The sequence below is a fragment of the Saccostrea cucullata genome, unplaced genomic scaffold, assembly GCF_032062105.1.
Source record: "Saccostrea cucullata isolate Sc308-1 unplaced genomic scaffold, CSIRO_AGI_Scuc_v1 ctg1450, whole genome shotgun sequence".
Taxonomy (NCBI): domain Eukaryota; kingdom Metazoa; phylum Mollusca; class Bivalvia; order Ostreida; family Ostreidae; genus Saccostrea; species Saccostrea cuccullata.
The window spans coordinates 112,756-171,998 of record NW_026932943.1 but is presented as its reverse complement, the minus strand read 5'-3'; the positions used below and the strand labels follow the sequence as shown (position 1 = coordinate 171,998).

Genomic DNA, 59,243 nt, shown 5'->3' with positions numbered 1-59,243 from the left:
AAGATAATATTTATCTAAAGTCGGGTACATCAACAAAGAACATTAGCTCTGAAGAGCTATTTTCCGACTACATAATAATGTTACATAAAATACAACAATCATACATAATAAACAAGAAACAGTTTTTAAATATTACATCGATATCACAGTAATAAAATATCACTATTCCTCCGTGGTGCTTTACAATGACATATTATTCACCACATTAAAACTGACAAACCTAAAATAACTTAAACCCTGTTTACTAGTTTCTAAAAAATAAAATTAGCGACAGGCACAGCAATTACAACAATTTCCGTACCAACTATTTATGTTGGATTTAAACTGGTTAAAAGAAGTAATATTTCTAAAAGATTCTGGTAAAGAATTTTTTGCAGACTCATATCTAAAAGACTTCAACCCATATGTTGTTGATCTTGTTTTTGGTAAAACAGCAGTTTTTGTGTATCTAAAAGAATAAGGTGTTTCTTTAATATGAATAAAATTTTGCAGGTTTTGCTTGTTTAAAATCTTAAAACATTCTATGGCCAATGTTCTAATACGCCTGAGTTTGAGGCATGGTAATTTTGATTTGTCCAGAAGATAACTATACGAATTTTTGTAGTCATCATAAACAAACCGCAGTGCTCTTTCCTGTATTTTTTCCATTTTTCTTGTTTCTCGTTCACCACAAAAATGCCAAACTAATGGGCAGTAGTTGAAGTTTGACATGATAAATGTATGATAAATAGTTAGTTTTCCTAATTTGGTCAGGTGTATCCCTATTCTTTTAAGTACATTTAATTGTTGTGAAGCTTTTTTACAAATGTTTGAAATATGAGAGCTAAACTTAAGCTCAAAATCTATAGTAACACCAAGTAATTTTACTTCGTTTTCCGGATGAATCATATTACCATCAATTTCAAAAGAAATGTTTTCCTGTTTAGTTTTCTTTCCAAGACATATAGCTTGAAATTTATCGGGATTTGCTTGCATTTGATTATCTCCAAACCACTTAACTAAGTTCGAACAATTTGATTCCAAAGTATTTTTTAATAATGTAATATCGTCACTTGAGTTTGAGAGAGTGTTATCATCGGCATAGTTGTAGAGATCACAATCTGACACAAAATGAAAAATATCATTGATAAAAATATTAAAAATAACAGGACCAAGTATTGAACCCTGTGGAACACCTTTGTACAAGTCTAAAAAATCGCTACAAACTTCCCCCAGTTTTACACACTGTTTTCGATTGCTTAAATAGCTTGAGATAAGACTAGTAGCTGCATTTGTAAAACCGTATGCATTAAGTTTTGCTAAAACTAGATCATGTGGAATACAATCAAATGCTTTAGATAAATCCATCATAATTGCTGCTGTATATTTTTTATGATCAAGGGCATACTTCCAATCCTCAACAATCTTTAGCAACACACTCTGACAACCATACCCTGGTCTAAAAGCTGATAAAATATCATTAAAATGGCAATTGAAAAAATCAGACAATTGACTATGAATAACCCTTTCAAAAATCTTTGACAATGTAGGTAAAATGCTAACTGGTCTATATTTCCTTTTTCCAAAATACTTTGCTTCTTGTGAAGTGGAACCACTTGTGCAATTTTCATACGATCTGGAAAAACATTTTTAGAAAAACAAAAATTTACAATATTGGTCACAGGGTTCAATATATGTTCATGGCTAAGTTTAACAATTTTAGCCGAAATACCATCAATTCCAGTAGCTTTTTTCAAGTCCAATCTGTTAATGCATTTACTTACAAAGTCATTGTCTACAGGGTGAAAAGAAAATGATTCAACAGCATCCTTATCTTTAATACTCTCACAGATTTTTACAATGCTAGGATGTTCACTATTGACATCAACACAAAATACGTTCTAAACACGAACATTTTTAAAACGATGTTGGCTTTACGGATAAATTCATGTAAAAAGAATTTAAACAATCGTCATTTCTAAAATCACTTTAATTTCTGGGCTTTTTTCAGTTAATCAAATCATGACAAAGATCCTGCGGCGGATCCGACAGTTCGACGGGGGATGCTGACTCTTCCATGGTTTTTGATCCTGCCACTAATTGTTTTCTCTTAATTTATATTGTTTAAAAGTACTTTGAGCTTGGATTTATTTTATCTCCACATCTCATTTTATGGTCTTAATTGTGACCTTGTAAACAAATGTAATCCATTTTTGTTTGGAAGTATTTGTATTGTTCCTACAAAATCATACCTTGACTTACATCAGCTTTTTCCTCATGCTAGGGTGACTAGATTCTGTTACATGATGTGTACAGTAAGTGTCCTAATAATGAATGGACATTCAATAAGAGAAGACGAAAGTTTTTGTTTTTTTTTTATAATTTTGATCACTATCATAGGATATTAGCATTTCAAAAGAGAAAGTAAAACAGGAAAAGATGCTATCCTTTACTGCCTTAATTAATTATAAAATGGTGTTCCTTTTCATTTTAGAGGTTTTCAAATATAATAATTAAAGTATAAAAGGTTTAACAAAGGATGTATCATATTTAGATAAGGTCGCTTTAATATAACATAAGAATTTATGTTTATTTGGAATCATGTCCTAAAAGAAATGGGTTTCATATTTTGTTTTCTAACGATGACTACCGATATCAAAAGAATAAAACTTGAAAACGTACGGAAAATATGAATGAATAGTAAGTCTTTTTATTAAGAAAATAAACTACGTCAAACAGCTAGCTATAAACTGAGCCTTTAAAATATATTTTGTAAATCATGGGATATATTTCTGAAATCACAGCATCTATACCCAAGCACGTTATATATAACTCAGTAATGCGGAGAAGAATCCCACATATAAAAAGGAATTTACTACTCGTAGGTGTAAACTCAGCTTTTAATTGGTATAATTTGAATCACAGCTGTTTTGAAATTTATGTCTTTATTTATAATCAAATGGACCTGGCTTCCAAGAAAAGTACACACTTAATAGTGATTGATCAGCTAAAGTGCAAATGTTGAATTGCTTAGATCTTTTTGGGTTTTCTTTATTTCGTCCTTGAGAAATATAGTTACATGCATATCATACTGTGTGCTAAAAGCATCAACTGTAGACACATTTTATGTTCCTTTTTTATCTCAAGGAATCTTTTTTTAATTTGTGTGTGTGTGTTTTTCTTTGCAATTGAATATTTCAGATGAAACATTTGGAAATAACGAATATTATTCAAGATCAAAATCCATAAAACAATACAAAATAGGAGCAGAGAAAACACGGAACTCCAAACTCCAAAATATCATATCAGAGGTGGGATCAGGTGCCATGGATAAGTGAGCATCCCCTGTCAACCGGTCACGCCCGCTGTGTGCTCCTTGTCATGATCGGGAAATAACGGAAAAATCCATCGTCAAAGAAGTGTATAAATAATGCATAACAATTAGTATGAAAAATGTCAATCAGCATTTGACTCAAAGATAAATTGTATTTGCTGACAAGGTCTCTGTATATTATTATATATAAAGATAACGATCCGTAATCAGGCTCAAAGTCCATTTCAATTATTCAAATCGGGAGCAATGCAAACATGGACCTAAAAAATCAGAGGTGGGATCGGGTGTAATCAAGGAGCAAGTAACTACTGTCCGCCGTTCACAACCCGCCGTTTACACCTTTTCATGATCGAGAAAAAAATACATAGAAAATTCTGTATGTTAATTATGACAATTAGTATTAAAATCATGAGTCAGTATTAGACTTATTGATCAATTGTTCAAAATGGTGTTTTTTATTTAAAACAAAATAAATCTGTTCTTAAGGAGGAGAATGTTTTAACACAAGAATAACAGTATATTGTTTGTCAAAAAAAACAAAACAAAATGAAAGTGAATTTAAAAAGACCCACCTCTACTTGTAAATGGTGGACAGAGGATGTACTCCTTTGCACCTGGACCATTCTCTGATGTTTTTAGAGGTCCATATTGGCTCTACTCCGTATTTATGATTTTACTTGACTTTTGAGCTGCTAAAATACTTTTCATTATGCTCATATTTTATTGTAATTATGAATTATAATTATTGAAAAATTCTTAAAAAGACATTAAACGATCCATGAACACATACATGGATAAGAGAGAGAAAGAGAGAGCGATTGTTTATTGACAAAAGGATACAAGAGAGAGAGAGAGAGAGAGAGAGAGAGAGAGAGAGAGAGAGAGAGAGTTTATTGACAAAAGGATACAAGAGAGAGAGAGAGAGAGAGAGAGAGAGAGAGAGAGAGAGAGAGAGAGAGAGAGAGAGAGAGAGAGAGAGAGAGAGAGTTTATTGACAAAAGAGATATACATATTCTATTAAATCCCTTGTTGAATTTTGATGTCCTTGACTTTATTGATAACATTCATCATATTTTTAGATTTAAATGCCATAATTCCAATGCATGTGGTTTTTATCGTTTAAAACTGTTCATAGCATCTTTTGAATTTGCAAATTATTAAAGGCCAAGCAAAAAGATGCGTTTTATTTCGGTCTGAGAGCCTAGCCTGTTAACTCGACAGCTCATGTATTGGCATTTCTCGTGGCTCTGGTTGGTATCAATTCGTAACGAGGCGCATCAGGCTCGCGCGCCCATTTCGGCAATTTTATTTCTCTCCAAATTGTTTGCACTTTAAGAGCGATTTATGAATCTGCTGAATTGAAGTGAAAATAATCACTGCAATAAAATTGGTGTATTTTGAGAATTTTGTTCTCATCTTTTAGCGATGAGTATTTTCAATCGGACTCAAAAGAAATTTCTCAAAATATCTACCATCGATTTCGTTTAATATTTGCTACAGCGATGATAAATATATCTGAAGAGGAATATTTTTTGTTTGTCTTCTCGTGGTCAATATCTTGATAATTCTGAAAATTGCTAAAAAAAAAATGTCTCGGATCTTCTGAGGAATGATTGTATAAAGTTTACTTGTTAAACATATAGAAAAAGTATCAACCTTTAACTTTATTGCTTGGATGTCTTGTATTTAAACAATAAGGAAACAATTAGATAAATTGTACTTCTTTTCATTTTCCTTGTCCTGAAAACAATCGATATTAATACATTCACTTCAAAATAAGGCAAATTTTTAAAGCTTTTTACAATTAAAGTGATGATTTCCTTAGTGTTGGGAAACAAACACGGATTTCCTTCAACCCTTCATATAAACTTTCCATATCTTTCTAGCATAACCTTGAGCTCTGTGCATTCTTAATTTCTGTATTTTGAAAATAAGCTTGCATTTATCACGGTCAAGTAAACATGATAAAAAGCAAGGAAATGTTGTTTAGGTATGTTATGAATTGCAAAAAAGTCTTTCTAATTTTTAACCCCCCTATCTCCCACATTTAGTAAATCTTATCATGTGCCAGAGAAACCGTTAAACTCTCTGACTCTTTATACTTATTTTTTGTAAGTTTGTTGAATCTGGCTTTCAATAACTAAAGTGAGTTAACTTTTCTGCAACCTTGCAAAATGTTTATCTCACAAAGAAATTACATGTATTTAAAATGTACTCAGTGAACGAAATTAATTAAAATGTTTCGATGATTCGATCAAATAGCTAGAATGTTTTTCTCCTTCCAAAGGTAAATGAAAATAATTAGAAATTTAATGAATTTGATCAGGTAATTAAGCGCAATCCTCTGACGGTTAAATATTCGTTTTAAGTCGAAATAAATACAGGACCTGTTCCTTACATTCCTTAGATATGCTCAGTTTTATAGGAACCGGGTGCTATTTTAATTAATGTATGATAAAAATAATAAGTGTATATTTAATTAACATTGATAATTTAAGATATGGTCCAGCAATGGATTATTACATATATGAGTCTTTAATTGAATGAAATATTTCATTGTCCGGTGTAAGGAGATCGTTCAGCATCTGAAAGTTTCGATTCAAAATATTTCAAATTCTAAAAAACTACGTACTAACTGAAATTTTCAGAAAAGAAAATGAAATTTCGTTAATTTACACATTGGAAGAAGAAATCACTTGCTGTGGTCTTCAGCATGACCTTAATTATATAGATGAAGTGATGTGCATTTATTTAACAATAGTTAATTATGTTCATATGTCGATTCGATATATGATCCCAGTTAAGTTTAAAAAGGCACCACATAGTCAAACACATCTCTTTCATCTTTTGTTATTTTTCCAGAAAAGGGAGTTAATGGTTACCTAACAATATTTGTTAATGGTAAAGTGATGACTTCAACATTCTATTGTCAACTTTCCTTACTTACTTCGTAATATAATAACTGATTAATTGAATGCATGTTTTTATGTGATTTTTTTTACATATATGTAGACGTCACTATATACCAGTGAATGGCTTCAAATTAAGACCTTTACTCGGAACTAAGGGTGTATGCGCAGTTAGTGATCTTTAAAGTGTCAACGCATGACTTTACGCGGAGACAAGGTTTTAAGGTATTATCCGAAGGACACGCAACTTTCACTTCAAAGTACCGAAAGCTTGGCGAAGGAAGAGTTGCTACCTATTTTTATCATCTTAGGTCAGTCGCGGCTGGAGTTCGAATGCACAACCTTGACGACCACAGAGCTAACCTTGAAGGTGTAGCAATATACCCTTAATATGTTAAAATTGATACGAAAGGGAACCGGATGCTCTAGTTTAACCAATTTTAAAACTTGGATGAAACAAGGATATCAAAATTCCCTTTTAAAGTCTTCATGTCGCAAGTCCTCTGCTCGATACAATGTCTAAGTAAATAGGTTGTGCCATTTAGTCAAATGCTGACTGACATTTTTCATAATAATTATTATTCACGCAATCAGTATACCCCCGCTTCAAAAGTGGGAGGATATATGGTGATCGGGATGTCGGTCCTTCCTTTCTTATATAATTACGCTTTGGGATACCCTTGTTCGCAACTTCGCCTATATTACTGAGTAAAATTAAATGATTCTCTTTTACAGAATCTTTATTACATTATACCATTGTGCAACACCAATTTTACGTTTTGATTTAGTCTGACGCTAACAAAGCTGACAAAGCATGTACTTTGCTATTATAACCATATGGAAGAGGGGGTATCATTAAGTTAGCTCAGTGCTTACAGTACCTCTAGTTCACACACTGTTTTTGTATTTCCCTCCATTTACCTGATCATATGACAAGTAACAAACGGCAGTTGTGATTGGTTGACAGGAGATGCTTACTCCTCTACACGTGGCACCTGTTTCTGCTACTGATATTTCTGTAATCCGTGTTTGCTCTGCTTTTGTCGGCACTTTCGTATCTTATAATACATTAGATTTACAGTCATTTACTCAAATTGAAATAAAATCAATGAAAAAATTGAATTCGAAAAGTTTAGATATATATTCCATTACAACTCAAAGCAGGAAGGTTAGTAGAGAATAGGGGAAAATGACTAAAAAGTAACAAGTGAGGGATAAAAAGATATATACACGGATGAACTAACAAAATGAAAAGAAAAATCAAAGTGATAAGAGTTTATGTATGTCAACTTTTTAGGACATTTAATGATAAAAGATTTTTCAGACATTGTGACAATACTTTTGGATCATCCCTTGTGCTTGATATATATATCTACATGTCTGTACGTTTGGAAATAACCGGACATGTGGTATTTTTCTTTCATGGCGTACAAGGCATTTGCAGATTTCCACTCTTGACTTCTTGCGCCAATCCAAAAGTTTCATATTAAAATAACTATCTTTATAAGTCAATACCTTTTTCTATTTAGTATACCCCCGCCTGAAAAGCGGGAGGGTATATAGTAATCGGTATGTCCGTCCGTCCGTCTGTTACGCTTGGGGGTACCCACCTCTTATTCTCAACTCCTCTCATACCACTAAATGAAATTTGATGAAACATTCACAGAATGTTTATTACATCTTGCCATTGTGACCTCCTATTTTGAGCTCATTGCTCACAGTACCTCTAGTTTGTTTTACTTCATCGTGATTCATGTTTATGTATATGCTACGAATCAGTACTAGTCGGAATTCATGCTGTAAGAACGAACCCCCTTACATGCGTACACCCAATTAACACAGAATTAATACACCCTAATTGTTTGTAGTTTACAGCTGGGGAGACTGATTAAAGAAAAATAATGTATTCACATGAACAAATAATTATTTTAGAGAAACATTTTACATCTTGGTTTAAAGAAATATTAAGAGTTTGAGGTCGCGCTAATTAAGGAGAGAGGGAGAGAAAAAGAGAGAGAGAGAGAGAGAGAATTGACCTCAAGAACGAAATAACTCGGTGAATCGTTATCCTCTTGAATTTCATCACACAACTTTATTTCGTTCTCCCGACCTTGAAGCATGTAAGTATTTTTTGCTGATTTACAACAGATAAAGTCAGAGAGGTCGCCACGAGCTTTCAGTCACGCTCGTAATGTAACAAATTATTGGCAAAATGTTTTATTACTCTTCTAGCCTCGAATTTTAGTCAATTGGAATGTTGATGATGTATCTTAATGCTTTCTGTAAACTACGGCGTGAAAAATTTATTATACAAGTAGACGACGTCTTTACAACCAACACTATAAAACACTTTTTTTACTGCAAAGCATATACATAGACAATATACAGATACGAAAAATATAGTTGTATAACTCTGATATATGTTAAGGGCTAATCATACCGAAGATATTCATTTCTATGTGTCTATGAAAAAGTCTTCTCTTCTTAAAATGGCAAAGCACTATTTTAGAAATATTCTGTTTGTCCTCTCCTATTGAATGCAGATTAGGCCATAGTGTTAAACTATTGCATCTTTTTTACAATCGAGGTTTGAGTCGATAGTGTAAAATTGCGATAATGCAATCACGATGAAACGATTCTGCGATATTATATGATTTCAATGATGAGACGAGACGATAATGCAATGAAGATGAAGCGATGGCATAATACCGTTTAAGGGATATCGCTTAATTTTTTCTATTCACCATCGTCATAGCACTATCGAACCATTTACTGCATCGTAGTAATCACGCTATCGCTGCACTGCGCCTTCGATGCCTCACTATCGCGTCATTGTCATCGCACTTTCGCACCATCGACCAAACAGTCTATGCTCGATAGTGTGATAGTGAACTACATTTTTACGAGACCCTGTCCTTCCGCTCGACATATTAAAATGACCCAACTCAAAATTTTCTTAATCCGTCAGGGTCGATAGGGGACGCTCACTTATCCATGGCACCTGATCCCACCTCTGATGTTTTGGAGGTACTTGTTTGCTCTGCTCCTAATTTGTATTGTTTTATCGAATTTTGATCTTGAATACTGTTCATTATCTCCATACGTTCCGAGAAAATACTTATTCTTCTCATATCATTCTTTCCGAAGTGTTTTTTTTTTATCCCATTAAATTCAAATCTACTTTCAAATGTGCACGTTAAATCAATCTCTCTTTGTCCATTCCTATCCATATTTTTTTTTTTATCACGTCTGGAAGTGAGCAATCAATCATTCAAAAAAGGCGGATTTATTTTTTTCGTTCAAAAATTTAAGCTAGCAGAGTACAAGGGTTCATCCATAAGTAGTAGTGTCACAACTGTATTTAATCTTTAATAATCAAAATTTTCAAAAAAAAAACAAAAAAGCAACTCCCAAACTTATACCGTACCTCTATCTAATTTAACTTTTGGTCTAAAATTTCATTCACATATATGCAAAACATACTTTGAAAAGTATAAGAACAAACACAATTCTGCGTCTCGTCTATCACTGAACGTTAAGAATGAGCAGACGTCATTCTGATGTAAATTTTAGACGTTCTTTTTGAATGATGTGATACATAAAATTTACGCGAAAAAAATGAGTATGGAAATAAGACGAGCGAATTTCAAATAATGTGACAGTTCAGGATCAAAATAAAAATGTCTCTAGGAAAATAAAAATGAATAATGAATAAAAAAATAAATTAAAAAGAAGGAAGTGAGATGTTAAAACACATGATATTTGGATTTTTGTTCAAGAAAAAACAATATTCGCAATATTGTGCAAATATCCACGTAATCATCATATTGGAATTTTGAATATAGCTACCACTTGTCATATTTTACCAGATTTAAAAAAAATAAAAGTTCCCAATTATTTTTAAGTATGAAGTGCTTCCCTGCATACAAATAAGTTCTTTTGTATTTCAAGTGCAATTAGGTTAACTTTCTCAAATTTTCAGCCATATCATCTTGACAATTAAAGAACAACAATAAAGTTCTGATTAATTTTCGATAGTTTCTTCCTACCCATTCTGATATTTTTTCCCCAAAGAGCAAATTTATTTAAGCATTGTTTCATAACATTGCTCTCTGGGACGTTAAAGACAAAACTTCAATAACGGACAATAAAGTTAAGTATTAGTGTCAAACAATTCATAGAAGAACCAAAACGTTCTCTTATTTCTAAAGTACACATCCACTGCTAAGGAGATTGTCGAAATGAAATTAAAGTGCACCAGTTGCTTGTTTCCTCAAACGCAAGACAGTAGACAATGAAAACGACAATGGGAAAAATTGAAGCACATTTTCTTGTATCCTAAATGATTAATCTGTTAATTTTCCTCTTCATAGTGGGTATGTCTCGTCATTTTGCCATTTGGTAAATCATCTCTTTGAAAACCATAAAGGCAGTTCATTCGTTCCTCGATATGACGTCATATGAGGTACATGGAACCAATTTTTGAGATGTCATTCCTAATTTCCTTTGCCATTTTGTCTCATTTTGATCTTGCAAGTCGACCCCTTTCGTCTAGGAAATTCATTTTCATGGATGACCTTGAGTAGTTTTCTAGGCTTTCTTGTTTCAAGTATCTGGCGGGAAAAAAATTGGTTCGGATAATCATCTGTCAAAGGCATCTTGTGGAATAATTAGCGGCCTAAGTTAAACAGATCCCCGGCCTTCAAGAGTGCAGTTTCTTCTGTTGATAAACAATCTATAATAACGTGCATTCTCCTCTTAACGTTTTTGTGTTTAGGGAAAACATTTCTTGTTTACTTCTGCTTGATTAAGACTGAGATAGAATAACACATAATTCAAGATATTTACTTTATTTAAAGTTGTGGTTTACTTTTTCTTAGTTGTGTGACATTGTTTTTGCCTTGTTTCGTTCGCTGGTTTTATCTACTGATATTGTACTCACTAATGATTCCTATATCTTGCTTATCTCCCTGTAAAGTACAAAATCTAGATAACATTGCTAATATATTTATCCAGCATACTTCTTGATAATCTTATCATGATTGTAAACACTCTCGTTTAATAAAGAGTTAATTGCTTTTAAATTCTTCAAACTATCTCAACCTGTTTCCGGTTGAATTCGCCATTTAGCCTACTTTTAAGGAGAGGAATTAACAACAACAACAAAATCTTACATCTAAAGTATGAATAGCCATGTTACTCAAAAATTATTTCAAAGGATACAAGTGATAAAAACTAGTACACTAATTTTTCTCGAACGGTTCGAGATCTTTCCATCGTCGTTAAAGTTTTATTTTTCATCTTATACTCTGGAAAGTGTGTCATCTTCAATACTCAACATGACTTAGAGTGTTCCATTGAAGTTGGGTGTATACGAGGGTTGATCCAAAAGTTCGTGGAATTTCTTTCTAAAATTGTATAGTGATTTGATGTAAACAAACAATAGGCATATTTATTATACAGAGTCATAATGCAACGATATTGGAAAAAATTCACACCGTTCCAATTATCAATAAGGTTCAAGAGCTTTCTGAACATGGATAGTTGTAAAACCCGGGGGAGACCTCGACGTAACGTCAAGTTAGGTATGTCACGTCACATTATAGAAGTATCTCATCCTAATGTCCTATTCGAATTCGTAATTCTACAAAATGCTGTCCTTTTCTCCATTTTTTTTTCTCAAGAAAAGCCTGGGTATCCTCTCGTACCAACTTATCATTTTTCACTCATATTTCAAAATACTCCCTATATTTATGTTCCCCAAACGAAGTTGGGGAACATATTGTTTTTACTCTGTTTCTTATATTTTATAGCAATTCTATTGTTTCTTATTATTATTATTATTATTTTTCTGACGCGATTTCTCAAAGACTACTGGATGGAATTACATGAAATTTTCAGGACAAATGTTTTGTTAAATGAATTTGATACATCTGAGAGATTTTTTGGAAATTCGCTTCCGGTGCCAAGTTACAGACCTTTTTCTGATTTCTTTTGTCCACAGATTTTCTAAAGAACGCTAAAAGATATCATTGTGAAACTTTCAGATATTATAGATGATGAAAAATACTATCCAGGACGCGACTTTTCGTTTGTCGTCATTACTTCCGCTTGCTACCGGAAGCTAATTTAAAAAGTCTAATTTTTAAAAATTTTTTGTTTTTCAATATTTTTCGTTTATTTTTTGTATGTTTATAGAAACCTTTCTTATAATGCTTGCTATATAATTTGTTTGAATATTGATATATCTAAACTCTAGATATTAGCATTTAAAAAATTGAAGCGTTTCAAAATGGCCGCTCTCTCTGTCAACTCCGACATTTCGCAATAATTTATAGGCAGTCGTTTGCTTGAAAGAAAGTAATAAGGACAAATGAAATATAAAGGAATACTTGGATTTTCACGTTGTAGTTACGTTACAATTCTGTGTCAAACTAAATTCTTCTTAAACGTCTTCTATAATTGGTTTTGGTTGATTCTCAAAGTAAAAAAAGAAAAGACTAAATGTGCAAATGAAATTCGATACCAAATATCTTCTGATTGCACCACGGAAAAGCAGCTCATTAATCATTGATATAAGTAATAGTTATTTAAGAAGGATATCAATGAATACAGTAAGTATAAAACTTACCCACGGTTTTTCCCATGCACATTTGTGCCATATTATACTAATAAAAAAGACAAAATAAGATAACCATATTTTTTTTAAAGATCGCTTAATAGAGTTTATATTAACATTATTGTCTCAAAGATCTTATTCAAGTTATTGAGCACAAACGATATCCAATTCCTTGACCGTCGTAAGGCGAGCCATTTTTTTTTTTTTGCGAAACATTTCAATCTCTTCATGAATGTTTTTAACTAATCGGGATAGTTCACTTTAGCGAGTTCACTTTAACATGAAATTTTAAAAAAGTTAAAATTCATAGCCGTTTCACTGTTTTAGTGTTACTTCCTTGCATACTATATGGAGTTTGTGAAATGTATAAAATATACTTTCTAATCATCAAGTTTTAGGCTAAATGAACGGTTTTTTATTTCATTAAAGCTATCACACCTATTAAAGAGAACATTCCAAAGAAAAGGCGCGAAGATTAACTCGTGGCATTTGGCGCGAATTTATCAAAGGCTTTTAAATTCTTAGAAAAAGCACTGTTATACAGAGGTATATACAAGAAGATTTAGAGCAGAGGTCCCGACAGCGTACGTAATATTTAGCGCGTTGGATTTTCATAACTGCCGAGGATTTTATTTTTTTTTTACCCTTTCAGCTAGATTTTACAAAGGTTTTCTTTTTTTTCGGAATCGGACGGAAGACCTCTCGTTGCTCGCAACGAGATCGTATCTAGTTATTATTATTTTTCTTCTTCTTCTTCCTGGGTACTTTTTTGTCCGGGAATGATGTTGTAAACTGTTCGTTGTAGGTAAAACCTTTTAAGGGTCAGTAGACATGTTATGTAGATTTGCGGAATCAAGGTCATTTTGCGCGCACGTGCTTGCAAGAGCGCGCATGCAACACGTGAAATGACCAATATAATGGATATTGCCGTAACTTTTCTATTTTTTGATGAAATTTTTTGAAACTCATAATGTAAGGATACATTAATGATGTAGACAAGCTGGCATGGTCAAAATAGCAAGAACAATGCACGTATTTGAAATTAAAGTTTTCTTTCTTGTTTCTTGTCATAATCCTTTGAAATTTTGAACATAGTCCTACATTATGAAGATCTACAGCATGATATATAAGAATGTTCATGAAAGCATTGCACGTGTGCTGCAATCTGATTGTGAAATTTTAAATGGCTATATCTCCTTTGTTTTTCGACGAAATGCTTTGAAATTTAAAACATAGCCATGCATAATATCCTAAAATATGATATAGAAAAAAATTCATGAAATCACGCGCATGCATGTGTGCTGCAATCTGATTGGCTGAAACTTTAAATGGTCTATATCTCCTTTGTTTTTCGACGGAATGCTTTGAAATTTAAAATATAGTCATCCTTCAATACGATAAAGATAAAAATTTATGAAATCACGCGCATGCATGTGTGCTGCAATCTGATTGGCTGAAACTTCAAATGGCTATAACTCCCTTGTTTTTCAACCAAACAGGATGGGATTTAGAACATAGATAAATATAAGGGACTCCTACAAGAAGGTGTAGTCATTATGCACGTGCGTGCACGTGAAATGAGTAAAATTAAAAATACACTCGAATGAGTGTATTTTTTAATACTTTTGGATTAAATGCTTTGATATTAAGTATATTAAAATTTTATTTAATAGAGATTACAGGGAATATGGCACCAAAAGGGAGTTGGGGAGCGTTTGGGGAACATCTGTAACGGTCCCCGTTACAATTAGCACTAGTTCCACATTATGTTTCATTTTCAGTAGCAATGTCAATAACAGTACATCAGCCGACAACATCCATCTACGCTTTCGATTTGTCTAGGGGGATGAACATTTAAAACAGAGCCTCCAAAAGGCGCCACACATTTAATCAATGTCCATGGAAGTTCTATTTTTCTTAAATTTCTTACGACATTGGAAACTAAATTGGTAATTAAATGCTTTTTTCCCAATCCTATGTCAATAATATACGCGTTTAAGATAGAGTGATCCCGGGATTTTCACAAAACTTGTGACTTGACTGAAAGTTAACGTTGTGTAACAACCTAAGGGTGAACAATATATCTTCAACTAATATAAAATAAATATCCAGTAAAAAATATCAACGACCTCATGCGTCCTCCGGGGCACGGGGAGGAAAAGTAAGTAAGTATCAAGTAAAATAAGTAAAATTCTCACACAAAGGTTTTAAAAAGTTCAAGCAATCGTGATAATGACATATTTTTCGTTTTCTATAACACATAAGGTTATTCTATTCTCTTTGCACGTATTAAGAAATAAATTGATAATAAACGTGTTGATGTCTCTACCGCATTTCCAAACATCCGTTTCTATGGCAACTGCCATAGAGCTACTATTACAAATATTTAAATTATTTTTTTTTATTTCAATATTCAAGGAGTATCTATATTGTCATTTGTAATTTTCAACCAATTTAACTTATAAATAAATAAAATATGAAGAAATTCCACGAACTTTTGGATCACCCTCGTACATGTCTCTCCTGCTTTGTTCCTTCGTAAGAGATGTTCTTTAATTCAAAAGTGGTCAGATAGTTTTTCTAATAGCATGTTCATGCATTTGCCAACGATGAAAAAAGCATCCACTGATAGTATAAGATTAAAAATCACAACCGCTCTGTTTAGGTTGAAAATGCAGTATTTATCACTTGGAGTGTTGGTGACCACGGATCCTTTAATCATGACGTAATTTTCCCTATAGTCAATGCATTATGACATCATAGAATGGGTCATTTTCCTCATATCTTTTAAATTCTTTTGAGAATGGCCTAAAGTTGAAGTATTTTTTTTCAATATTTGATATAGAGCACAACCTATAATCCAAAATATGCAAATACATAATGAAACATCTGTTTCTGAAGATCAAAAAACAGGTTTTATTTCAATATCTGGATTCTCAAAAAGAAATTTTATTATAGGAAATGAAAGCACAAAGTGTCTACTTTATTTGGATATATGAAATGGGAAAGGGGGTTATAGTTAATTAATTGATATAAGTACAGGCCATTTTATGCATAAAGTGAACCTAGCTCTTTGTATGGTAACTGAATATTATACAGTTTCAAGTACAAAATCATGAGCTCATGAAAGAAACCAGAAAAGGCTCAAAAAGAAGAATTTTGAAGAAATTAAAGTTGAACTTTGACCTTGACAAAATATTCAAGGTCAAAGATTTGTTGCAGATGGTCCAAAGTTTCTTAGTCTATTCGATCAAAATTTTGAGTGTAACGATAAGTACAAAGAAAGTAAAGGCCAATAATTCACATAGGGAGTTGACAGATCCTTTTGCATTGAAAAGATTGAAGTTTTGTCATAGGAAATTGGAGACATTATTGAAGATTCACCTGAGAGAATAGCCTTTCCCTAACCTATTAAACTGTTTATAAACATAAGCAACTATTCCTCTTTCTCTTCATTAAGTAGAATTCATAAGTATGTTTTGAGTTCTAACAAGGTATTGACTGAATATTTGCCAGTTTACAGAGGAAGTCTAACAAAACGTAAAAATAATCGAGAATTGCTATTTCGAGAGTAATATAAGCAAGGACAAAAAAAGCAAAAAATACCGACGATGTTTAAGAAGCTACGTCGATGAAATTAATCAAGAAATGTGTATCTTTTACCCACAATTCGAAAGATAAACAAGTTTAAACTTTACTAATGGGCTCTATTATTCTATTTCTCTGTATCACTAAATGAACTAAAAATTCCCTTAAACAAAAAAAAACAAACCCTTTTACATCCGATTGACGGTAATAACTTCTAATAAATCTCTAAAGTTTGATTTCTGTTCATTATCAGATTGGTTAAATTTAAAGATGCCAAAACTTATTCCAGTTCAGGAAGTACATATCACTCTTTAGCTGAAGGAAATTAACATCAAGAATGCTGAAACATATACAGAGAATAAGATTCCTTCTTTTCATGACAACCCACGTTTGCATTCTTATGTAACTTTAAAACTTCGTCTATTTACGTTAACGGTAAACAAATAAATTGAAGTACGAAGTGATGACGTCATGGCTATTTGCAATATTTCCATGAAAAAAGAATAGCTGCTGATGAAGTTTTTTTCTTCTCTTAAGACCGATTTTTTAAAGAATATTGCGAAACAATAGTGCATTTTTTTCTCAAACATGATTGTTGAATGACAAAATTATATGACAATTCCTTAGAAAAAAAGTAATATACAGATGTAATACATAAATTTAAATTTTGAGAATTCATGAGGTGATATAACGCTTCATGTCTGCATATCTATTTATTATGACAGCTAATACGCTTCATAATATTAGCAAATTAAAACTTGGTGTGCTTCATTTACAAAGGTTGCAAGATGAGGATGGATATGAAAACTATCCTAAATCTTCAAATGCGACAAACCGGTCACGGTAGCCTAGTGGTAGAACGTTCGCTTCGTGATCGCGAGGCCCGGGTTCGATTTTCGTTAGCGGCGCCGCGTCAAACCTAAGACGTAAACATAGATAGTGACTGTTCCTTCGCTAAACGCTCGACATTAGAAGTAAAAGTCACGGTTCTTTCGGATATGACCTTAAAAACGTAGGTCCCGTGTCGCGGTAGACATTGGCACGATAAAGAACCCTCACTGCTCAATGGCCCTGAGTGCTGAGTACGGTTTAAATTTGAAGCCCTTTACCGGCATACGGTGACGTCTCCATGTGAGTGAAAAATTCTCGAAAGGGACGTTAAACAACATACAATCAATTAGTCAAATGCGACAAATTTGCCTAAAGTTGAGAGCGTTCACGGTAGCTCAGTCGGTAGAGCGCTCGCTCCATGATCAGAGGTCGTGAGTTCAAATCTTGGCCGCGACTGATCTAAGCCGATAAAATGAGTAGCAACTGTTCCTTCGCTAAGCGCTCGGCGTTTGAAGCGAAAGTTGAAAAAATCGTGGTCCCGTTTCACGACAGTCGTTGGGATGATAAAGATCCTTCACTGCTCAGTGGCCTTGAGTGCTAAGAAAAGGTAAAAATTTACAGCCCTTTACCGGTATATAATGACGTCTCAACATGAGTTAAAATTATCGAATATGACGTGAAACAACATATCTTTTTTGTTTTTGGTGAGAATATATTTAAGATTTCATAATTTGTTCTATATAAAATAAAATCTTTAAACTATTTCATGTTACAAAATGACAATTATTAAATTTATTCACAAGTAACAATGTTTGCCTTTCGTCTTTATTGAGATCATATCACCCAACAATTTGCAGAAAACCGAAAGTCTTCTTTATTCAAGTGTAATTTATTTTTCAATATATTTAGGTGTCATCTGAACCAATTACTTCAAAGAAATACGGCTAGACTCGCAAAATCACATACTTAAATCGAACGCTGCTGAGTCATCAAACAAATTTTAATCACTCATCAGTGAAAAATGTCAGCAATGGAAGAAACGTCTATCTATTTAATTATCTTTATCTCTTCATCACTTTACACATGTCATAAATCAGAATAAAAGTGCAATATTTTTACTTTTCTAAGAACCAATATCCTTACCCTGCTCTTTAGATACATTGATACGACAACTATACAAACCAGAGGCATGATAATATTAAACAGGAAATATGGTCACTAAAATTCTGAAAAACGCCGTTTTATTTATTTATTTTTTGCCTTTCCTGTTATTTATACCGAATTTCCTTTACAATGAGTAGTGATGAAATATATTACTGTCATACAGCTATAATATATTATTGACCAAAAATGATTTTTAACCTAAATTCTATATAGTAATTGAGCATGCTTTAATAGAAATCACATACATACTGGTCTTATGATTAAAAAACCTGAGATATTAGTGAAATAAGAAAACAAATGTTTTATGAAATAGTTTTTAATGAGTTAATGTCAATCAGCTTTACATTTCTAGAATTCTTAATCGAATTTGAGGCGCAAACAGGACACAAATTAGGCTATGTTAAAATTGATATAAGTTTAAATTAAGAAAAACCCTACATTGTATTTACATTGAAATACTTAAAAGAAAATTAAAACATCACTCACTCGATTCAGATTTTATTTTCTAACAATTTGTTTAGAGTTATGGATTAATTTTCAGTCCATGCCAAATGTTAAAATATTACAAAAACAACAACAAAGGAACACAGAGCCAACATGCCAATTTCTCGATGTATTAACTGGGTTTTTTTTCTGTATTTTAAAAAAGACCGATAAATAGGTGATGATTTTTTTGGGTAAAGCGTGGTTCTATATATTTTTAGTCAAAAAAGTATCAGTTAAATTAACCATCTGCATTTTTAAGTTCCACAATGGAGTTCCAGTTTGTGCATATATCCTGCAGCTATCATAACTTTACTAAACGCATTCTGGGACGTTTCGCCACATTTTAAAGTTATACATCGAATCTGCTGTGAAATTCAATCTTTTTTATTTTCATCTAAAAAGTGAAAAAAATTATTCTTGTTTGTTTTTTTATTTGTATGTATGTCTGTATTTTCTTTGTCGATTATTAATGTCTAGCTTTTCATGACACTGTTTATGTAATTCTTTTTGAGACTAATTTTAACTAGCGAGTATTTGAGAATTATAACAAGAAAGATCTTAAATTCTCTGAAGACTCTCCCCTTCCTTGGCAGCTCACATGTACAAATTTATTGTAATGTATTAAATGCTGGCAATAGTCAGCTATTAAAAGAATGATCTTATTCACAGAAGAATGAAAACAAATTTTATTGCTCGAAAACGATTTTATGAAAATTAAGTTTTGAGCTAAAACAAATCTAATCATCTTAATAATTCTTTTTTGTTTCTTGGTCTACGTCGGTAATGTGTGCAAGAAATGGAAATAAATTTTTAATCTGTCACAACCGATAAAAGGCATCTGAGTTGGAATATTCTCTTTGAAACATTCTGGTTTTTTTTTTTTACATTTATATCAAAGAATTTAGGTAATTCGGTAATTCAATGGTTCTTTTCCATGGTTTTTAAACATTAAATGTTAAAAAAAACAATAAAGTTGATATGGAAATAAGTGGATTTTTAGAAAGTAAAAGAAAAACCAACAAATAGAGCATGCATCAGTCAACAAACATAAATGTTGGTAAATTTTGACCATATGTATGAAATATGAAATTAGTGAAAAACGGTAATGAAACTCAAATGTAAATAAATAATAAGTTAAGTGGCACAGAGCGATCACGGTCCTCTACAAATATCAGATGTAAGATCAGGTGCCATGGAGGAGTAGGCATCCGATATAGACGGGTCATCCACGCCGTGTGTTCCTTGTCATTGGGCAAACGGAAAATTCTGCAGAAAATTCAATTTGTGAATAAAGTCTAACAATTAGTATGTATAACGTCAGTCCACATAAGACTAAATAATACATTGTATTTACTAACATAGTTATTGAATCGACCACAGAACTTGCAAAATAAGGATTTAGAACGAGACACTTAATCCATGTTTTTTTTCAATTTGTTTGTCAATGGCTTGCCTCGTTTAAGAACATGCTTAATTTTGCGTATCGAATCAACTGGAATAAGTAGACCTTAGATACATGCAATAAGATATATTGCTACATAATTAAGGGAGGTTGCCGAAAGAAAAGATTAAGTCATTACTTTTATAGAGATTTAATGCAAGGTGGCGAAGAACGTATTTTTCTAGTTAATCACACAAATATGAATTAATAAAAATAGTCTCAGAAAAAAAATATTTTATGTTAGAATCTTTCAAACGTTTTCTGTATGAAGCTTGCATATATACAATGTAAACACTTGATGGGGATCTCGCCTTTTTTCTTTAAAGTATACATTGTATATTAATACACAAATATTCAATTGCCGTGTCTGTTTACGAATATGAAATAGTTAACATTAAAAAGTTCGATTTTAGAAAAATAATACCCTTGATATCTTTCATTGCTCGTTTAAAATGAATAACATACAATGATTTATGAAGATATTGAGCAATAATTAGGTTCCAAAGTGCAGTGAAAAAAATAACAAAATGAGAGAAATACAAATATTAAAGGAAGATTTGAATGCAAGAAGCAAGTGTATAATACAGAAAAATGCAGAACCAGTGTATTAGTACGTGTTTTATACATACGTAGTTTCCTCATATAAGTGCTAAAAATAAAATCATTGGTTGAATTTTTTGGGGGGAATATAAGAAGGAATTGAACATCGAAATTTTAAATCAACAGATGATTTTTTTTTTATTATTTTTCTTTACGCAGGCGAAAAATTTAATAAAAACTAGCATTTCACATTCAAGACACTTGCATTCAAACAATGTGAAATATGACTTAAAACAGACAATTCAATATGCATTTAGGAATTGCTGAGTATTTTTTATGGTTGAAAAATGTATGAAAAAACTTTTAACTACATGCAAAACAATAAAAGAGATTGAGTAAAAAAAATGTATTTTTCACTGTGTATTTGCCTAAACAATAAATTTGCATTTTTAAGATATTTTTCTTCCAGAGAGTGTTTATGGAATACTTTTAAACTTTAGGCGAAATAGGAGACAAAAAAAGAAACCAAACTGAACAATAAAATCGTATTTCTCCACCTCCCACCATGGCACTGATTGGCATTTTTCAGCCTTGAAATTTCTGTTTTCGTCTTTTCATCATTTCGTTTTGTCATTACCCTAACGCACTACTTCAAGATTACATTTTTTTCTCCAAAACTCAGACAATTTAAAGCCGACGTTTACAACAAGAAATTCAAACTCGAGACAACTAGAGTCGTAAAAAGCAATGGGAGGAAAGCGTTCAGATCAAAATCTCGTTGCCCTATACAGTCTAGCATAAATTTTAATAAAGTCGTACATCAGCATAAAACAAAAAAATCAAATTCAAGATAACATTTTTTTTATGTATTTCTTTCCTTTTTTTCTCCTTTCCAATTCTAGAACGCCAATTTTATCAATTACACGACATATTTTGATGTTCCCTGCCAATTTCAACAGAATATACTGAAAATAATTTTTTGTTCACCTAGTTAAATGATGTAGCGCATGGGGTAATTATGAGTGTTTTTTTATTTACATTTTTAAGAGTCTTAAGTTTATTATGAGGCATACTTTATTTTAGTTGAACAAAAGTAAAGAAATCAAATGAATGCTATACATGACATTGAAAAATCTTTAAGAAAATCTTCTTTTTAACAAGGAAAGCAGTTTTAGTATTAAGCTGTAATGAATCCGAAAATCTTTCAAATTGACGTCTTATAAGGCAAGTATATATACACGTGTATTTAGTATACACAGTTTAACTGGACTTCACTTTATGATGTCATCAACATGTTAAATTTGAATGGACTTTGAGATTGAATACTGTTAGTTTACTCTGATTTTCATCTATTATAACCAAAAGATAAGTTATGCGTTATTTTCTCGAAACAAATTTGTACTATTAAGTGGGTTGATTTGTGTTCGTTGTCTTCATATTTGAAGCTTATAATGTACAATGTAATTAGTTCCACTAAACTAAAATTCCCTTACTATAAAGACAAAGAAACATTTCTCTATATTTTTTTAACTTTCTTAAATGAAAAAAGTGTCCGTTTATTTTGTTATCTTTCTAAAATTGTCAAAAAGTCTTTGTATATATATATATATATATATATATATATATATATATATATATATATATATATATATATATATATATATATATATATATATATATATATATATATATATATATATATATATATATATATATATATATATGTATATATATAAGCATTTTGACAAATATTTTATCACGAAGAATCACTTCCATACATTGGCCAAATCACAGAAATAAATATTATGCTGGTAAGGTTTTAAAAATGCCTCCGCACCGTTAACAAGGATTGAATGCTGTGACCCTTCTTCATATGAATACACTGATTGTTGCTGAAGCAGACTTCTATTAAAGCGAACGCCAATTGACATCGTATCACTGGGGAAACAGAAGCCTGTAGCGGCACAGGGACTCAGTAATCATCTCTGATGTTCAAAGTGCATGTGGCTTTTCTTTATTTCCCTTTGATATTTTTGCTTCTCTGATAGTACCATTTACCTGAGAGATTCCATTTACCACTTAACTGTTTTAAAGCATTCCAGGGAAGAAGATGATATTTAAAGTTCACGTCATATCACCTCGATGTTACGGAGTGATCGTCAGTTTCTACGTACTTTTATGCAGTATCAATGCAAATATTTTTCCCGGTAAGAAAATGGACTTCAACAAAATGATACAGAGGGAACGAAGCTTAAAAATCATAAGGGACGCCATCTTGACCAAACTCGGTAGGCCAGTGCACGACGACCCAGGTGCCACATCACAAGAAAGTAAGAAAACAGATACAACACCCATACAAGACAACGGATACTTCTCCGAAATTCAGGAAATTATTGCCTTTTCCGAACCGGTCGGTAAGTTGTTTTTAATATTACCATAACTATTACCATTTTCGGTAGGTGTAGTAATGGTTATTATTGTTACCATTTTTATAACCATTTTCGATAAGTAGACAGGCTTAATTAAGTGATAGGATATATTGTTTTTTCAAAGAGTATAGTACAGTGATGCTGGTTGTCACAGGGATATAATAGGAACAAAATACCTGATACGTGTATGTACAAATAACAGACGTCAATGACCTTGAAAAGGAAATATTTTCAGGCAGTATTGAATATCCCGACGGATTAAAATTTAGCAAATAAATATAAGTTAAATACACAAGAAATTAAATCCATCATGATAATGAAATTTAGGATATACACAGATATATTTGTATAATACTTAAAAATTAAAATCTAAGCAAGTTTAACCAAAGAAACTGTAACGTAATTTTGCGTCTTATTCTTTTCTAAAGCGTTTTCCTCCTAAAATGAAGGAAATGGAGATAACGAACAGTATTCAATATCAAGGGCCATAAAACAATACGAAATAAGAGCAGAGCAAACACGGACCTCTAAAACATCAGAGGTGGGATCATGTGCCATGGAGGAGTGAGCATCCCCTGCTGACCAGTCATATTTACAGGCATCCAAGAACATGGATAAATGCAAACGGAACTTAACGTGAATAATTGTGTCACATTATCTTGACATAATTTTCACGCTGAATTATATACGGATTTTTCTTTTTCTTATATCATGTCAAGGGGGACATGTTAACAGAGGTCGCTCTATCTTTTTCACACCTGATCCCACGTCTGATATTTTAAGATGTCCGAGTTTTCTCTGCTCCCAGTAAATGTATTGCTTCCATGAACTTCTGAGCTTGATTATTGTACGTAATCTTCATATTTTACGAAAACGTATCATCAAAACAAAAACGTAATGAGGCCTTTTTATCCATAAACCATAGGCGACGATAAACTTAAAGACTTATTTTTAATAGATATGCTCTAAACTTTGTGATAGACCGTTTCCTTCTTGAAGAATGCTAAGTCTTGCTTATATACATAACGTAAATAGATGCCTATTGTTTTAAAATACCCTGATGCTTCTGAAAATAACTTAAATGTATAATTTAAGAACAAGATAAACAGACTTGTTCAATGTTGGTATTACAAATGTCAAGAACATTAAAATCTGACCTTGCTATTCAAAATTTAACAATAATTATGTCCGTTATCTTTATTTTTGAATTTCATATATTCTAGACTCTTTGCGAAACGACGGATTTATCTTAAAATGAGCACTTACATATCTATGTAATCTACATTGCTTTGCTAGTGAAATTATTCAAATTAATTGCATCTCCAAAGCAATGGCACAGGGTATCCTACAAAATCAAAAGTGATTGCTCAGTTTTTCGTACTAAAATAAAAGCAATAGTTGGGATAATATTTTTTGTAATCCTTTCTTTTTTTAATTTCTTTTTTCCTAGAAAAAAATGTAAAATTTTAAATTGTTTGCAATGAGTTTTTTCTCAATTGTGCCTTCATTCGTTGCAATTCGTGCCTTTGTCTCATTCGTGCTTTGAATACCAAACAGAAACATTATTAAGGTTTCTTTCACATCTGTATAAGATACAATAAACGATCAAAATGTATATTTTAAGTCGCCTCTAACATAAAACCTGATACATTCTTGTTATATATAGTTCAATGTACAATTGATTATCCGTAAATTCATCACACCGCTGGCACACAGCGGGAGAACATTGTGCCAAATACCTTGAAGTATATCTTAAACAAGTTCTAAAAATAATTCGTTTCTTCAGAAGGTATGCAAGAATTCTTTTTCCCCCGCAGTATCAAAATGTTCAATTGCTTGCTTATTTAAAACTGGTTTCTGGAATTAAACTTTGGGGGGAAGTTTACTGTTTTCTCCAAGAAGAATGTGATCGATACCCTTAAATTTATCAAATTGACATTAAATTGAGCATGAGTTGTTCTTTTGAATTTTATTATTTAATGAACAATAAAGGTTGATATGTTAATAATGAAGATTATTTTCATTCAAATTGCCTTCTGTTTAAGAACACCTTTGAATTCGATGGTTGAACAGACCACTGCTTCACGTGCATTATAATTTTAAGCGTAAAGATTCCTTGCCTTTTAACAGAAATGCTCTATTTTTAACCGTTAGATATTTTACAGAAATGTTCTATATATATGTAACCTTTATATGTTTAAAATGGAAACGCTCTATGTATAACCGTAGATATTTAACTGAAATGCTCTATATGGAACCGTTAGATATTTAACAAAAAATGCTCTATATATAACCGTTAGATATTTGACAGAAATGCTCTCTCTATATATATAACTGTTAGATATTTAACAGAAATGCTTTATATATAATCGTTAGATATATATAACAGAATCGCTCTATATATAACCTTTAGATGTTCACACTTGTATGTTTGTTATTCTCCTACTTGCGAAAGAGAATTAGACAGTGGGCTTCCCTATCAGCTGTCTGTATGTGTAACTGTCTTTCTGTTTAGTTGCTCCTTTGTCTGTCTGTCTGTCTGTCTGTATGTCTGTCTGTCTAGCTGTGTGGTTGTCTGTATTTGTAGCTGTCTGTCTGTATTTTTGTTTTTCTGCCTGTCTGTCTGTCTGTGTAGCTGTCCGTTTGTTCTTCTGTTTAGCTGTCTCTTTGTCTTTCTGCGTAGCTTCCCGTTTGTATGTCTTTCTATCTTTGTAGCTGCCCGTTTGTCTGTCTGTAAAGCAGCTTAGCTAGTTTTCTGTCCATCTGTCTTACTTTTCCACACTTTTTTCTACTTAATTGCAGGTTAGTGTTAGGCTGATTTTGGTTGTTGAGTCTAACTTAACAAGTTGCTTGTAAAGATTAAATGTCATTACGCATGGATGACTTTTACCGGGAAAACTACCATATAAATTTTTAAGTAGGAAGATATAAGTAAACTAGTAAACACTTGAGAATAGGATTTAACACTGGTAATGCTTAGGCTTTTAAATATTAAAATCAAATATTACGTATTAAATTTCGGTTTATTAAGTACGTGATTGAATTTTCTGACTATGTTTTAATCAAAACTCAACTATTATTTGTGGAAATAGATAGATAATACAAAAGAATGCTGATAGTCGTTAAAATTCAAGATTATTGATATAAAAATGTTAAGTGAATGCATGCAAGTTACAGGTTACATAGACAAAATAGTCAGCCATTGTTTAAAGCTATTCTTTGCATATCATGTAATTAACTTTATCGTAAAAATGTAAAATTCTTTTAGATTTTTCAAAAATATTAAGTTATTTATACTCTGTTTCTTTATTTTCCCTCTATGTAGCTGAACATATCATTACTGCTAACTTTAATGACAAATATGTTAGTCTGTAATATGAGATACTTAAAATATTTATGTTGTTTTTTTATAATGATAATTCACTTGTTCCTTTTTTAATATTGCAGAGAATATCACGAAAGATAATATTTTCCAATTCTCAATGACAAAGGATAACCGTACACATGATATACAGAGTGCAAGTGTACTTGTACAAGTGAAATTTAAGAGACGTCGGAAGAATTTCAGAAAGAAAGTAAAGGCAAGGCGGATAAGACTCATTTTAAGCACTGTTGATGAAAAGGGACGAAAACTACGACAAATTTCCTCGCGGAAAGCCAAAATTTCTAGAACAAATTGGTTTAAGCTGTACTTGCCAAAATCTTTAATTGAATCTGCTCTGAAATCTGATAATACCAATATCAAGTTGCACATCCGCTGCAAGGGCTGCAAGAAGTTTGCCAAATTGGTGCTATTGCATGGCACCAAGCGGAAACGGAAACGTAATGGTAAAACCATTAGACGAAAGAGACATCGAATGAGATCCAGGAAACTAGATAACAGGAAATTGAGTAGGACGAGACCTTTCTTACTCATCCATACAAAAATTAATATTCGGGACAAAAGAGAGTCCAATGAATGTGATACAGAAACAAACCAGTGTTGTAAATTACCACTAGTGTTTTCTTTCGCGGAAGCAGGATGGAGTGATTGGGTCATTTCTCCGCCATCTTTTAAGACTAATATGTGCAGTGGTGGTTGTAATTCCGGTTCGTATGGGGACCGGAAGCTCAATTATACATATCATTGCACAGAGAAGAAACACAAACCTTTACGTATAATGTACTTTGACAAAACCGGAAAGGTGATTGTAAGCATTCTTCCACGAATGATAGTGACAGAATGCGGATGTTCATGACAAAACTACTCTCATATGCTTTCTTGAGAACAACATTTTGAACGAGAAGAGGCTAATTTGATACCAACATTTTGAAACAGATTAATTGACCTTTTCAAGTGACAAACAAAATTGTTTTCTATGCTTAACATATCATCTTCATATATTTGTTGATTTACAGTCGTCTGCAACCACCCTGCTTGTATTTAAACGTTATAATTATAACATTTATGTTGTGTATATAGGGGATAATCAAAATTTTGAAATTGGAAAAGGAATTTTTTTTACGAGTGGTACAGGACATTTTTATATTTCCACAAGTGCTTAGCACAAGTGAAAATTTAAAAAAAAACTTTCTCTCTCTGGAGTTAAAATTTCGTATTTAAATACGAAAAAGAATATTTTTCTACTTATAACATTTTCTTTGATTTTCCCTTGCTTAGAATAGTAATTTCTCAATGCACTGTCGTTCGCTGTGACGTCATAGTTTAGCGGTCATAAGACGTTAAAGCCAAGTGATCTGTGTCAGAATCTTCTTTTATTTTCTGTTATTTTAATTATTATATAGAATTTAACTTTATGACGGTAACGAAAATCTCGAGTTTATCGCACTTCTGATATTTGAATACAATTCGACAAAGCCATATGATATTTCTACGGTTATTCAATGGTGAAAATATCATAAATAGCTTTATCCTATACGTTTTATGTTGAATGGGACGGGAAAGTTAATTTTCTGTGATATTGTCTACAGTCCAAACTTTACATGGTAGGTTCATATGTACGTCTTCTATTGTTTATTTGGAATTAACAGTAGCCTACAATGTTGTCTAAAAAAGGGAATGTACGAATATTTTCTCATTTATTTACGGGTATAAATGTAGTTAAGAGATATAAGCTTGTACCGGTGGTATGTAAATATAGGTTATGTTCCGTCCTGTGTCTGAATAAATTTATGTTTTTTCTTCCCTTAATTAATCTATGATTCATCTCTGTGTATTGCAAACCAATGGTAATAAACAATATGTCAATGTTACTGATAAAATATGAATGATCTTTATATGCATCATCATTAATTTTACAATCGATTGATATAATGCTTAATGTTCAACAAAAGCTAATGGTTTGAAACATACATACACTCCTAGAATGGACATTTTACTCCTTAAATGGATTTGTTTTCATATTGTGAAAGTTATCAATTTCTCACACCTCCCACTTATTTTTACACCAATACTTCATGAAAAAAAAAATTCATCATTTTATTTAATCAGGGGAAATTGTTTCTAAAGTGAACAATTTGTCATAAAGTATTGAGTTAACTTAAAACTCCCCCATACTATCAGGCTGATTAATCACCTTTCAATGAGAAATCTCCGCTAAGTCTGGAATATAATCCATTTTCAGAGCTTGAAATATTACAACTGTTCAAAAGACTGCTGTCCTTTTGTCCACCTTTGCATAATCGTAATAATTCAACTAATAAAAAAAAAAGAGTAGAGCAGTCACTTTGTGAAACGGGCCAGCACATTTAAAATCACCAATTTTCGTGGGGATTTTCAAGGTATCGAGAGACCCACAAATTTATGACCACCACGAAATGTAAAATTCCAGATGCATTACTACTACACATTTTTTATAACCACGAAATTAAATCCCTGATCGCAAACCAATATTCTTTTCCTTAAACCTTGAAAATTTGAATCCATGAAAATGTGATTTTAGAGTATCATAAAAAGGGAAGAAACAGTTGGTCACTCAAAACATTGCATTAAAAACTGGCAAGTATATAAAGATCTTTACTGTTCAGTGGCAGTTGATGCAGAGTTAACAGAAAAAAAGTCTACATTTTGAGGCCCTTATTTGACATTTGGGTATGACTCCGAGGAAATAATCTTGGAAGTGATATTAATATACCTGCTCATGAGTTTGAGAGAGGAATTTGCAAAGTACAAGATGACATGATAAAAAAATAAACAGTTGTAAACAAAATTAACAACAAAATAATGAGAAGGTTAGCTATCAAATCTGCCAGTGCTGGTTTAACTAAAAATATAAGCTTTTCTAATTGAACTCACTAGAGAAACCCCTGGATTGGAATTACGTCGTAATGGAGTGGCTGAATCGCACAAAATACACTGAATTTTAAATGGGATCTAGTAAAATTATAAAGAACAGAGGCTCCGTAAAATAAACATTTGCTTAATTAAATGAAATGAGATATTGCCCAACAAGAGGCGGAAGAAGATGGTTTAATTCTGTCTACTTCATTACCAATGGGTTTGAGTTTCACGTGTATAGAGTTATGGACCCAGAAATATATAGGCCCTCTTCATAACGCAATGAGACGTAAAAATAACGAATAAAAGCCTCCTTAATTACACTTTAGCAGCACGTAAATCTTTTATAGATCTAGATTAAATTTAAAATGATAACAAACAAAGATGGTAGTTCGACAACAAAAACCCTAAGGCCACAAGGCTTATAAATGGAAGTTAATTATACATTATACGAGAAAATATTTATATAACTATATCTATCTATAAATATATAAATTATATTTATCATATCATATCAAATTATACATTGATCGTAAGACTAATACCAATCAAGATTTTTGACTGGGAAAATACGTATATAAGCAGGTCTGCTGTACAATCATATGGTGATTATTCATAATGAAGTGAAAATATCCAGAAGGAAACGACAGAGCTATATATCTTTCAAACAAAATATAAATTGATAAAGACAAACATGCTTCATTCATGTCTAAACATTTGTAGAGAATTTTTTAAAAAGTAAAGATCCATATGTCTAAACATTTGTAGAGAATTTTTTAAAAAGTAAAGATCCATATTGTTCTATGGATTAGTAAGCATACTTTGTTGACCTGTCACACCCACCGTTCATCCAAATGGGGAAAAAGTATACAATTTAATGTGAAAATTTGTAGCATTGAAACATTTCTTGCACATCCCTTCCATTTTAAGGTAAAAAAAAATTAACAATCAAACCAAGAAACTGCCATAAATTAATTAATTGAAATGTTTAAATACCGAGCTATAAAACGGTCAATATTATGTTCGTGTAACTGATTTAAAATTTGTTTTCCTCATCTATGTAAGACTCCAAAGTCCGATGGTGACGCCAAAGTCCGATGGTCTCGCCAAACCCAGATGGCTTGCTGTCTTTACGCACGCCAAAGTCCGATGGTCACGCCAAAGTCCGATGGCTCGTTTCCTATGAGACACGTTGCGCTAAAGTGCGATGGTCTGATACGCCAAAGTCCGATAGTGCGATGGAACAATCGACGTTTATGACGTCACAATTTTCCGACGTCATGACGTTGTCCTGCATTCAAATTTAGAGTTAGTCCTCGCACACCACTCGACTGATAAGGGTTATAGTTCTTGAACACTAAACTGGATTGATAATGTGTTTCTTCGAACCCACCCGAGAGATTTTAAGGTTAGCCTAGACCTCGACTGATTTGGATTAGCCAAACACCCACCCAATATATTTAGGTTATAGTAAATGAGTATTTCGCATTCTTCGACTGATTAGGGCTAGTCTCGCACCTATATCCAAAAGATGCATTTTTGCGCAGTAGTACTATGACGTAATAAACGTTAATTGTTTTCAGCATCATCGGACTTTGTTGACGTGTCAAACCATCCAAATGGGGTTTGGAAAATTTTAACATTGCAGACCATCGGACTTTTTAATAGACGTGACCATCGGACTTTTAATTGCTGAGTATAACCGGTCAATATCATGCACTGATTTAAAATTTGTCCTACATATATACCTAGAACGCTCTAAAGAGGAAGATATTTTTCTGGTGTATAGAGATTGTGATGCAATTTTAAGAGAATATTTTATCGTCTCCATTTGAAGAATTTGCAATCAAAACAAGTTCCATTTTCAACTAAGCCAAAGTATGTTTGATGCCTATTGCAAAGTAGGAACATTAACAACAAACAAAGTAATTTTTCGCATAATAAATGTAAGAGGCTTCAGGTTTTGGTTTTCTTTTTACCTTTGATTTTCTATAGCTATAAATTAAAGGATAAAATATGTTAATGATCACAAAAATAATGGTAAAATATTACTGAGTTTTCTTTGTTAAAAATGCAATCATTAAGTGTTAAAAGTTTTGTGACGCTACCAAAGTAAGAGACTTACTTCGAAAATCTTATAGTCTTATTAATCGTATTGCTTATCAAGGGTCAATCCAGTAATTGATAACATTATCGTGACTATATCAGTAACATTTACGGTGTCACCTAGGAATTGCACAATCAATCTCCTAAACAATTGATAAGAGAAATATGCCTTTCTGAATTTTCTTCCATTCAACACAGGTCAGAATGATTTCTATCGCAGTGCTGATTTTTATGATAACTTATGTGCAAGGGGAGTTACTTCCCCTGGAGTTGACGACAACTGCAGGATGTTATTACCACGGTTCCTACTATCCAGTTGGTTCCTTTAACCCGACTCCATGCGAATATTGCCAGTGTACCACCAGTGGACAGGCTATGTGCGCCATTGCTGACTGCGTTATGACACCCTGTGTTGACCCGATTCATGAAAAGGATAAGTGTTGCCCAACGTGTCCAAATGGTAATGACCTCTAAATTGTTATGATGCACATGCTAGACCAAATTAATTTTGGGACACTTTTCTGAGAAAAGCAATAGTGTGAATAACAAGAATCTGTACATGAGTTTTCATTCAAATTAAGGATGTAAGGTTCTCAATAACTTTTGGATTATTATTTAACTGAACGTTTTAAGATGAGGTTTTATATTGATATTCCTCTTCCATTGAGAATTTTTTTTATGCAGCTTAACATAATTCAATGTCATATGAAATTTTAGAAATAAAGGATATGGAGATAACGAACAGTATTCAATATCAAAGTCCACAAAACAATACAAAATAGGAGCAGAGCAAATACGGACCTCCAAAACATCAGAGGTTGGATCATGCAGGTAAATGGAGGAGTGAGCATTACCTGCCGACCGGTCACACCAACCGTGTGCTCCTTGTCATGATCGCGAAATAACGGAAAACCCGTCGTCAATTCAGTGTATAAATTATGGATTAACAATTAGTATGAAAAACGTCAGTCAGCATTTGACTCAATGATAAATTGTATTTGCTGACAAGGTCATTGTATCGACCAAAGAATATATTTTAAAATATGAAACTTTGCACTGCATCAGTTTGCAAAACTTGCATTTTTAAAGAAATTGAATTCCTTTGATTTTGCCAAAGATGTTTATCAGCATGAGAGATCAGAGGTATTAGCTTGCAATGATAACGCTTGCTTTCTAAAACTATGTTACTATTTAAAAGAAATTGGCGTTCTAATAAATAGGAGATATGGAATACCGCTGCAGTCTGAAAAACATGAGATTTTTTTCCCGGAATGCCTTTATTCCTATCTTTTCGATTAGTTTACACTTTGAAAATGCATAATTTTTATCCAAGTTTCCTGAAAATTTTCAAAAAAGGCATTTTTCATAATAAGTATGTTCTCTATACAAATAAACTATTAAAAAATAGTAATTTTAATTATTTTATTTATTTTTTTATGTTTGTTAGCTAAACGTCCCTTTTACACTTTTCCACCTATTCTTCATGGCTCAATGACCATAGGTACCAAGTATAAATTTTAAGCCATCAACCCCTAGGGAAGTCTTGATATGAGTTTAAAAATTACAAAAGGGACGTCAAGCGACTATGTTTCATAAAATGAAGTATTTTTAGGTCATAACTGCAAGGCACCAGATGGACACATAATAAAAGTCGGGGATACCTATCACATGGACCACTACACAACTTGTCATTGCGACAGTCACCAATGGGGATCCAACCTGGCTGTTTGTGCTCACAGACATCCCCCACATCATGATGGGTGATTCTAATGTTGGATAATTCAAATAAAGGTGTTCTGTCTTTTTATTTCACTTTTTTTGTTACCATCCGTTTTCTTGCATATTTCAAAACCATGGATTGTTTGGCATATCTTTTGGTCTGTAATCTATCTTCATAATTTTAAGAGAAAACAGTTGTCAGAAAACAAATTTTGACTTGATCTAGTTTTTTTAAGCATTTCAGATTTAATAATTTCATTTGAAGAAAGGTTAGGTAGCGTACTGTAATTGGCGGAATCAAACATTTCATAAAATGTCGTCTAGGAGTAGCTTTAAAAAGCATTTATCTAAAAAAATGATATCCCATCCTCGCTCCCAGAGGAGTATAATGGCAAAATCCATTTGGAAACATACACAGTTAAATTAAGCAAATAAGCGCCATGATGGCAAAAGAGCCTTAATTCATCCTTTTCAGAGATTTCTTTTGTTTGTAGATTTTTTTTACTCATTCGTTGTTCGTTATCTTCATCTCTTTCATATTTAAGACACGTTCATTTTTTTGGTAGCAGTGTTTTTTTAATTCTTGCTAACCCCATACTTGTTAACAAGACGAACAATTTTGATAATGAAGCTGTATAGTCTGCAGTATTTTCAGTTGTGCATTTATATAAGTGTAAAATAGTATGCAATTATTATATCAAGTATGAGTGTGCGTATAAAATGATGAAATTGACTAGAAGGTAAGAATCCCTGAAAATTAATGAATATAAAATGTTAGAATAAGAAAACATTGGTAAAATTATAAAAATCGAAAATAGGGTAAAATCATAGACCGCCGAAAACACCACACGTTTGATCAGGTGACAAGAAGCAGTAGTCATCCCCTATTTACATAGCACACTCGCCATGAATCATTATACATGTATTGGCTGGTTTTGAGGCAACACTGGTTTTATCGGACCGTTAGGCCGAAGGTAAACAGTTTTAATCGAGGGGTCGATAGAACGCAATTTTCCTAGAAACACAGTTTATTTTAAAAAAACTTTTATTTATTTATTTATTTATTTATTTATTTATTTATTTATTTATTTATGTATATTTATTTATTTATTTATTTATTTATTTATTGATATAGGTATGCTAAATTCGATATTATATATATTTCCACGGATAAATTTCCTAACCTGCTATTGTAGATGGAGATTTATCATAATATATTTCAATCCGGTTTAACTGGATTTACGCAGGATTTACAGAAAATTTTTCGATGGACTTTGATGTCAATTTTTATTTTCAAATTGAATGCGATTTTGTTTTGTTATCGCGGAAAAATGTATATTTTGCACAGAGTGGAATTTTTAGATCTAAATTACGTAAAGAGGATGTTTTCCGTTATTGAAAATTTTCCTTTTAGTTTGGATCGAAATTACGTGTAGATTCTGTGTGGAATGTTTTTAAAAAGTGATTGAGAAATTTTGACATTTTATATTCTCAGGAAAATACCGGCTATTTCCCCAAAATTTATAATAGGAAAAAATTTCTAAAGGTAAATTGAATCAGAATTTTTAGACCGTGCTGTATTTTAGATACAGAATAGTTGGCAAATACAATACAGTATACAGGGCTAATAAACATATTACGAAATAAGGAATAACACGGTTTTTGTTATATCACAAAGTACGAATGCGATTTTGTTTTGTTATCGATCAGTATAACATGGGGAATTTTTTATAGTTTTTGAAGTATAGATTTGATACAAGAACAAATTTCTAAAGGTATAAGAAACACGTGTTGATTAGATTGGCATACTCCTCCTTAAACATATTACGAAATAAGGAATAACACGGGTTTTGTTATATGACAAAGTAAGGACAAACGAAGGTTGAATTTCCGAATAAAGAAATTATATACATACCGTACATTTGCAAATAATTGGTTGTTCAAATCCGTGTACAACAAAATTTGTCAGTAGTTTGCCTCAGTTTTAAAATTGGTCGGATTCAGAGCAAACTTCATAATACAATGATCATTTTGGAGATTAAAGAACATAGAATCCACTTTCTAGAAGGTTCCACTTTAGGTAATGTGTTATTCTAATTGTTTTGTTTTGAACATATTTTATTGACAACACGTTAAAGGAATTGGCCACTAGTTCCAAAAACTTAGTCTTTTCACAATAGTCATATCGCCCCTTGTTAACCTTAAAGCAGTTTTGAATTTTTGTTTCAAAATAAATTTTTAAAAATATTAGAACATGTAAAAGGATAATGAAATCTTTGACTTTATACCATTACATTGCATGCACCAGTCTAACAGTTTTGGATATGGTGGCAGATACATGTCAGATTTTATAATCCAAGGACCCATGTTGCAATAGAATTTGGATAAAAACAATCCTCCATATAAGTGAGGTGTAGTAGTCTTAATTTTCGGTTCTCCATCAGATAATTGTTGCATCTCGATATGAGTGAAAGGGTTTAAAAAAAAACAAAAATAAAAAAGAGCTAAAAAGGCAATAATGTTATTTTGTTTCTGAATTTTATCCATTTCTTATTTATTCTAGGGTTTTGTAAACTACGTATATCTTTTAATATTAACTGACATGGCTCTCCATAAATAAACCTATTTTGAAATATTCTTAAAGTCGTCTAATACACCCCAGTACACTACAAAATTAAAGTACATGACTCATTCAAACAGTGAATTAATTGTGATAAATCAGATGAAAAGTTTCAAATCGTGATTAATACAGACATTGTATGAAATTAATATCAGGTGTTTCATGAAATATTTTCAACTAGTTTAAAATTACCTATCCAAAAAATAAAAATATTGGGAATGAAATATTATTGTCTCGGTCTCTGATTCAATGAATTAAAATCACATGCCACAGGCAATAATGCTGATGTAAAAGGATTATTTTTAAGAGTACATCTATAAAGTTACAATGACAAGAAAATCTCAAAAAGACAACAGAACAATACTCTAGAAAGCCTGCTTTTGTAGCGTCTGATAGAATAAAAATATTGAAAAAAATATTTGAATTTTTCCGCAGAAAAAGTACTGTAAAGATACATTTTAAAATAGACTTGATATTGCTCACAAGTGTGATTCTTGAACGAATTTCTCTTTATAGGAGTGATGTAACCATGCTTATTTTAGGTTTTTCATTAATTTGCCATTAATGTGCAATCCCGATATTTCGGCACAAAAATTTTAATTAAGAATCTCGTTGTAAATTTCATTGAAGCAGATAAGTATAGAAAGTATTTTTCTTGACATTTTTCACAAAAGAAATCATCAAACGTAGTTTATGTTCGAATATTAAAGACATTCCTGTGCTTACTTTAAGCACATGTAAATGTACTTTATCAGGATGAAGTTCTGTGATGTTCCAAATTTGACTATTGTAAATAAATAACGATAGGCCTTAAAAGTACTGAAAAGGACTATGCCATTCTTTACGAAAGCCCAGAAGGCTCATTCGAGATTCGAGTTTCCAAATACGAGATTCGAAATTCGAGATTCAAAATTCGAAATTCGAGATTCAAAATTCGAGTTTCGAGATTCAAGATCCAAACGAACCAATCAAAAGCGGGTTCAACATTTGATTACTTCCCTTTATTATGTTTTTACTATCAAGAAATAATTCAATATAATTATATCAAATGGTTCATTTGATTAAATTACAATGCAAGAAAAAGTGTTATATATATTAGAAGGAAATTTAAATAATTAATGGAATTTTGATCCGCAAAAAATATTTTAATTTATATTATAGATTCTTAAATATTAAATAGATTTCATATATCAGGAGTATATACATTTTTGAATTGTCAACTAAGCGACATTTTTATGAATTTCTTCTGTTAGGAAAACTACAGGTACTTGTGGGTGGGACCCCCTCCCCCCCCCCCCGTACACTCTCTTTATATTCAACCCAAGGGCTTATTGGAAATTTTTTTTCATAAGATATATTTATTTAACTTATTCATCATGTATACAATAACAAAAAAATATAAAATCCCCAGAATAATCGCTCAACATCCCCCCAAATACCCACTATACATTATAAGAGAAAGATATGCCACTCCAGTCTGTTTACGTTGTACCCCCTCTGGTATTAAATGCATTTATTTTGTTTTAACTTTAAATGTCGATTCACACTGCAGGCGCAGATCCAGAAATTTTTCAAAGGGGGGGGGGGGTGAAGTATTTTTCAAAAGCGGGGGTTGAAGGCGAAAACAGTTAAAACGTACGTTGTACACATACATATAGTTAAATAACTCAATAGAATATCGATACAGGGTGGAGTATGGTTTTTGAAAGTGGGACGTTGATCAATCTGGGAAAAAGTACTTGTATACATTACCAGAAAGTTTTTGAAAAAGAAAGGAAAATAAATCTCCGAACCTGAAAATCCTATTTTGTAAAGGGAGGGTTTTTATTTTGTTTTTACAACCGAATTTCTTTATATAATACAACATTAGCCTTTCACCTTACATTTCCTATAGTAAAAACACAACGAAAAAATTGGTACTTTCTTATTTCTCTTTCTCTTAAATTGCAAATCCAAAGGGGGGGGGGTTGCAACCCCCGTAACCCCCCCCCCCTCTGGATCCGCCACTGCAGTCACTGTCTCTAAATATACAATGTATTTCTGTCTTAGTCCATGCTATCGGACTGACTCTGCATCACGTAATAATCCCACATTTTCTCCGTAAACAGCATTCTTTCTTGTAAAGTGGGGTAATAAATTGTGTTTTTTTTTTGTTTTGTTTTGTTTTTGTTTTTTTTTTGTTTTGTTTTTTTTTTTTTGGTTGAGCGATTATTCTGGGGGTTTTACGCCAGCGATTTTTTCGTATTGTAAGGTTACACATAACAGAGAAATAAGCCCTGGGGTTCAATATCAAGGGGATGGGGGTGGGGGGGGTCTTGTCCACACGTGCGTTTTTCTAAAAATTAAGACAAGAAACATATATTGACGCAAGCGTCAAAAATCGGCCGCAAACCAATTAATTGTTCCTTTTATGGTCCCTCTAGATCCGCCACTACATTTCTTCTCTTTGAGTTGTAGCGGGAAAATTCTTGGCACATTGTAAAACGTGTTATCCTCGTCTGCTAAGGGCCAAATCTTGTAATATTCTGTAGCCTGCTAAGTCTTTTAATGAATTAACATTTAAACATATGTTTCAAAATGTTTATATATGTACATATGTACACGTCATTTTAAAATAGATACGTACAACAAATCCCGTTTGAATAGAGAAAGTAAAATTGCGTAATATACATAACGCGGTCTTTGCTTTAGACTACGCCCAACACATGTCCTAATTTTCTCCGCACCTCAAACATGTCTAAGTTCATAAATAGGATTGGATGAAATATTTACCTCATTCTTCATAAGAATTTTTAATTTTATGTTTATGGTGCGTTCTTCTTTAACCTTAAGACGCTCTTTTTAATATACTACTATATTAATGTCAAATATTTTTTATCTAAATTGTTTTAACTCCGCAGAAACGCACAGCAACTTCGAACTTTCATATCATAGAGCCGACCGCCTCCTGGCCGGTACTTAGTTGACGATACAAAAATATATATACTCCTGATATATGTAATCTATTTAATATTTAAGAATCTATAATATAAATTGATATATTTTTTGCTGATCAAAAATCCATTAATTATTTAAATTTACGTCTAATATATATATAACACTTTTTCTTGCATTGTAATTTAATCAAATGACCCATTTGATATAATCATATTGAATTATTTCTTGATAGTAAAAACATAATAAAGGGGAGTAATCAAATGTTGAACCCGCTTTTGATTGGTTCGTTTGGATCTTGAATCTCGAAACTCGAATTTTGAATCTCGAATTTCGAATCTCGTATTTGGAAACTCGAATCTCGAATGAGCCTTCTGGGCGTTCGTAATTCTTTTATATAAAGATTCGTGGTCAAAAGTATTAACTGCATTTAATATGTTTTCTTCCTTGAGGACGTGATCGGGAGTCCCGGGATCGATTCTCGGTCGCGGCGCCGCGTCAAACCTAAGACGTTAACATAAGTAGTGACTTTTCCTTCGAAAAGCGCTTGGTATTAGAAATGAAAATCACGGGTCTCTCTGATATGACTTTTAAAATGTAGGTCCCTTGTCACGGTAGGCGTTGGCGTAATAAAGAACCCTCACTGCTCAATGGCCCTGAGTGCCGAGGACAGGTTTAAATTTGAAGCCCTACACCGGCATACGGTGACATATCTATATGAGTGAAAAAATTCACGAATGGAACGTTAAACAATATACAATCAATAAATCTTTCATGTGGACAGACAAATTATTTGAGGTATAGATTGTTGGAGAACTGGGTCTCCAAAATCCACATAGATACATGTATTATCAATTAGAAAATCAAGCATCTTTTAATATCAATTTCAGAGTACTTGTGTGTACAAGCAGAATGTTTTTTTTTCAACAAAATGATATTGCAAATGAACAATGACAAGGTGAGTTAATGTACAAGTTCCATTTTTTATTGAAAAAGCAGCTGTCAATGATATAAAAGGTATCAAATTAGATATCCACCTAAAATCCAGACTTCTTCGTTATTAAACATCAACCATATTTAATGCTTTGATACAGGTTTCTGTACATGTCTCTTTACATTAAACAAGAAAACAAGCACTTAAAGTTCACAACAATGCTAAAATGCTAATCAAAATGTAGCAATATATGATAAATATCTATTTTTAAGGGCTACGCAGATATTATTTCATAACGATTTTATGAATCTTCCATTTTTTAAATCGAGCAACTTCATAACGTCATGAGTGATTTTGATCTCTATAGGTGCTCTCTCTCTCCCTCTCTTTCCATTTGTGTACTTGACATACTGTTTTGTTTAAATCATTCCATACTGCTCAACTCTTTCTGTTAGCTCTTGGACAAGATCGTTTCGACCAATCTTTCTCAGCACATTCATTAAGTACCTTAATTTATCTTTTTCTTTGTTAACACGGCCAATAAGTCGACCAACAAGGCTTTCTCCTTCACTTCCAGGCATCTTTTCTTCCTTTTTAAGATTTTTCACATCTTCTTCTGTAAAACTATCGATTATTTCATTCACCAGGCTCTCTATGCCTTTAGTTACACCAATCTCTTTTGTCTTTTGCTTGGCCTGTTTGTCTTGATGTTCTTTCTTCCTTTGTTCTTAAAAAAATAAATCATCCAAACAGAATAATTAATTGTCTCCTATCTATATGAGAAGGCAAAATGTTGTATAAACATATTTTTTTTATTTTGCAAATATAACTATTTCAAAACAATTATTCTTAAACATTTGTTTTCATACCTTTAGACAGTGGTACTTTTGATTTCATAGCATCTGTAAAAATGTAATATGTCTTAAACAATGAATGATAATAAAATACCAACGATGGCAAACGTTGATTTATCCAAAATATGAATTAAAATTTAATCTAGTTATCGAATAAAGTTGTATATATATATATATATATATATATATATATATATATATATATATATATATATATATATATATATATATTTATAGGAAAGAAAGCTAGAACATCTTTTTTAGTTTTTAGGAGGTAAATGTAATAAAAATGAAATAAAAAGAGGATATCTATATTGTGTGATTTGATATTGGCTTTATTCAACGAATTGGATAAAGCCAATATCAAATCACACAATTATAGATGTTCTATTTCTCTCATGCGACTTTCTTTTTAACAAAACTTTGAGACTTCCCCTGCTAAACTACATGAATGATTGCTAATTCAAATTGATGACGTATAACATGATGACGTAGCACCGTTGATGTTGACATGTCTCAAAAGAAAGTAGATTGTGTTCAAAATTTAGTAATTTTTGCTATCTGCGTCTTTGAAAACATTATGTGACAATTGCTGGAGCTTTACATCAAACAAACTTCTGACTGAAAGTTATAAGGACCATGAGATCGTGAAAGTTAACTCTTTGTACGATGACATTACAAAATTTGTTAGGCAAGGCTAGGGGCCTACATATAGATTCATTGTTGATCCATGGAAAGTTATATGTACATCTTTATTACTAGGTAGGAATACGTAGTATAATATAAGAAAGCATTATTGAAGATGTTGAAGGAATATCCTATAACAACAACTTAACTGCTAGGCTTTACTTTCTCCGAAATCGATTTAAAGGGGGAGTAACATCTGTCTTCTAGTCAATACAGGTTCCTTGATAAAGTAAGACACTTCTTTGACATATACGAATCTTTTTCTTGCTTTTAACGATATTATAGCTCTTCATCGTTCATTGTATTAGGGCAATGATTTTTACAAAGAAAAGTTTCAATAAAATAAAATCTTGAAGCGAGGGATCGTGTCAAAACCGGAAGTGCTATAGATAAAGCATCTACCCGTTGATATAGCACAAGTTTATCTAATGGGCTGTATCCCCAACACGTATGAGATAAATTTGTATATGAAGAACAGATAAAGAAACCTTTGTATCGTGTCTTCATTTCCATCCATGGCAACCTTCTCCAATGAAGAACCATCCCAGGTAAGTTACAATAAATATATCCCACCAGTTTCTTTTTCTCGCTGATTACAACTTCTACGGGAAGTTCAATGAAGCAACTGCTATTCTTCAAAAATGAAAACATCGCTTTCTTTGCTGGATAATGTCCTGCTATTTTTGCAGATCCCTTAACATCGACCTCTAATGAGCTTCCTTCAGAAATCTTGAAATCGGCAGATTCATCGCCATCTTCAAATTGAATCCATTTGCCATTTTCTCTCAGGATGTTTGCCCTTTCATTAAGGAAGTATCGCTGGGATTCTATACACTCAACGTGGACCTCTACTTCATCTCCGTCTTCTACCTCTTCCACGCCTTCCGTGTCTTCATAATAAGGGAATCTGTACAAAATCAGCGCTTTACACTTCGATTTAATCCCCAACAAGGTCAGAGTTTTCTCACGAACTAACTTGGATTTGTCAAAATTGCTGTCATTATCTGGTACTGGGATATCTTTGCAGACCATCACAACATACGTTCTGAAAAATATATTGATTTGTTTGATTATTTTGAAAGTTACAAAGGCTGTTTGAACGCTTTTTTTGTTGTTGTTATTTTTCATTTATTTTTATACATCTTAAAACCCTCAAATAAGATTCAATTTTATTACAAAATGTTCAAAATATATGCTGAAATAATTATGTTTTTATATTAAATTGAGCACAAGCCATTTTTAATATGTTTTACGTACATGGTCTTGAGTGAAATAGGAACTGATAGTTTTCCATTACTTTCGTCTTGGCAATTAAAACTTTCACTTGTCCATTTTCTCTTTTTTGTTGCACCATCCATGTGTGCCTCTACTTTAAAGTATGATGATTCTTCTGTTTTATTGTTGTCAATGAAATTAAACTTGCTCTCCACACCATTGACACTGGTCTCTAAATAGATACCATCCAAGATATCGATCATTCCGAACTCCTCTGGAGATTCCTCTTTATATCCCTCAATGCGATCTTTGTCCGTTTTCTGAACCTAAAAATAGTTTGCATTAAAACGGTTTTAACCAGTAAAGTTAGTCACGAAATAATCCATCACTTTATATTAAGGGAGTATGGAACTGACGATTTTGAATCCACCGCGCAACTCCAAGTGACGTAAATGAATTTTACGTTCGTGTATGTCGTTAAAATCTTTCGATGATTTTTTGATTAAATTTTACCGTAAAACGTATTGTATAGATATACTTGATATGAAATAATATAAATTGTGACTAAAATGTCATTAAAATCGAACCACAGCACAACTCAGTGTAATATTTACGACTTATTTGCTTATCGCCGTTTTCGGCAATGTCAACAAAGCGGATGTTTCGGAAAGCATGAAATGCGGAAAAAGCTTGGGTTTTCGTCTATCAAATCTATCTAGCGGTACAACAATGCTTCTTTGACCCAAAGAAGGCGATAATGAACTGTGTCATACTGAACTTACTCTGCCAACGATCACTCGAATGAAGGAATCACAATCGCATCACCATGATCACCCCACCCTACCATGCCCATAACTCTCGTCTGATCTGCCCAGGTTTGTCTCTAAATTCAACCTATTATTTTTTCATAGCAATTCTTTACAATATAAATATTCAAGCTGGGTTAAAGGGCACTGTGACTATTAATCCGAGATTCCTCCGACTCTAACCCTTGCTTTTACATTGTAACCTGCACAAGTCATAATGTAAAATCAGGGATTAGAGTCAGAGGAATCTTGGATTATATAACTATAATCACACAATTAATACAATTAATACAATTCCACAGTGGTGTATATACGTGTATCACTATCCCTTGATCTTCACATGACATAATCCAGTTGTACTCAATCATGTCCAAATATAGATATATCATTTGAGACACTGTTATCCATGTATTACCCAAACAATTAACCTGAGATGCAACATCATGCAAGGTGTTGAACACTCTATGGAATTTTTCCCATCAATTTACAGTTCAATATTTCGATCACTAGTCTACACTACAACAAAAGTAATGCACATATTTTTCACATCTAAAATTCTTCTGCATAAAACAGTAGTATTCATTAATTATTGCATTAAATTTTGTGCCTAAGCCGCTAAAATATGAAGCCTGCATTTTTATGTACACATACAGTAGGTTTATCTGTCATGTGATAGCTGAAATAGGTACATATTTACCACAGGGACTTAGGCAGTCTTAGCAAAATCGGGTATAGGAGTAGCATTAATGGGGGAGCTAAGACTGTCTCAATTTCCTGTGATATTTAATATACTATGGACTTGTGAGGACTGCTGACTTTTACACTCGATGGCTTACTTTTACACTATAAAAAATCTGACAATGTACAGAAGCTGTTTTGAAATAAAAATGTTTAGGTCAACATTTATTATTGTACAAAAATAATCGGCAGAAATTAAAGCACATAGAGAATCCGACAACCATTCTACCCTCAAATACCACCATTCACATGTTAGTGCCCCAAACACTATCTATAACCACTACTGCACTAGTAATGTTTCCATATCTTTTATCAATTCTATACATCAGTACATGACATAGGGCCAAAATAAAATTATAGTTTGTTTGGAATTGCCTCCCGCCTCATTGAAATGCCCCCTCCTGAAAAAATTTTACTGACCAAAAGTAGAAAGATTTTTGTTTTTATTTAATCAATTTTTTTTGCCCGTTACATGTATCACATACACCATACAAAACACTGAAATATAGTGTCAGATATACATGATATATGTAAAAATAGGTATTTTTTGTTGATGGTAGATATATTTTTTTTTAAAGTCAGAAAATGTATTTATTGTTTACTGAGATTTTTATCAAAAAATTAAAATTTATCTTCAATAAAAAAAAAAAATTACCTCCCTCCCACCTGTGTCTGAAACCCTTGAGGCAGCAATTCCAAACAAACAATTTTTTAAGGACGACCTAGGTTTAAATGTCAAAGTCAACCATCAAATGTAAAAGTCAATACTTTTCGCAAAGGTCCATAATTATGCAGACAATACTCGAATTTGGAAATAGTCATGCTATTATTCATTAGACTAGTTAATATAGCTCAAAATGTTTTGCACATAAACAATTATTTAGTATTTAATGAAATATTAATGCAGATTAAAGAATGCCCAATATTCCAACAAGATGTGTTTGTGAAAAAAAAACCATGCGCCCGGTGGCAACAAAGGTAAAAAAATATTTTTAGCATATAGGTCACAGTCAAGATCACAAGGTCATGACCTTGGTATCATTTGAAAGAGCTTCATTAGTGGAGTATGCATACCAAATATGAAGTCTCTTTCTCTCATGGTTCAAAAGTTATGGCAAAGGTTAAAGTTGACAACAGACAGACAGACAAACAAACAGACAGGACAAAAACAAAATATGCCTCATATCTATCAATCCAAGCACATAAAAATTTCATGTACATGTAAAAATAAACATGACAAATCAATGAATGCTCCTCAGATGTACAAACATGTATATGTTTTGAATATAGGTATTCCTGTTATTGTGGACACATGAAGTCAAGATAAAGGAGAATATAGAACATTTTATATCTGCTAAATGGAGACTTGAGAAGACTTGGAACTACATGTATAGGGATGGAGCTGACAGATGCTCTAAAGGCCAGTCTATAATATGGTGTACCACTGCAGCCCTCTCATGCGGTGTCCTAACTTATGGATCATCCGCTATCATTAAGGTAAAATGTTATGTTTATTTATTTTATATTTGTCAATGTGTTAGTCTGTACAGGGTGTTGTCAATTAAGTAAAAAAATGTTTCTGTTTTTCCAACCAACTCCAGTTTATAGGTAATCTTTCATTAAAAATATGAATATTCATTTTTTCATAATATTACCATTTACCAAGCATAACAATTTCCATAATTAAAAATACTATTTTTTGACATCAATTTTTTATTTCTTACAGTGAGCCAGAACATCATATCAGCAATGAGCGGGTAGCCCATTTGAACCAATATTTTGTTCCATAAAGGACAATCACGAAACAGGCAGACAAAACTACAGGTTTGAAAATGAATGGAAGAAAATCACTGGACACAGTATAATTTCCTATCCCAGTATTGCTGAAACTGTGGCATTGTCAACAAACTCCATGTGGAATTATGGATAAAAGATTTGAATGAAAAACTATTTGTGCATTATTCTAAAGGAATTATGGATTCTATTTCAGAAGACTTTTTTCAGTTGAAGTTGGATACAAAAAGAGACATTTATCCTCAGTCTATATGAAATGTCAATGGCATCAATCATGTCTTTTAAATGACGAAGTTTTCCACATACTTTATGTGCAAAATACAATTTATAATTTTAAGAATTGTAAAAAAAAAAAAATAAAATTTAAAATGATAATTAAAAATAGAAAAAACATTTAAAATAAATAGTTTGAAAAACTCGTCAAATCATATATTTTTTTCCATTAAAGAAAAGTTGAATTCACACTTTTCAAAAGTTATGTCCCTTGGCTGCCATCTTTGAGGAAAAACCCAAAGAATCCTCACAGTACCCTTTATAGTTTTCTGATTTGTAAATTTGTCATCTGAATGGAAAAAAGATGTGCATCTTCTATAATCCATTGCCCCAAGATCGGCCAACACATATCAAAAGAAAAAATTAAAACACAGATGATTTATCCTACCATGCCCAAAATATTCTGTAGCATAAAGAGGAGAAATGTCATTTCTTTCCCATCTGACTTTTGGTTGACCCATCAAAGGGACATAACTATTGCAAAGTGTGGATTGGATTATATAGTCCTTATATTCTCTATTTAGAAAAACAGTCAACAAAATAGTAATACATTTAGAAATAAGCTCCTTAAATTAATGTTTGTAATCTCTGAGTGAACATATATTACTTTAAACAATATCAATATTTAAATGACTTTTTTTCTGATTTTTGGCATCAAAACATATCAACGGTCATTTCCCAGAGGGGACTGCTATATATCCTATAGGAAATGTTAATTGAAAGTCTGGTTGGCCCCCCCCATTTTTAGACTTTCAGTGATGTACCGAAAGTGTAGTAATAGAATTGGTACTGAAGTAGTTGTCACTGAAAAAAAATTTACCCCCTCCCCCCTCATGAAATAGGATTTTAGAGTTTGGGCAACTTTACCTTTTTTTTTTTTTTTTTTTGTTTGTCAACTTTTTCAGATAAGTAAAAATTTTTTTTCTCTGGCTGGCCCCCCTACTTTCAAAAACAATGCTACACCACTGGGCTATATACAAGAAGGTGTCGTTTTTTTTTAATTAAATCTTATGAAGGAACTAAAATTTAATTCATTGTTTTATACCCAACCCAAAAAGGATTTTCAAATTCTTTAAGAAAATCCATTCTACTCTTCAGAAATGCTGCAAATCCATTCAATTTTAATGCTTCAGTAGTTTTTTAAATGTGTTAATTTTTTTATACGGACTGGTACCTTTTCAAAGAAAAAAGGACGTATATAGAACAAAGATATTTTCCACAATCTTATATTTTTCCATACATGTGTGTGTGAATTTTTGCCTGAGAGACTGAGAGTGTGTAAGGGGAGGGGGGGGGGGGGGTTAAAGGGACACAACCCTGGAACCCCCCTTTCAAAACCTGCCTGTTTATTGTGACAAAATGAAACAGCCGCAACTTGCAAAAAACATCACGTCGCAATGTAAAAAAAACAAGATTTGCTAAACAAAATACTATATTCTTTTGATTTGTTTTGCATAGTACCGGGTACATATCAACCGGTATTGACTGTTTTCGGGTGACATTCAGATTATGTTAGCCTCCGTGGGATGAAAATATTGTCCTTTGCTCCACGTTGGACAATATTTCAACCTCATTTGGAGACTAATCATAAAAATAAAGTTGCCCTCAACGGTCAACATCATTCAATATTTGTTTTAATTAATATATTTTAGTGAAACTCAATCAAAGAACTTGTTTTGGTAATTTGTTGTTCCAGCTTTATAATATAAATATTTAATAAAATATTGTTTTTACTCTAGTCTTCTCTTTATTATACATGTGTAGCAAAATACATTTTAGTGTATTGTGGTGGTGTAACTTTTCCCCCCATCTTAACAGGGTGCCCTAGCTGCAGATCTGTAGCGTTATGGTTTTATATATTTGTCTTTGACTGTTATGGTCCAAGACAAATATATAAAACCATAACACTACAGATGTGCGGTGATAACCATATCAGTTATTGATTCATATATATGTATATATATCATCTTTAGGCTTATATGCTACTGGACATAAAAAAATATCCAAAACAAGACTCAGATTAATAATTAATCAAAATTGTACGTGGAAATACAATCTTTAATCTTATTCAGTGCATGAGGCAGTGTAATCCGAGATTCCTCTGACTGTAACCCCCGCTTTTATATTATGACTTGTGCGGACAAGTCATGATAAAAAGCGGGGAAAAAAGGAATCTCGGATTAGAGGCAGTGCCAATGCAATGTACACTGCATGTAGGCATTCCGTGATTTCCATCTTCGCCTGATAACTTTATTTCATCAATTTCACTGAAACGTTAGAAACAATCGAACTTTACTTTCTTTTTTTTTTTTTTTAAATAATAATTATTCACGGACAATTGAAAATACCTCCTTTAATCAGCTAATTTGAGTTAACATCGTATCTATTTTGAGTTTGAGTTGCAAACTGGAAATAACTTATACACTATAATGTACAAAACTAAATCGTGAAATCGGAAGATTTCCGGATTGCTTGGCAAAACTCGAGCGAAATCCATTTTCCACCGTGTTACGAAAGAAATAAAGCAACGATGGAAATTTTTTAGTGTTGATTGATAAAAATCAAGTTAATAAAAAACTAAAAACAAACATTTTATGATTGCAAGCTCATAACTGTACCATTTCATAACAGCTAGGAGCAGAGGAAATTCGGGTTGAGGAAATTCGGAAGGAGATTACTCTAAAATTGAACACTAACTTTATAATTTTTTATTAGCAATTTGTAAAACAAGCAAATTGCTTTAATTGTTGCATAAAAAATTAAACTTTTAATTATTCCTCATTTGCTTAAAATTACATTGTACATATATATTAACCCATTTCCCCAATAAATCGATATTATATAAATAAGTTAGAATAATTTGTCTTTCTAGATTTTTTCCTTGTACTTTTTTCTTTTAGAAATTAAATTCCATTCCAGTTGATGACAATAGTTTATAAAATAATTATTTTTCCGATGTTTTTATGGGAATTCTGTATTTTTAAAAATTGATTATAAAAATATCATTTTTTCATACAGAGTTACTCCCCTTATTTTGACGTGTTCTATTTTTAGATTCACGCACTAGAACATTTTCTAATGCATTTTAGTAAACTAAAGAGATGTTCTTCTTTCAATCGGTGTATCTATTTTAGAGTTTTAATTACTCTGAAATTAGGACCCGAAAGTCCCATACTCCCTTAAAAAGTTAAACTGGTAAAGAAACAAAATGAGAAAAACTCCATTAAATCATCTCCAAAAATTATTAGATAATATCCTTAAGCAATCTTAATCAGTATCCTACCGCATATGTAAGATTGAGGTTTTCCTGAATGTCCTTTTTGCTAACAGTAACACTACATGATGCATCACCTGGCACATCGACGGTTACTTCCCCGTTTTTTAACTCGGACTGTTTAATGGTCTTCTTGATCACTGGAAAATCGTATAAAAGAAGAAGAAAGTCTCCTTTGGTCAAAGAAAGACCAATAGTAGTTCCCTAAGAAAAAAAGTCATAATTTTGAAAAAATACGAAAGTCAGCGAGAGTTTAAGAAAGAGGAATGTAGTGTATCAAACAAGGAATCAGAATGAAAATTGTTGACTTAATAACGGTAGTAAATATGACGTTTATAACTTACGTCAACTATAATATTTTTCACAGGTACTCTGGATTTCTTTCCGTTTTCTATTATTTGTCCTTTGATTTGTGAACAAACCAGAGGACGTTTGTGATCTATTTTAACTTTAAGTTGGGCATGAATGTTGTTCATTTTATAGACTCCGACAACTTCCGTCGGCAGAATACTGGTGTCTTTTGTAGCTTCTTCAATATCTCTAATGGACGCTTTTGTGACACTGATTTCAGAATCTGGGTCAAAATCAGAACCTGTCTCCATCACAGAAACATCTTCTCCCAGGAACTGCTCGCCTGGAGGTAGACTGAAACAAGAAGAAGGTATGATCTATCAGTTTTTTAATAAGAAAAATTGCAGATAGCAGACGGTGACAACCTCTCTATTGTCGCCCGCGTAGCGCAGTGGTTAGAGCGTCTGCTCTAGAGCCGCGAAGTAAGGAGTCCCACTGTGAGACCTGGGCACCAGTCTTTCGGATGAGACCGTATAAACCGAGGACCCGTGTTGCCGGATAGGTGCTGGAACGAAAAAGATCCCTCCCTGCTCAAAGGCCATAAGTGCCGAGTATAGGACAAAATTTACAGCTCTACAACCGGCAAGTGATGGCGTCTCCGTACGACGGGCGTTCAAAAATTAATGCCATCGATGTTAAAAAAAATAACGTAAGCGATTAATTTTGTTCTTAATTCTTTTTTAATGGTTCCCTTCAAAATACTCTCCTTTGACAGATACACAAAACTTCAGCCGTTTTATCAAGCTTTGAATGCATTCATATAAAGTTTTAGGGGAATGGTATTCATGACCTGATAAATGGCAGAAACATAAGCATTCCTTGAAGCATATCTTCTTCCTGAGAAGTGCTTTTTCAATTTTAGGAAAAGAAAAAGCGTTGTCCTGAAGAAGTCGAATGTTGTGGATTCCGGACTTTGGTCTTTTCTTTTTTTAGTGTTTTAGTGTTTTGTAGCCTTCTTTAGCACATAATTTTTATATACCTGTCCGGTGATTGATCGGCCTTTTGGAATAGTAACCTGAACTACAGGACCTTCACTATTAAAGAAAATTGCATACAACACTTTCTAGTACTTTGATATCGTTTTGCAATAACAGGGCGTTTTGCTTTTCAGTCCACCACATCTTGTTATCACTTTTCCTCTGAGGTCAAAATAATATATCCATGTTTCATCACCTGTAACTATTTCCGAAAAAAAGTCGTGCATCATAGTTTTTGTAGATGTAGTAATTTTCTAGACATTTCAACACACAATCGTTTTTGTTTTTATGTTAAAAGATGGGGTATCCTGTCCATCGTGCACTGACCTTCAAGAGGCCAAGGTGTTTCTTTAAAATTGTGAAAACTGACCCCGATGAAATACCAACTTAATTTGCTATCTCTTTAATGGTTAATCGACTACTATGAGAATGATTTTTTGATAATTTTGCATCAGTTTAAGCAGTTCGAGGTGATCCAGGACGTTGCTTTTCATTAAGGTCTGTTTGTGCGTGTTTAAATTTGCTCACCCACCTCTCAATGACATACACTTGTTACCATACACATCACATAATTCTTTGTAAATGTCTTTTGAGTCTTTAATGTAGCCTCTAATTTCAGCCTTATTGAAAGATGACTTTCCAGTCATATTTTCATACAGTGTCTCGAGTATGAGTTATATATCAGCTTCTCAAGGGAGTATTCGATGATGAAACGTGGTCAGATACACGGCTATAAATAAATTATACACCAAATCATGCATGAAAAAAATCTGAATATCATCTGAACCCTGAATGTTATGGAATCTAATTGGTGACATTATTTATTGAACGCCACTCGTATGAGTGAAAAATTCTCAAGAGAAACGTTAAACAATATACAATCAATGCATCAGAATCAATGAACAATACAATTCTGTAAGGAAGACATACATAACGGACCCCCAGAAATTGTAGAAATGGGATGAGGTGCATAGGAGCATCCCTTGCTGGTTGGTTACACCCATCATGATCCCTAAGTATTGATCAGGTAATTTTGAGACCCCATTCATTTTTTATTTTATCTTCTTCTTTGAATATTGAACCTAACTTTTACAAAGTACTATTTTACACCAACTTCAGAAGCAATTTTGGAAGTTTTTGTAATAGCACATCAAACGTATTTTTTTCTAAATTTATTTTTATTTTATGGAATACGTGTATGACTTTAACTGTTAAAATTTATCAAAACACTGATGTAAATCAAGAGTAAATTAACACAAATTTACCACTTCTCTCCGAATTCGCTGGCCTTACTTATACCATCACAGGCCACTTCAATATCCTTCAGCACAGAGTTCAGCTCCTCCTTTGATCTTTAAAAAGTAAAAAAAAAAAGATATTGAAACAATACTGATGTTTTCATATTTATTGTTATTCCATTATTTATACTCTGAATTGACGACGGATTTTTCCGTTATTTCCCGATCATGACATGGAGCACACGGCAGGTGTGACTGGTCAGCAGGGGGTGCTCACTCCTCCATGGCACCTGATCCCACCTCTGATGCTTGCTCTGCTCTTATTTTGTATTGTTTTATGGACTTTGATATTGAATAATGTTCGTTATCTCCATATCCTTCGCATTAATTTTGAAGCAGAAAAACATATACCTGTGTCTCTATCAGAGATGGGATCAGGTGCAATGGAGTGATAAGCACACTCTCTTGATTGGACAAATCAGTCGTGGGCTCCTCGTCATGATCGGGCATGCCAAAATCCATTAGCCATCAAGTGTGAAAATAACGGCCTATCGACGTTTATGAAAAACGTCAATCAATATGACAAGACCTAATCGATATATTGTTTTTATTTAAGCGATGAATCATTATTTTTTGAAAGATATAGTATCATAACTACAATGGTGTGTGCAAACAAACTGAATAACGCGCGCATTGCACATATATTAGATTTACATTTTTAACTCAATGCCTTCACTGCAAATGTGATTTATATCTCAAAATCACTGAACTATCGTTCGAGTAATTAAGGTTCAGTTAATGTAAGAGCCAATGCAACAGCTTCTTTTCAAAGCAAGCTTTAACCTTTCGACGCCCTGTCCATGTTATGGTATTTTGAATGCCGTAAATTTCCACACACTTTATAAGCAAAATGCATGTAATATAAAGATGTCGTTTTAACGACAATACTTTTCACAAGATTTTTTTACTTTTGTATAATTGTTACTTCTTCTTATCATTTGTCGCCCGTGAAGCGCAGTGCTCTAGAAAATCAGAGTAAGGGGTAAATCTTTACGCCACACGTTCCAATAGGTCTGAGTGACGTTTTTTTTTTCAAACTGACTTAATTTATTATTTAGTAGAAAAAAGAATGCTAACCTTCCTTGAAAGTCCCCCATTTTCTTCGTGCACTCTTTGATGAGGGTACATTTTGGAGGTATAACGACTTGAAAATCACTTGGAACCCCATCTGCTGGACTAATTAAAACAGAAAAAGTATATAAAAAATGTTTTTGTTTTCCGATTTTGTTTTTATGTGAGATGAAATACAATTATTCAACTTAGATTTAAAACTCAGTGGTAGATGCTTCAAAGTACCAATAACTTTGCAGCCAATTCAATGAATTGAATTTTTTATAGCAGGATACTGGAAAATATTTTTACCAAAGGCAGCATATAATCCTTTTGCCCTCCAGTAGGATGTGTTTTATCTGTTTGAAAAACTCCAAGTAACTCTGTTCCTGATTTTTCCTAGAGAATACATGTTGGTAAGTAAAATCAAATTAAATTTAAATAAAAACGATAATTAAACTTTTAAAATACCTAATGATTTATTGATCAAATTTAGAAAATAAATATGTTACTTTAATTTCCTTCTCATAAGTTTTTTTTTCTGAGTTACATTAAGAGATGTTATTTAAAAGTTTTTCTTCAAAATCAATTTAAGAATCCTCAACTTTTTTGTAAAATATACCATTCTGTATCTGTTGAAAAATTTATGAGCTCCTTCAACAAGGCTGATGAGCGTTGAAGGAAAAGAAATTGCTTTAAAATGCAGTTCAAAAATGGTTTGAAGGATTCTTTTGATCTGCAATCAAAATAAAGTACTAATAAATGAATATTGACATATCAGATATAATGGTTTGCACACTGTATATAACTTAATGTTTAATAGATCGGCACAATATACGGTAAACGCATCTAAAAGAAAGACCATAATAAGAAAATATATAAGTATTTAATTCAAATAATTTATTTCAATTGTTTTTTTTTTTTTTACTTTTTGTCTGTTGTAGAGACAATTTTTATTCATATGTAATATTTTGAAAACATACCTTGATTTTGTTTCTCTCAATTCCTTTAAAACTGGAGATAATGTTGCACACACATTCTTCGAAAAGGTAACACACTTTTTAAAAAGGTCGATTCTTACACTGAAACAATTATTTTTGAAACTCATAGAGATAAATGAAATAAAGGTGAGTCAATGCCACTCAGAGTATTTTATTGTTTTATAACCACTCTTAATAATGTAAATAAAAAATAATAACAAAGATTGTAGATAATATATAAGATGATGTGTGAAAGGGGCGAAACCTAATGCCGCGATGTACAGTTTGAAAAAAATATGGCCTCGGCATGTAGTAGATTTTACATTTTATAAATCCATGTTTACTGTTAACTAGATCCTATTTTTCTGTGATCATACATACGTTTTAATTACGGATGGCTGAACCCCCTCAATATTGGCGGAATCGGATAAGTCCGTCGGATCTTCTGGTGTCATAAATCCCAAAATGTCGTCTATGATGGATGGGATTTTTGTAATATTGATAACTGTTTCCCATCTTCCATCGGGGAAACTGTAATGTAAATATGAAGCTAAAGCTCAATCTGCATGAAGACCACTCGTAATCTTGGCAAACATTCGGAAATCAATGTACTTGTTGCTTTTTTGTTTTTCTTTTCTTGTTTTTGATATTTTTAGTGTTTTATGCTCATTTCTTTAAATTTTATTAATCGTGTCTGATTCAATTCGAAATTTTGTACAAGATATTTCTTAAACTGTAAGGCAAGTTTTATTTTGAAATATTTAAGGTGGCTGGGGTCAATAAATTAACCATCAGACAGAAACATTTTATACTGTCAGCTATCATTTGGCAAAGAAAGAGTCATAGATTTACGTTTTAAAATTTGATAATTTTTGTTTACCATTATTTCTTCTAAAGGAGATCAATATAGTCAAAAAATGGCTACAACCTACCTGACCTCTTTAATAAATTGCTGCTTTTTATTTAAAGTTAAAAAATGTACTTGTATTTAATTCTGTATCTTATTTCTTAATTCTCCTTTTTTTTGGAAGAATTTATAGTCTCTAAAGCTTCTAAAAATAGTTTTAAGCTTATATTACTTGATTCATATTTTCTGTCTTTTTTCCTCTGTTTCCTAAATACCAAGTATTTAAGATTTAAATGGTAATTTTCTTACTTTCTTGCAATTTTAACGAAAAGCTTGTTAACCATGTCAGAAGCAGCCTCAGTTATGTCCATCACTTTGGGAAGTATATCCTTGCTTTGTCTGAAAAATGAATTAGAAGAAGAAGTTTTTTTTTTTTTTTAAAGTATCAAGTAGAATTTAATGATTTCGGTTTCTATACCACTTTTTCAGAATTGAATAATCATATACATGTATCATATCAATATCAGATTTCATTCTGTTATTGCTTTTTCCATCTGTATCTTTAAAATTTTAATCATAAAAAATATTTTTGTACCCAAAAACACAACAGTATAACACCTTCAATATTTCGCTAGTCTTGGGTGCTTCAAAAGGATTTGTCATCTATGTGGCAGCTTTGTGGAATACTGTTAAGTACTGAATAATTCATTTTAGCACCTTGTAGGACAGTTACGTCCGTTAATAGTTCCGTACATTCATCAGAACACATAGATATATGATACTAGTATACCAATCTTAAAGTCAAAATCCTCAAAACATACATAGAAATTACAGTTGTTGAAAAAGCAAAATAGCACTGAATTCTGAATATTTACCGGAACCGGACAATCTTTTCATCTTCTGTAGATTGTAGGATCTCGAGCAGAAACTGAAGACTTTGCAAGGATTTCTCGATCAGTTCTTTTCCTTTGGTCCACGCATTTGCAGTTTCTCTGAAATATCAACCCTGCTTATGTAATTATATCAATAAAACAAATGTATATACATTACTGTATATTACCTGAATATTACCTAAGTTGATTGTGTAAAAACTATCATTGTCTTTTTTAAACATTTTTAAGGATGAAAAAATTGATTGAACTGAATAAAAAAGTTTGTCACAACTTGAAAAAAATCAAAATGATATTTCATTGGAAAACCCCTCCACAAAAAGTAATGATATCCCCATCCCCGTTAACGGTTTCGATCTAAAGTGTTTCCGCATTGTTGGAAAAGTTTCCAAAATCACCCGATGGTGTTTCTATGAACACCAAATTGTCGTGCAACAACTTTCCTGGCCATTGCAGCCTATAACATCATTTAGTCTTGCCATGCACAACAACAGATTCTTATGATGCCAAAGTACAAATCCAGTCTTTAAAAAAGTCTTGCATTCTTTGAAACAAAAAAAAAATGACTATGCGAGAGGTGCTTTCCCACCATGAAAATTGTATTGAAAAGAGTCAAGTTGAAAATATATTTTGTTTATTTCTAGCACTAAAGTTTAAATCGGTTATGAATTGAAGCAACATGCTTTGAGTTTTTGCTAATTTTACCGATATAAAGTTTTTTTCCATTATTTTATGTTAAAATCGCATAAAATCACCATCCTATCGTGTTATGAAGTGAATGCATATGTCACTTAATTAAATGATATTGGCCAAGCTGAAATAAAAGGAAATGTAATACATGTAATAGAAAATTCAATGCTTTTAACTTTATTTTTTGAGAGTAATTCCCACTAGTGACATTATTCTTTTACATATATTTCTGTGAGTGCTTTGCAATATATTAAAATATCTTCCTTATTCGTTAATAAATGTATCTATTTTACCATTGAGTATCCTTTATGATTTGGAATGGGAATGAACATTTCCCAATTAAAGATTATGCGAGCACCTTGCACTGCTATAAGAAAAAAGAAAGATTTCAGACAGATATGTTTATGATTAAAATGTTAATTACGTTACTGTGACACTTTATGATATTGTCTTACAGATTTATTCCACATGCATCCTTCTGCAGTTGTACTACACTTTTCTGTATCTCTTCAACCCCATTCTTTAAAACTTCTTCGTGTAAGTCCCTAAACAATAAAGCAAAGAAAATTCCTTGTTCATTTCAGGAAAAGATGTTTAATTTTCCAATCTTTTTAGGGAGTAGATTTTAATAAAATCTTAGAGTGTCTGTAAATTAAACAAATCAAATATAGCGATATAATTGATCTAACTATATATACTAAAAATGAAGCATGAAGGCAGAGCTCTACTATTGTTAATGTTAACGTTTCACCGATTGTGTTCAATTTATTAAACTCTGCACACGTCAATAAGCACGGACTGACAATAAGGCAATACTATATTGAGTTGGTTTTGCTTTCTCACAATTTTGCCATGAATTTTCTGAATTACAATTTTGGTATTTTTCGTTTATACTCAACAAAAATTCTAATTTACTTAAATGTTAAGCATAAAATTCCTGTGTCAAAGTGCAAGTATGTGTCAAACAAACGCAACCCTAAATACGTTGTCTCAATAATTTCAAGATAATTTCCGTGTGAAATGCTAAAGCAACATATACAAGATGCCTTTGCGAAACACTAATTATCCTGCATGGCAGCTTATAAAAAAAAGTTGAAGTTTCTCAAATGCAAGTCTGACTCCAAGCTCAAGGTCTTCTCACAAGGAATAAACATATGAAATATGAAAGTCCTGCCCTAGAACTATCTTTTCAAAAGTTACGGCCAAGGTTAAAGTTTTTAGTTCAAATTTATGTTGAGGACCAAAAGGTTTCTTCTTTCTTCAGAAAACAAATAAAAATCTCAACTGCTTGAAAAGTTTTCCTTTAGAAATTGAATTAAAGAAAGCGTATAATGTATAGCATATACGTACATATTTAACTGGTCTCCATTCCGATATCTGCTAATCAAAGTCGTCAACTTTTGTACCATTGACTTATCTATTTGTTGAAAAAGGAAAGCATTGTTAAATGCATATGTTTCTTCAAAGTAACATTTACACCGTAAACTTTAAATGCATAAAAACCTTTCGTGGGGGCATAAAATTCAAACATTTACAAGCCGAACAGAAACAATAGTTTAATTCATTTATTTATTGTATTTGTACAACAGACATCGATGAATACCCCTATTTAAAAACAATTTCAAATAATAACGCTTAAAATAGCTATCCCTAAAAGGTGTCTCCCAACATATTCACTTCTCCGGAGAACCTTTAATAAAACAGAGGTAGCTTACTGTTACATAAATTCATGTTACAGGAATTTCAACAACCTTGTTTAAAGTCAGCATTTCAAATATTTTATGGTTATTACAATGACCTCATCAGCAAATATAACCTATCACTGGTCATACTTTGGCTGACCTGTTACATACCACTTGTTAGCCCTACTTTTTAAACTGATTTTGACTACGACATGTTCCGTGTACATGATCAACATGTAGGGCTCGTGTCGGGTCTGACCGATCAATAAGGGGCTCTTTCAAGGCACCTGATTTCAATTCTAGATGTTCGAGGGGTCCCAGAGTTGGTCACAGTATTATTTTAAGGAGTTTCTATGAGATAAAATTTTTTGTTATATTCACCCTTTTTCACTAATCATATTGTTCAGTACATGTATCTGCAATGGTAATTTTGTTCAAGATTTTTGCAATAACATATAACTTTGTACGAAAGATAATCTAATATATAGAAAAAAATCAATATTTCGTTTGAACAGACCGGTTTTTCTTATCTTTACACGTATGTTCTCTTTTAGTTCGAAAAACAAAATTTATGTCAATAACGAACGATTATATTGATTTTTAACGCTTAAACGTCTTAGTTACTTTAGAATGCTCACTGCTTATTGAGATTTATAACAAAGAAGTATGGATTATCTTTCTTGTATTTAGGTATTTATCTACAAATACTGAAAAAGGACGTCATTGATTTTTTTGTACTAAATAATTCTTTCTAAGAGAATTTGATATAATCAAAGATGGCTAGGACAATTTTAATGAAACTTAACATAAAAAACAAACATGAACTTAATGGTGCATTTAATTTGAATTTCAAATTCGCCAAAGACAACTCTTGACATGCAAATACAAAATATTCAGAAACATATATTTTCAATTTTATTCTTCTTG

General features: G+C 32.2%; 3 protein-coding genes across 3 annotated transcripts; 2 read left to right on the top strand and 1 right to left on the bottom strand.

Moving 5' to 3' along the window:
* The first annotated feature begins 22,784 nt into the window (after positions 1-22,784).
* LOC134236609 (inhibin beta A chain-like) lies at positions 22,785-28,511 on the top strand. The gene is made up of 2 exons (XM_062718783.1): positions 22,785-23,305; positions 26,768-28,511. Exons 1-2 carry the CDS (start codon positions 23,002-23,004, stop codon positions 27,556-27,558), a joined length of 1,095 nt encoding a protein of 364 aa, XP_062574767.1. The 5' UTR covers positions 22,785-23,001; the 3' UTR covers positions 27,559-28,511.
* A 3,305-nt stretch (positions 28,512-31,816) lies between these two features.
* On the top strand, positions 31,817-33,504 carry LOC134236624 (von Willebrand factor C domain-containing protein 2-like). Its single transcript, XM_062718797.1, has 2 exons — positions 31,817-32,163; positions 33,316-33,504. The coding sequence occupies exons 1-2, from the start codon at positions 31,908-31,910 to the stop codon at positions 33,465-33,467; spliced, it is 408 nt and encodes a 135-aa protein (XP_062574781.1). The 5' UTR covers positions 31,817-31,907; the 3' UTR covers positions 33,468-33,504.
* A 6,571-nt stretch (positions 33,505-40,075) lies between these two features.
* LOC134236623 (uncharacterized) lies at positions 40,076-58,049 on the bottom strand. The gene is made up of 16 exons (XM_062718796.1): positions 57,985-58,049; positions 57,090-57,179; positions 55,930-56,046; positions 55,364-55,453; positions 54,589-54,738; positions 54,211-54,309; positions 53,850-53,963; positions 53,540-53,626; positions 53,255-53,353; positions 52,145-52,231; positions 49,896-50,196; positions 49,561-49,755; positions 42,709-42,992; positions 41,940-42,496; positions 40,780-40,812; positions 40,076-40,637 (listed from the first exon to the last, which is right to left on the bottom strand). The coding sequence occupies exons 1-16, from the start codon at positions 58,041-58,043 to the stop codon at positions 40,330-40,332; spliced, it is 2,670 nt and encodes an 889-aa protein (XP_062574780.1). The 5' UTR covers positions 58,044-58,049; the 3' UTR covers positions 40,076-40,329.
* Between the last annotated feature and the right edge of the window lie 1,194 nt (positions 58,050-59,243).

Bases quoted from the DNA above. Each gene is read 5' to 3' on its own strand.
- LOC134236623 (XM_062718796.1), bottom strand. From the start codon at position 58,043: ATGGTACAAAAGTTGACGACTTTGATTAGCAGATATCGGAATGGAGAC. The intron at 54,739-55,363 runs GTAAGAAAATTA...TTTACATTACAG, and splicing joins TTCGTTAAAATTGCAAGAAA to TTTCCCCGATGGAAGATGGG. The intron at 52,232-53,254 runs GTTAGCATTCTT...TACTTTTTAAAG, and splicing joins ATGGGGGACTTTCAAGGAAG to ATCAAAGGAGGAGCTGAACT.
- LOC134236609 (XM_062718783.1), top strand. From the start codon at position 23,002: ATGATATTTAAAGTTCACGTCATATCACCTCGATGTTACGGAGTGATC. The intron at 23,306-26,767 runs GTAAGTTGTTTT...TTAATATTGCAG, and splicing joins TGCCTTTTCCGAACCGGTCG to AGAATATCACGAAAGATAAT.
- LOC134236624 (XM_062718797.1), top strand. From the start codon at position 31,908: ATGATTTCTATCGCAGTGCTGATTTTTATGATAACTTATGTGCAAGGG. The intron at 32,164-33,315 runs GTAATGACCTCT...AAGTATTTTTAG, and splicing joins TTGCCCAACGTGTCCAAATG to GTCATAACTGCAAGGCACCA.